Genomic DNA, 71,499 nt, shown 5'->3' with positions numbered 1-71,499 from the left:
AACTAAAGATTATCTCACTGACCTGGCGTCCCAACGGGAACCCTTGCTGGAATATCGAGCGGTAAGGGGTCTCATGTTGAGGCTTCGGTCAAGTGAACACACCCAGCATTGGCTCCACACAGAGGATTTCATGAGCTTTTAGTCTCCCTCTCCAGCCACTTACTATCAAATGCAAGCACAATTATGAACTGTGGCCTTTCTAGATTTGGTGAAACACAGCACCTGGCTTCTAGGGCTGAATGTGAAGCAACCCCCACACAGGAAGTGCTAACCCCTCCTGTCCCAAGCCCATCCCTCCGGTTGCTGGGTAGGATAGTGCTGCCTGGTTTGGATTTGGTTTCTTGTGCAACAAAAGCTCATTTCTGGGTGCCCCAGGAGAACACATCCTCTTGGTTTGCACAGCCCACTGCTTGCTTTCCCCACAGGAATATTGACCTGGATGTGTCTGGCAGCTCCCATTCCCCTCCACCATCCAGGAACAATCTCCAGACACCGCTGGCACGCTCTGGGGAGGTAAATAAGGAAGTGCTGCCGTGTTTGGACATGGTTTCAGCAGTGGATCCTACCCCTTCAAACCTTCAAGCGAGTCCCTGGTTTCTGAGAACATTTCCCGATGGACAGTGGAGGGACCCACAGAATCCCACTGAACATTCGCTGACCCGGCACCCCAACGGGAGCACTGGCTGGAATATTGAGGAAAGTAAGTGCTCCCCTGTTGAGGCATCGGTCTAGTGAACAAATCTACGTACCCCAAACCCAGAACAATTGTTTGTTTGTTTGTTTGTTTGTTTGTTTGTTTGTTTCAGGCTCTGCCTTTCTCTTGGTTTCCTCTTCAGTCCAACATCCCCTCTGAGGACTCTCAAAGGCTTTCTCAGCTCTGTAGCAAAACTACATCACGTTCTACCATGGATATGGCCAGGCTGGTGAGGGAGTGGGAGGAGCAAACCTCCCCAAAGAGGTTGAATTATCTGTGTTAGAGCCTGTGAAAAAGTCCGGTGTTGTCCACAGCAGGGCCTCAAACTCCCTTCCACCTGGCTTGTGTTTTTGCTGGTTTGGGAACAGCTTGCCAGCCCCATCCTGCAAGGTTCCCTGGGCCTGAGGTTGTGTCTATGTGAAATTTGTGGGGGTGTTTCCTGATCACTCGCAGCATCCACCGACTTCATCAGCAGCTCCGCCTGACTCTCCTTTGATGTGCCTGGCCATTGCTCCCTGCTTGTCCATGTGGGGACTCACTCGGATGATGAAAGCGTAGAAGGCACTTGGGAGGGAGACGCTGAGCAGGAGACCCAGCCTATGAGAGTGGCTGACGAGGCTACAGAACAGCCAGGACAACACGAGCCCCAGGAGGAACCGGGTGCAGCCTCAGAGACTCTGCTTTGCCTGCGCCCCACAGGACGCTGCTTTTCACGGAGACACCTCCGCCAGCCTGGCTCCAGGGAGCATGAGACTCGCACTCAGGGTAAGTCCTGCGCTGCTCTGCAGACCGGACGCTTGATAGTCAGCAGCATGGCCTGATTTGTGCTCCTCCTGGGAAAAGGCAGCCACAGGCTAGATTTATTATCTGGGGGCTGCCGGAAGCTGGAGATCAGAGTAGATGGTCCATGGGGTGGTTTGTCTCTGGTAATTCCTATTTGCTTTGTTCCCCTCTTCGCATCTCTCCCGTCTATCTTTGTATTTTTTTCTCTTCAGCCAGCTTTCTGCCTTTGCACCTTTTGCTCTTTCACTGTCTCTTTCTTGATCTGTTTTCCTCCCTCTTTCTATCCATAATTTTCAATTACAAGCTGCTGCCTGGTGAGGATGTGGCTGATACAGACCAAAGCACATGGGTGGGTTTCCCTGGTGAGATCTGCCTGCTAGTGCTCCTAGTCCTGGCATGTGCCTTTCCTACGTTGGATAGGGAAACCAGGAGCAGAGCTCACGTTGATCAGGACTGAACATTCCTCCATTGAGAATTCGTGTCATTATTCCCCTTTATTCGGCTCTGGTGAGGCCACATCTGGAGTATTGTGTCCAGTTCTGGGGCCCCCACTCCAGAAAGGATGTGGACACATTGGAGAGGGTCCAGCGGAGGGCAACCAAAATGATTAGGGGACTGGAGCATATCTCCAATGAGGAGAGGCTGAGGGAGTTGGGTCTGTTTAGTCTGCAGAAGCGAAGAGTGAGGGGAGATTTGATAGCAGCCTTCAACTTTCTGAAGGGAGGTTCCGAAGAGGCTGGAGAGAGGCTGTTCTCAGTAGTGACAGATGGCAGAACAAGGAGCAATGGTCTCAAGTTGTGGTGGGAGAGGTCCAGGTTGGATATTAGGAAAAACTATTTCCCTAGGAGGGTGGTGAAGCACTGGGATGGGTTCCCTAGGGAAGTAGTGGAGTCTCCATCCCTAGAGGTGTTTAAGTCTCGGCTTGACAAAGCCCTGGCCGGGTTGATTTAGTTGGGATTGGTCCTGCCTAGAGCAGGGGGCTGGACTTGATGACCTCCTGAGGTCTCTTCCAGCTCTATGGTTCTATGATTCTACGAGTGAATGCCCATTAGTTGAATACTAGTGTGTCTGTGCAGGACACCTTCTGCCTTCACAAATAAGAGACACTTTCTCTTTTCTCTTCCCCTGTCTGAAATCTCAAAACCTTCCCAAGACTATTATTGGGTGGTCCTAGAGAACTGCTGCTTTGATTTCAATAGGTTTTGCTTTTCCTAAAAGAACATTGACCTTTGATTTGTCTGTCTGGAAGCCTCCATTTCTCTCCCCAAATTCTCAGGGCCAGTCTCCAACCAGCTGGAGAACTCAGGAAGAAAGTGCTGCTCTGTCAACATTGCTTCTGCAGTGTTGAGTCTGTGAGCCACACAGACCAGTGACTCTCCCCCTCAGCTGTTTTCTCACTGTTCTCCTTTTGCTATCAACTCTCCCTTGACATTCATTGATCATTGCGAACTGTACCTGTTCCCCCAAGCTGGATGATGAGCAAATTCCCACCAACCCCTTCCAAACCACGGCACTCTCCGGTCCGTCCTAGCGGATAGTGCTGCCTGGTCTGGATCTGGTTGCTGGAGACTGGAAGCACATGGCTGGGATTCCAAGCAGAAGTCTCGTTGCTTGGTTTTAGGCACAGACTAGTGCTCTTTTTCCCCTACAGGAAGGTTTCCTAAGTAGGGGCTTGTTGGCCGTCACCTTCCTAGGAACAGCAGCCAAACACACTGGCACCCTCTGAGCTGAACAGGAATGTGCCCGTGCGTTTGGATGTTCTTCCTAGAATCGAGGCCGTTTGGCATCCCGCCCTGCTCCTGAACGGCTCCAGGAGAATCTCTCCTTCTTGGGAAAATACAAATGATCTCAACGGACCATCACTGACTTGTGCCCCAACGGGAGCACTTGCTGGAATATCGAGAGCGGTAAGTGCTCCCCTGTTGAGGCTTCGGTCAAGTGAGCACACCCAGCATCGCGTAAATCCACCAGGCTTGTTTTGGGGATCTGTCTCCCTCTTGGTTGTCTCTTCTCCAGTCACTGATCGTGTGAAGGCCATTTTCATTGGGAATTGCACCCAGCCTCCTCTGCTGCAGCTAACTCAAACACTCCCCTTTCTCCCCCTAAAAAAATGTCCAGAAACGATCTCCAAACACAACTGATACTCTCGGGCAGAAAGTTGCTGCTGTGTTTTCCATGGTTGCAGAAGTGGATCCGATCCCTTAGATCAGGGGTGAGGAACATTTTTGGCTCAGGGGAGGGTGACCCGCAGAAATCTGTGTGGGGGGCCACACATAAAGAAGGAGCAAAAATAATCCCCAAACTCCTCACTGATGTGACCCCTGACTGAGAACGACACTCCCCTCACACAGCCTGGGAGGGGCCATGCTAGTCGATGTTGTGAGCTCCAACCCCACCGTAGGGTTGTGAGGCTCCCCATTGCTGCAGGGAGCCCTGAACCGCAGGGGCTGGATCCAGGAGAGCCGGGAGGAGCCGGGGGGCCACATTCGGTCCCCAGGTCTTAGCTTCCCCAGCCCTGCCTTAGATGCTTCCATCTCTAAGTGAAATTCTGATTTCTGAGACCATTTCCCAGTGGTCAGTCCAAGAACCCCATGGAACAATCGCTGACCCGGCCCCCCAACGGGAGCACTTGCTGGGACACTGAGCAGGGTAAGTGCTCCCCTGTTGAGGCACCGGGTAAGTGAAAAACCAACAACAACAACAACAACAACAACAACAGCGTTTGCCCCTCACAAAAAGTGACTCCCATGATTCCTGTCTCCCGAGTGTTTGCTCACGGCTTTCCCTTCCCCACCCGCCATTTGTACGCCATGATCTTTGCAAAGTGCTGCTGGTCTTACACAAAGACAAGGAAATGAATCTCACTTGTACTCCAGAGCTGAATGATCGTTGCAGCTTCCATTGGGGAATGTCCAATCAACCACGTCCAAACCACTGCGCCCTCCCGTCACTCCGTAGGGTAGTGCTGCCTGGTGTGGATCTGGTTTCTGGAGAGAGCAAGCACATTGCTGGGTTTCCCAGCACAATTTATTTTTTGCACTCTAATGTTCTCTTTCCCTAGAGAAAGTTTCCCGAGACCAGGGCTGGTTGGCTGCCACCATTTCCCTAGAGGTTCCTAGGAACAATGGCCAAACACAGCTGGCACTCTCTGAAGAATTAAATAAGAAAGTGCCAGTGGGTTTGGACGTTCTTTCTGGAACTGACGCCGTTTGGGATCCAACCCCCTCTTCTTAAAGGCTACAGGAGAATCTCTGATCTTTGGGAAACTAAAGATTATCTCACTGGCCTGGCGTCCCAACGGGAACCCTTGCTGGAATATCGAGAGCGGTAAGAGGTCTCCTGTTGAGGCTTTGGGCAAGTGAACATACCCAGCATTGGCTCCACATTACGCAAATCCACAAGGCCCCCGGGCCTTAGCTTCCCCACCCCGCCCTAGATGCTTCCTATCTCTAAGTGAGATTCTCATTTATGAGAACATTTCCCAGTGCTCAAGCCGAGGAACCCATTCACTGACCCGGCACCCCAACGGGAGCACTTGCTGGGACACTGAGCAAGGTAAGTGCTCCCCTGTTGAGGCATCGGTTAAGTGAAAACCCAACAGAAAAAGCGATTGTTATGGATGATTCCTGCCTTGCAAGTGTTTTCTCACTGTTCCCTTTTCCCATGCACGGTTTGCATGCCGTGATCGTTGCAAAGTGCTTCTGGTGTCACTGAAGGGAAGGACGAGAACTGCACCTGTACTCCGGAATTGAATGAGGAGCAACTTCCATTGAGAAAATTCCAACCAATCACATCCAAACCACTGCGCTCTCCCGTCATTCTGTAGGGTAATGCTGCCTGGTTTGGATCTGGTTTCTTGAGAACAAGCACATGGCTGGGTTTCCAAGCAGAACTCAGACTAATGCTCTTTTCCCCTAGACATTCCCAGGGAGAAAAGCCAAACTCAGACGGGGCTTTTTCAATAAAAGTTTCCCTGCATTTAGATGTTCTTTGTGGAGTCGGCTCTTCAGGATCCCAATATGCCACCTCCTTAGATCAGAGGTGGTGTGGTTTTTTGAGGCGCTGTTTTTGAGGACACAGCTTAAACCAGCTGACAGTGCTCAGACTACCTCCCCCATTTCCACCTGTAGGCCTGAGCGGTCTGTTTCTACCCTGCAAGAGACTCATTTCAGAGACCCTTTTGTAATGGAGAGAAGTCAAATCCCAGCCATCAGAACTGACTGTCACTGACCTAGCCCCCAACGGGAACCCTTGCTGGACTGGTGGGATAGGTAAGTCCTTCCCTGTTGAGGCATTGGGTCTCGTGAACAAATCCATCACTGTCTCCTAAGCCCAAAGCTACAGCACTTCTTTGTGGCTGCGTCTAGACTGGCATGATTTTCCAGAAATAGTTTTCCATTAAAGCATTTGCGGAACAAAGCGTCTAGATGGCACGGACGCTTTTGCACAAAACCACTTTTTGCGGAAAAGCGTCCGTGCCAATCTAGACGCGGTTTTGCGCAAGAAAGCCCCGATCACCATTTTCGCCATCGGGGCTTTTTTTGCGCAAAACAGTTTTTTACCTGTCTACACTGGACCTCTTGCGCAAAAGCATTTGCGCAATAGTGCTTATCCCTTAGCGAGGGCATCATAATATTTGCGCAAGAACACTGACAATCTTACATTAGATCGTCAGTATTCTTGCGCAAATTCAAGCTGCCAATGTAGACAGCTGGCAAGTTTTGTGCCAGAGCTGGACCCAAAACCCTCTTCCATGCGGTGTCTCTTTTCTACTGGCTTTAGGATCCGTTTTCTAGCCCCATCTTGTGGTCCCTAAGGATGAGGCTTACGTGAATATAATATTGTGGGTTTTTGTTCACTTGCAACATCAGTTGATTTCATCAGCAACTCAGCCTGAGGCTGCTTTGATCTGCCTGGCCATTGTTCCCTGCTAGTTCATGGAGACTACGAGGTGACTCACTCTGATTAAAGGCAGAGAGGACTTGGGGGGCAGGAGACACCGAGCAGAGGCCCCAGCCTATAAGAGAGGCTGACGAGGCTACAGCACAGCCAAGACTCCACCAGCCCTGGGAGATTCACAAGGCAGCCACAGAAGCTCTGCTTTGCCTGGGCCCCTCAGGACGCTGCTTTCCATGGGGACACCGCAGCCCACCTGGACCCCGGGAGAATGAGACTCACACTCAGGGTAAATTGTGCTCTGCAGACCTGACACTTGATATTTGAACATCAGCAGCATGGCCTGGGTAAAAATAAATTGACGCTCCTCCTGCAAAAAGAAAGCCATTGGATAGATCCATTCCTTCTGCCTTTGCTCCGTTCACGCTTTCTCTGCCTGTTCGCTGTCTGTTTCCCTCCATCTTTAGCCATCGTTCTCAGCTAGTTAGAATCTGATCGATGCAGACCAAAGCACATTAGTGGGTTTCCCTGGTGAGATCCTCCTAGTGCTCCTACTAGCGAATGACAAATGTCTTTCCTACATTGGATAGGAAAGCCAGGAGAGGCGCTCACCTCTCTCCACAGTGAATGTCCTTTAGTTGAATATTGTGTGTCTGTGTGTAGGACATTTCCTTTTTCTGTTTCCTTTTAAAACAAAGAGACTCTTTCTCTTTCACTTCCCTTGTCTGAAATCTCAGTCTTCCCATTGGTAAAAAGCAGTGTTGTCTTCAAGTCATCATTGTCAAGTCTAAGGCAACTCTCAAGTCACTACAATTCAAGGCTCAAGTCGAGTCTCGTCCCTAAAGTCACTTTCGAGTCTCAAGTCTTAATTTAAAAAATGTCAAGTCACTTTTGTACATGCCATCAATATCGATAAATAACAATCACTATCTGTTTTCATTTATTAGCATAAATGGTACTTACCGTACTTGTTAACTGCTAATAGTCCAGCTGGGAGGCAGGGCCGTGATCGCTGCTGTGGGCGGTTTGTTACTAACAATAGTGGCATTTTTGGACAATTTTTTCACCAAGTTGATTTAACAAAATGAGCAAGTCTCAAGTCACAAACAATGAACCCGAGTCGAGTCTCAAATCGAGTTACCTAGGTGACTTAAGTCCGACTCGAGTTCAAGTCGTGCGACTAGAGTCAACAACTCTGGTAAAAAGTCAAGTCACAAGAATATTACCAGGTCTCTATAGAGAACTCCTCCTTTGGTTTCATAGCTTATGGCTTGTTTTTTACTGGAAGAATATGGACATTGATGGGTCTGGCTGGCAGCTACTATTTCTCCCCCCAAATTCCCAGGACCAGTATCCAAACACCACTGGCACTCTCTGGGGAACTCGGTAAGAAAGTGCTGCTCTATCTGGACTTTGTCTTTGTGGTGGAGTCTGTGCTATACCACACAGCTTCTCTCGCCCTCTTCCACCCTCTAATGTTTTTCTCTCGCTGTTTTCCCTTTTCTCTCAACTCTGTGTTGAAATTCACTGATCATTGTGAAATGCAGGTATCTTATCCAAAGACGGAGTGAAGAACTGCACTTGTGTTGCAGGGCTGAAGGATGAGCAATCTAGACTGGGGAAATTCCCACCCATTGTACCTAAATCACTGCACTCTCTGGTCAGCTCTAGAGGGTAGCGCTGCCTGGTCTGTATCTGGGTTCTGGAGAGAACAAGCACATGGTTGGGTTTCCAGGCAGAACTCTCATTGGTTGGTTTTTTTTTATTCGGTGCTCTTTTTCCATAGAGGAAGGTTTCCCAGGCAGGGGGCTGGTTGGCTGCCACCAGGAACCGCAGCTGAACACAGCTGGCACCCTCTGAAAGAACCAGATAAGAAGGCACGAATGTGTGTTGGGACATTCTTCCTCAAGTTGATGCCGTTTGTCATTCCACCTCCTTCCTTGAAGCCTCCCGGAGAATCTTTGATCACGGGGGAACTTTTCCTGTAAATAAGAAGGAAAATGCAAATATCTCAATGGACCATCACTGACCCGGCACCCCAACGGGAGCCCTTGCTGGGACACTGAGCAGGGTAAGTGCTCCCCTGTTGTGGCATTGGTTAAGTGAAAAAACAACAGTGTTTGCACCTCACCAGGAAGTGACTGTCCTGATTCCTGCCTGGCAAAGCGTTTTCTCGTTGCTTCCTCTTACTCTCCAACTGTTGGCACGCTGGTCTTACAGAAACACCAGGACAAGAACTGCAGCTGTTCTCCAGGGTTGTAGGAAGACCTTCCATTGGGAAAATGCCAACCAGTCACATCCAAACTGCTGCACTCTCCTGTCAGTGCGAGAGGCTAGTGCTGCCTGCTTTGGATCCGGTTTCCTGAGAGAAGGACCACATTGCTGGGTTTCCAAGCCAAACTCCATGTTGGGAGGAATGAGATGACCCAGACTGATGCTTTCCCCCCCCTGGGTATTCCCAGACATAGCAGCCAAACACAGGTGGGGCTTTTCTGAATGACTATAAGAAAGTGCCAGTGGGTTTGGATGTTCTTCCTGGAGTTGATTCCTTGAGATTCCAAAATTCCCTTTCCTCAGTCCAGACGTGGTGTATTTTTTTGGAGGGGCTGTTTTTCAGGACACTGCTTAACCAGCAAAAGCAGCTTCTCCTCTCTTGCTATTCACACCTCCAGATCAGCTACTAGAAGTGGGCCTCATCCTCCCTTATGTTCCAACACTGAGGTTAGTCTATAAGGTGCCACAGGACTCCTCGCCGCTTTTGCAGATTCAGACTAACACGGCTACCTCTCTGATACTCTTCCTTAGCTCAGTAGCTAAACTATATCCAGTTCTAGTATATATCCCAGTCGCCAGCCTCATGGACAGACTGGGGGGAGAGGGAGGCTACAAACCTGGAATAGTCCTTGTTGGAGCCTGGTTGATGTCAAAAAGTGCAGAATCATGTGCCTGGAGCTGGACCGCAAACTCCTATCTATGTGGCTTCTCTTTGCTGGCTTTGAAAAACAAATTTCTAGCTCCATTCCTTAAGGTTTCCTGTTGAGATTATGTCTAGTGTATGGGTGTGTATTGGGTGGGAGGGGGTAGGTCAGAAGCCAAATAAGATTTCTAGGTGTTCATAGAGAACTCTCCTCCTTTTTTTAAGCAGGTTATGGCTTTGGTTTTCCTGAATTTTTATTGGTCTGGTTGGCAGCCCTTTGATTTGTCTGGCTGACAACCACTCTTTCTGTCACCAAATTTCCAGGAACAAGGTCCAAACACAGCTGGCACTTTTCAGGAAAACTAGATTAACAAGTGCTGGACATTGTATCTGGGGTGCAGCCGGCACATGGTTCTAGCCATCGGATACTACAAATATTCAAGTGAGTCCCTGATTTCTGAGAGAATTTCCCTGTGATACCTAGAGGGAGCTACAGCATCACAATGTACCTTCATTGACTTTTTTTTACCTTCAGTAGTAGCACTTGGCTGAAGCAGTGACAAAGGTAAATGCTTCTGTGTTTAGGCATAGGTTAAGTGAAGCATTTTCCCCAGATAGCACAAAATAGTATCTCTCTCTGTCTCTCTCACTCTCCATTAGTTCCTTGCTGTTTTCATTGTTTTTCAATTCTAATGTAAATCTATTGTACTAATTCTGTTGGAACAGTAGAATTCTATTGTGAAATTTTGCCCATGGACAGGGCATAAGAATGACACCTGTACTCCAGATTTTAGCAAACTCCCTTGGTGAATTTCTAACCAATCCAATTCAAACCGCTGCACTCTAGAGTTGTTCTGCAAGATGGTGCAGCCTGGTTAGGATCTGGTTTCTTGAGAAAACAGGCTGGCTTTCCAAGCACAATACATATGTATATTTCATTCTAAGGTTCTTTTTCTCTAGAGAAAATTTTCGCAGGCCAGGGCAGGTTGGCGGCCACCATTTCCCTAGAGATTCTTAGGAAGAACAGCCGAACACAGCTGGCCCTCTCTAAAGAGCTAAATAAGAAAGTGCCAGTGGGTTTGGATGTTCTTCCCGGAGTTGACTGCTGACGTGATTCCTCCCTCGCTTCCTCTCCAGTCTCTAAGAACTTTTCCTATCAGTGAGAAGTGACATAAAAATTATCTGAATGGACCCTCACTGGCCTGGCGCCCCAACAGGAGCACTTGCTGGAATATCAAGAGGGGTAAGTGCTCCCCGTTGAGGCTTAGGTCAAGTGAAATCTTCCAGCATCATCTCCACACAGTGGAAATCTACAAGGCTCATTGGTAGGTTTTGGGATCTCTCTCACTCTTGGTTGTCTCTTCTCCAGTCACTGATCATGCAAAGGCCATGTTCATTGGGAACTGCGGGCTGTCTAGATACAGAACTGCCCCTGTCCTCTAGTGATGAATGTGCAACAACCTCAATATAGGCACTGCTGGCTCCCTCTGGAGCAGAAAGTGCTGCCGCGTTTGGCCATGGTTTCAGCCGTGGGTCCCAGAGATGCTTCAAACTTGTAAGTGCGTTTCTTTTCCTACAGGAATATTGTCTTGGATGTGTCTGGTTGGCAGCCACCATCACCCCCCAAACTGAAATTCCCACGAACAATCTCCAACACAGCTGGCATTCTCTAGAGAGCTAAATAAGAGAATGCTGCTGTGTGTGGCCATGGTTTCAGTTGTGGATCTCATCCGTTAGATGCTTCAGACCTCCCAGGGAGTCTCTGATTTCTGAGAACATTTCCCAATGGACAGAGGAGCCCACAGAGTCACACTGAACATTCGCTGACCCGGCCCCCCAATGGGAGCACTTGCTGGGACACTGAGCAGGGTAAGTGCTCCCCGGTTGAGGCATCGGTTAAGTGAAAAACCAGCAACCGTGACTGATCTTTGCAAACAATGACTCACATGATTCCTGCCTTCCAGCGTTTGCTCACTGCTTTCCCTGTTTGCATGTAATAATCATCAAAGCACTGCTGGTCCTACACACAGACAAGGACAAGAACTGCACCTGTACCCCAGTGTTGAATGATGAACAACTTCCATTGGGGAATGTCCAACCAATCACATCCAAACCACTGAGCTCTCCCGTCATTCTGTAGGGTAGTGCTGCCTGGTGTGGTTCTGGTTTCTTGAGCAAGCAAGCACATTGCTGGGTTTCCCAGCACAATTTTTTTTCTGTGTGTGTGTGTGTGTGTGTGTGTGTGTGTGTGTGTGTGTGTGTGTGTGTGTGCGCGCGCGCGCGCGCGTGCGCACACTGTAATGTTCTTTTTCCCTAGAGAAAGTTTTTCCCACACAGGGTTTGATTGGCTGCCACCAGTTCCTTCTGGTAGGTCTACAGTACAGCATTATTTTGAAATATCTTATTTTGAAATAACACATCTACACACAAAATGCACTTTTGAAACAAGCTTTTTGCTATTTTGAAATAGCTCATCCACACTGATTGGACGGGGAATTGCATTTAACGCCAGCTGGTTCCTGCAGGACATCAGGTCAGAAGTTACCTTGTGGCCAGGGTGGCCAGCAGGGCACCCTGGAAGGGGCTGGAGGCCCCCCTATATCGAAATAAGCGTCTACACAGTGCTTATTTCGAAACAGCAATTTTGAAATTGGTGCTATTCCTCGTGGGATGAGGTTTACCAATTTCAAAATAAGCCCTCCGGTATTTCAAATTAACTTCAAAATAGCAGTTGGCTTGTGTAGACGCTAGGAAAGTTATTTCGAAATAACTTTGCTGTGTAGACATACCCTTAGACATTCCTAAGGAACCACAGCCGAACACAGCCGGCCCTCTCTAAAGAGCTAAATAAGAAAGTGCCAGTGTCTTTGGACGTTCTTCCCAACGTTGATTCCTGACGTGATTCCACCCCTTCTTCTCCAGTCTCTTAGAAGTTTTCCTATCAGTGACAAAGGAAAATATAAATTATCTCAATGGACCCTCACTGGCCTGGCGCCCCAACAGGAGCACTTGCTGGAATATCGAGAGGGGTAAGTGCTCCCCTGTTGAGGATTAGGTCAAGTGAAATCTTCCAGCATCGTCTCCACACAGTGGAAATCTACAAGGCTCATTGGTAGGATTTGGGATCTCTCTCACTCTTGGTTGTCTCTTCTCCAGTCACTGATCATGCAAAGGCCATGTTCATTGGGAACTGCGGGCTGTCTAGATACAGAACTGCCCCTGTCCTCTAGTGCTGAATGTGCAACAACCTCAATATAGGAAATGCCACCCCCTCTTGTCCTGACCATGGCCCCTGGTCGCTGTGTGGGGCAGTGCTCCTTGACTTGGATCTGGTTTCTCGTGAAACATGAGCACATTGCTAGAAGCCTGTGGAGATCTCCTTTGGGTTTGTCCAGGCTAATGCTTTTCCTACAGAAACACTGACCTGGATGTGTCGACAGCTTCCTCTCCAACCTCCTCCCGCCCCCTCCAAATTCCCACGACCAATCTCCAGGCACTGCTGGCTCCCTCTGGAGCTCTGGAGCAGAAAGTGCTGCTGCGTTTGGCCATGGTTTCAGCCGTGGGTCCCAGAGATGCTTCAAACCTGTAAGTGTGTTCCTTTTCCTACAGGAATATTGTCTTGGATGTGTCTGGCTGGCAGCCACTATTCCCCCCCCCCCCCCCCCCAACTGAAATTCCCAGGAACAATCTCCAACACAGCTGGCATTCTCTGGAGAGCTAAATAAGAAAGTGCTGCTGTGTGTGGCCATGGTTTCAGTTGTGGATCTCATCCGTTAGATGCTTCAGACCTCCCAGGGAGTCTCTGATTTCTGAGAACATTTCCCGATGGACAGTAGAGGAACCCACGGAGTCACACTGAACATTCGCTGACCCGGCCCCCCAACGGGAGCACTTGCTGGGACACTGAGCGGGGTAAGTGCTCCCCGGTTGAGGCATCGGTTAAGTGAAAAACCAGCAACAGTGTCTGATCTTCACAAACAATGACTCACGTGATTCCTGCCTTCCAGCGTTTGCTCACTGCTTTGCCTGTTTGCACGCAATAATCATTGCAACGTGCTGCTGGTCCTACACACAGACAAGGACAAGAACTGCACCTGTACCCCAGCGTTGAATGATGGACAATTTCCACTGGGGAATGTCCAACGAACCACGTCCAAACCACTGTGCTCTCCTCTCATTCTGTAGGGTAGTGCGGCCTGGTGTGGATCTGGTTTTTTGAGTGAGCAAGCACATTGCTGCTGGGTTTATGAGCACAATTTCTTTTTCTGCGTGCGCGTGCGTGCGTGCGTGCGTATGCATGCATGCATGCATGCGTGCGTGTGCATGCATGCGTGCACACATGCTCTAAAGTTCTTTTTCCCTAGAGAAAATTTTCCCCACACGGGTGCTAGTTGGCTTCCACCATTTCCCTAGAGATTCTTAGGAACCACAGCCGAACACATCCGGTCCTCTCTATCGAGCTAAATAAGAAAGTGCCAGGGTGTCTGGACGTTCTTCCCGGAGCTGGTTCCTGACGTGATTCAAGCCCCTCTTCTCCAGTCTCTAAGAAGTTTTCCTATTGAGAAGGAAAATATAAATGTATCTCACTGGCCTGGCACCCCAACGGGAGCACTTGCTGGAATATCGAGAGCGGTAAGTTCTCCCCTGTTGAGGAGTCGGGTCAAGTGAAAACTTCCAGCATTTTCTCCACAAAAACGGAAATCTACAAGGCTCATTGGTAGGTTCTGGGGCTCTCACTCACTCTTGGTTGTGTCTTCTCCAGTCACTGATCATGTCAATGCCATTTTCATTGGGAACTGCGGGCTGGCTAGATACAGAACTGCCCCTGCCCTCTAGTGCTGAATGTGCAACAACCTCAACATAGGAAATGCCACCCCCTCCTGTCCTGACCATGGCCCCGGGTCACTGGTTAGGGTAGTGCTGCCTAGTTTGGATTTGATTTCTTGTGAACCACAGGCACGTGGCTGGCGCGTGGCTGGGTGCCCATGGAGAACACATCCTCTAGGTTTGCACAGGCTAATGCTTTCTGTTCCTACAGGAATATAATTTTGGATGTGTCTGGGTGGCAGCTACCATACCCCTCCAACTGAAATTCCCAGGAACAGCTGGCACTCTCTGGAGCGCTAAGGCAGAAAGCACTGCTGTGTTTGACCATTCCTTCAGCCGTGGATAAGAACGGAACATAAGAACAGCCAGACAGGGTCAGACCAAAGGTCCATCTAGCGCAGGGTCCTGTCTGTCTGTCAACTGTGGCCAATACCAGGTGCCCCAGAGGGACTGAACACAACAGAGAATCATCCAGCAATCCCTCTTCCATCACCAATACCCAGCCTTTCACAGAGCACAGACACCATTCCTACCCATCCTGGCTAATAGCCATTGATGGACTGAACCTCTGTGCCAATTTATCTCAGAATCTGCTAGAACTGGAAGGGACCTTGCAGGTCATTGAGTCCAGTCCCCTGCCTTCACAGCAGGACCAAGTACCATCCCTGACAATTTTTGCCCCACATTCCTAACCAGCCTCCCCAAGGATTGAACTCACAACCCTGGATTTAGCAGGCCAATGCGCAAACCACTGAGCTATCCCTGTCCCCCAGCTTGTTTTTTTTTAAACCCTGTTAAAGTCCTGCTCTTCCCAACATCTTCTGGCAAGGAGTTCCATAGGCTGACCATGTGCTACGTGAAGAAAAACTTCCCTTTGCTTGTTTTTAAACCTGCTACCTATTTCATTTAGTGACTCTTAGTTCTTATATTGCGGGAAGAAGTACATTACTTTTCCTTATTCGGTTTTTCCACACCACTCATGATTTTATAGAGCTCTAGCCTCTCCCCCCTTAGTCTCCTCTTTTCTAAGCTGAAAAATCCAAGTCTTTTTTAATCTCTCGTTATATGGCACCTGTTCCAAGCCCCCTACTCCTGTTTTGTTGCCTTTCTCTGAACCTTTTCCAATGCCAATATCTCTTTTTTGAGATGAGGTGACCACATCTGTACGCAGTATTCTACACGGGCGTACCATGGATTTATAGAGAGGTAATAAGATATTCTCTATCCCTTTTTTAATGATTCCGAACATTCTCTTTGCTTTTTTGACTGCCGCTGCACATGGCGTGGATGTTTTCAGAGAATTATCCTTAATGACTCCCAAGAGCTCTCTCTTGAATAGTTGTAGCCAAATTAGTACCCGTCATATTGTATGTATAATTGGGATTATTTTTTGCAATGTGCATCACTTTACATTTATCAACATTAAATTAGTGAGATCTTTTTTGCTCTTCATGGTCTGCTTTGGTCTTAACTATCTTGAGCAGTTTAGTATCATCTGCAAGATGATCCGATCATCCTATCCCTTTGATGCTTTAAACCTCCAAGTGAGTCCCTGACTTGAAAACACTTCCCAGTGCTCAGTAGAGGAACCCACAGAATCCCATTGAACATTCACTGACCTGGTACCCCAACGGGAGCACTTGCTGGGACACTGAGCAGGGTAAGGGCTCCCCTGTTGAGGCATCAGATAAGTGAAAAAACCAACAACTGTGTTTGCACCTCAGAAAAGTGACTCTTCCGATTCCTGTCTCACTGCTTCCCCCTTCCCCCGACTGTCTGCACACAGTGATCGTTGCAAAGTGCTGCTGGTCTTACACAAACACAAGGGCATGAACTGCAGCTGGATTCCAGAGCTGAATAAGGAGCAATTTCCATTGGGGAATTTCCACCCAATCCCATCCAAACCATTGCGCTCTCCTGCCATCCTGGAGGGTAGTGCTGCCTGGCATGGATCTGGTTTCAATGCAGCGCTCTGATGTTGGGGGGTTGGGTTCTGTTTTTGCACAGACTTTCTCTCTCCCAAGAGGCTGGCTTTTCATGCAGGGACAGCCTGGCTGGCACCATGGCCTCAGCCTTTCCAAGCAACACCAGCCAAATGCAGGTGGGGCTTTTTCAGTATTAAAAAGTGTTTGCACCTTCCTTCTGTAACTGACAACGTCCGGGCATTCATTCACCTCTGGCGTTCCTCCAATCCCCAGCAGGCTCTTTTGAGTGCTGGGAACTTTTCCCACTAGTGAGACGTCAAATCCAAAGCATCCAAATGGACCATTCCTGACCCACCACCCCAACGGGAACGCTTGCTGCTGGGACATTGAGAATGGTAAGTGCTCCCCTGTTGAGGCCGAGGTCAAGCGAAAAGCTACAGCCTTGGGCCCACACACCACACTGCTTGTTTTTTCTTAGAAGAACATTGACCTGGATGTGCCAGGTGGAAACTTTTCCCTGTTAAGTTTCCAGGAACAAACTCCAACACAGCTGGCACGCTCTGGATAGCTAAGTAAGAAAGTGCTGCTGCGTGTGGCCATGGGGTCAGCAGCGGATCCCATCCGTTAGATGCTTCAAAGTTCCAAGTGGGTCCCCGATTTCAGAGAACATTCCCCAATCGAGGGACCCACAGAATCGCACTGAACATTCACTGACCCGGTACCCCAAAGGGAGCACTTGCTGGGACACTGAGCAGAGTAAGGGCTCCCCTGTCGAGGCATCGGTTAAGTGAAAAACAAGCCGCAGTGTTTGCACGTCACAAAGTGACCCTCACGATTCCTGTCTTGCGAGTGTTTGCTCACAGCTTTCCTTTTTCCTCCCACTGTTTGCATGCAGTGATCATTGCACCGTGCTGCTGGTCCTACACACAGACAGCGACAAGAACTGCACCTGTACCCCAGAGCTTAACAACGTCCATTGGGGAATTTCCAACCAATCACACCCAAACCACTGCACTCTCCAGTCATTCTGTAGGGTAGTGCTGCCTGGTGTGGATCTGCTTTCTTGAGCAAGCAAGCACATTGCTGGGTTTCCAAGCACAATTTTTTTCCTCTCTCTGTGTCTGTGTGTCTGTGTCTGTGTGTGTGTGTGTGTGTGTGTGTGTGTGTGTGTGTGTGAGTGAGAGTGAGAGAGAGAGAGAGAGAGAGAGAGAGAGAGAGAGAGAGAGAGAGAGAGAAAAAGAGAGAGAGAGGGGGAGGGAGAGAAGGGGAGGAGGGGGTGTATGTGCGTGCTGTAATGTTCATTTTCCCTAGAGAAAGTTTTTCCCGCACAGGGTTTGATTGGCTGCCACCAGTTCCTTCTGGTAGGTCTACACTACAGCGTTATTTCAAAATATCTTATTTCGAAATAACGCATCTACACACAAAATGCATTTTGAAACAAGCTATTTTGCTATTTCTAAATAGCGCGTCCACATTGATTGGACACTGGATTGCATTTAACGCCAGCCGGAACTGGTTAGGGTTCCGGCAGAGCATCAGGTCAGACGTTACCTTGTGTCCAGGGCGGCCAGCAGGGCACCCTGGGAAGGGCTGGAGGCCCCCTATATCGAAATAAGTGTCTACATGGCGCTTATTTTGAAATAGCAATTTTGAAATTGGTGCTATTCCTCGTGGGATGAGGTTTACCAATTTCAAAATAAGCCCTCCGGTATTTCAAATTAACTTCAAAATAACAGTTGGCTTGTGTAGAAGCTAGGAAAGAAAGTGTCAGTGTCTTTGGACGTTCTTCCCAAAGTTGATTCCTGACGTGATTCAACCCCCTCTTCTCCAGTCTCTTAGAAGTTTTCCTATCAGTGACAAAGGAAAATATAAATTATCTCAATGGACCCTCACTGGCCTGGCACCCCAACGGGAGCACTCTGGAATATCGAGAGGGGTAAGTGCTCCCCTGTTGAAGCTTCAGTCAAGTGAAAACTTCCAGCACTGTCTCCACACAGCGGAAATTCACCAGGCTCATTGGTAGGTTTCTGGGATCTCTCTCACTCTTGGTTGTCTTGTCTCCAGTTACAGATTGTGCAAATGCCATTTTCATTGGGAGCTGCGGGCTGTCTAGATGCAGAACTGCCCCTGCTTTCTAGGGCTGCGTGTGCAGCAACCTCAACATAGGAAATGCCAACCCCTCCTGTCTAAACCACGGCCTCCGGTCGCTGGCTGGGGCAGTGCCCCGTGGCTTGGATCTGGTTTCTTGTGAAACACGAGCCCATTGCTAGAAGCCTGTGGAGATCTCCTTTGGGTTTGTCCAGGCTAATGCTTTTCCTACAGAAACACTGTCCTGGATGTGTCAACAGCTACCACTCCACACTTCCCACCGCCCCCATCCCAAATTCCCAGGACCAATCTCCAAACACAACTGGCTCCCTCTGGAGCACTAAATAAGAAAGTACTGCCTTGTTTGGCCATGGTTTCAGCTGTGGGTTCCATCCCTTAGATGCTTGAAACCTCCAAGTGAGTCCCTAGTTTCTGAGAACATTCCCAGTGCTCAGTCGAGGAACCCCCAGAGTCACACTGAACATTCGCTGACCCGGTACCCCAACGGGAGCACTTGCTGGGACACTGAGCAGGGTAAGTGCTCCCCTGTTGAGGCATCAGTTAAGTGAAAAGCCAACCGCAAGAGTGTTTGCACGTCCAAAAAGTGACTTTTCATGATTCCTGTCTCCTGTCTCACCAGATAAAATAGCGACTCTCGTTCATATGACCCCCTCACTTGTACGTGTTTCTCACGTTCTCCCTGTTCCACTGAGTGTTTGCACACAGCGATCATTGTGAGCTAGTGACAGTCTTACCCAATACGGGGTGAAGGACTGCACCTGTACTCCGGGGGCAACCTTCGTTGGAGTCTGGTTTTCGGGGAGAATGTAGCCAGAAAGCCCCCCCCCCATCTCAAACAATCTTGCTTGCCCTCTGAGATGTCTGTATACAGAGCAGAGAAGGAACAATAAGAAGATCAGCATAACCATTAAGCTTTGATCTGCTTTGACCAGGATATGCGAGTTTCTGACTCTGAGTAACAATTAAGGAAATAAGCTAAGCTCGAGGCTGCAAGAAGTGTCAGGCTGGCACCTATGTTGATTCGAACACACACAGTCCCTGGGAGAGTAATTTCCCACTGAGAAAACAATGTTCCGTACTTCCAATTTAATCATCTCAATTCTCTCTTACAAGTGTAAATTAAGTTCACAACTCCCTTGTAAGAATTGGTCTCACAGCAGACAGACCAGCATCAATTGGCATTACAGATAAGAAAGAGAAAATACGTGACCCAATGGGTATATAAGATGGGCCCAGCACACACTCACTTTGAGTGTCAATCTACCATTTACCTGCTGGACGGGTTAGGTGTTTGACCTCCCGAGGTCCACGGGGACGCCCACCTCGTATTTTCGTCTTTCCGAGGAATTGAGGGACCGATCCTGGCCTGACACGCTGGGACCGAGTGATGCAGAAAGGGGTAAAAATTGTACCTGAATGTGTCCTTTTGTTTTAGTGCATGCATAGAATAGAGCTCTTTAAAGATTAAGCTGTCATTTGGTACCATTATTTTCTATTTTCTATCTTTATTTTCCTTGTAACCATTTCTATATTTGCCAGCAGTTAAGAAATAGAACAATAGCCATTGCAACCACATGATTTATAAGCTTCCTCAAATAAACCTGTAACTGTTTAAGCTTTAACCTGACTCCTTCAGTTGCTGTAATAGAACCAAGCACAATTTTAAAAGAACTTCAGCCGGTCATAAAGGGACCCCGGTCTCAGCAGTTAAAGTCTCGGGTGTATAGTATACACACACACACCACTCACTGCCCTGACCATCGGTTGGCAGAATTGGGGCACTCGTCAACCTCCTCCAGGTTGCCCGCTGCAAGAGACCCCGGTCTCAGCAGTTAAAGTCTCGGGTGTATAGTATACACACACACACACCACTCACTGCCCTGACCATCGGTTGGCAGAATTGGGGCACTCGTCAACCTCCTCCAGGTTGCCCGCTGCAAGGGACCCCGGTCTCAGCAGTTGAAGTCTCGAGTGTATAGTATACACACACACACACACCACTCACTGCCCTGACCATCGGTTGGCAGAATTGGGGCACTCGTCAACCTCCTCCAGGTTGCCCGCTGCAAGAGACCCCGGTCTCAGCAGTTAAAGTCTCGGGTGTATAGTATACACACACACACCACTCACTGCCCTGACCATCGGTTGGCAGAATTGGGGCACTCGTCAACCTCCTCCAGGTTGCCCGCTGCAAGGGACCCCGGCCTCAGCAGTTGAAGTCTCGAGTGTATAGTATACACACACACACCACTCACTGCCCTGACCATCGGTTGGCAGAATTGGGGCACTCGTCAACCTCCTCCAGGTTGCCCGCTGCAAGGGACCCCGGCCTCAGCAGTTGAAGTCTCGAGTGTATAGTATACACACACACACACACACACACACACCACTCACTGCCCTGACCATCGGTTGGCAGAATTGGGGCACTCGTCAACCTCCTCCAGGTTGCCCGCTGCAAGGGACCCCGGCCTCAGCAGTTAAAGTCTCGAGTGTATAGTATACACACACACACCACTCACTGCCCTGACCATCGGTTGGCAGAATTGGGGCACTCGTCAACCTCCTCCAGGTTGCCCGCTGCAAGAGACCCCGGTCTCAGCAGTTAAAGTCTCGGGTGTATAGTATACACACACACACACCACTCACTGCCCTGACCATCGGTTGGCAGAATTGGGGCACTCGTCAACCTCCTCCAGGTTGCCCGCTGCAAGGGACCCCGGTCTCAGCAGTTGAAGTCTCGAGTGTATAGTATACACACACACACACACACCACTCACTGCCCTGACCATCGGTTGGCAGAATTGGGGCACTCGTCAACCTCCTCCAGGTTGCCCGCTGCAAGGGACCCCGGTCTCAGCAGTTAAAGTCTCGGGTGTATAGTATACACACACACACACACACCACTCACTGCCCTGACCATCGGTTGGCAGAATTGGGGCACTCGTCAACCTCCTCCAGGTTGCCCGCTGCAAGAGACCCCGGTCTCAGCAGTTGAAGTCTCGGGTGTATAGTATACACACACACACCACTCACTGCCCTGACCATCGGTTGGCAGAATTGGGGCACTCGTCAATCTCCTCCAGGTTGCCCGCTGCAAGGGACCCCGGCCTCAGCAGTTAAAGTCTCGAGTGTATAGTATACACACACACACCACTCACTGCCCTGACCATCGGTTGGCAGAATTGGGGCACTCGTCAACCTCCTCCAGGTTGCCCGCTGCAAGGGACCCCGGCCTCAGCAGTTAAAGTCTCGAGTGTATAGTATACACACACACACCACTCACTGCCCTGACCATCGGTTGGCAGAATTGGGGCACTCGTCAACCTCCTCCAGGTTGCCCGCTGCAAGGGACCCCGGTCTCAGCAGTTGAAGTCTCGAGTGTATAGTATACACACACACACCACTCACTGCCCTGACCATCGGTTGGCAGAATTGGGGCACTCGTCAACCTCCTCCAGGTTGCCCGCTGCAAGGGACCCCGGTCTCAGCAGTTAAAGTCTCGAGTGTATAGTATACACACACACACACACACCACTCACTGCCCTGACCATCGGTTGGCAGAATTGGGGCACTCGTCAACCTCCTCCAGGTTGCCCGCTGCAAGGGACCCCGGTCTCAGCAGTTAAAGTCTCGGGTGTATAGTATACACACACACACACCACTCACTGCCCTGACCATCGGTTGGCAGAATTGGGGCACTCGTCAACCTCCTCCAGGTTGCCTGCTGCAAGGGACCCCGATCTCAGCAGTTGAAGTCTCAGGTGTATAACACACACACACAAACACACACACACACACACAAACACACACACACACACGCACACACACTGCCCTGACCGTCGGCTGACAGAGAACCAGCACATTGATGGGTTTCCAGGAAGAACTCATAGAATCATAGAGCAGGAGGTCATCAAGTCCAGCCCCCTGCCCAAGGCAGAACTAATCTCAACTAAATCAACCCAGCCAGGGCTTTGTCATTGTTTTCTTTTGTTTCTTTTTTTGTTTGTTTGTTAGTTGTTTTGTTTAATGCTCTTTTTCCCCTAGGGCAGGGGTTGGGGAACCTTTTCTGGATGGAAGGCGACAGACCCAGACAAAAATCAGTCAGAGGCTGCATACAAGTGAGAAGCAAGCAAGCCAACTAACCCCCATTGCCGTGGCTCCTAACTGAGAAGGAGAAAGACGCTCCCCATAATCCCGCGTACACCAGAACCTTGGGGGAGCCCAGTAGCCTCAGCTGGGGACCGGATCCAGGCAAGCCACTGACCACATCCACCCCAGGCCTTAGGTTCCCCTAGATCAAGGTTTCATAGGCAGGGGCTTGTTCCTGCCACTGTTTACCCAGCCCTTCCTAGGAACGACAGCCAAACACAGCTGGCACCCTCTGATGAGCTAAATAAGAAAGGGCCAGTGCGTTTGGACGTTCTTCCTAGAATTGAGGCTGTTTGTGATTCCACCCACTCCTTGTAGGCTCCAGGAGAATCTCTGATCTTGGGGAACTTTTCCTATAAATGAGAAGGAAAAAACATGTTCTGAATGGAGCATCACTGGCCTGGCAACCAGTCCCAACGGGGACACTTGCTGACATAACGAGAGCAGTAAGTGCTCCCCTGTTGAGGCATTGGTCCAGTGAACACACCCAACATTGGCTCCAGACAGCGCAAATCCACACGGCTTACTCATCCCGGGTGTTGTGGTTCCATCTCAGTCTTGGTTTGTCTCCTTGCTGGTCAGTGATTGTCAGTCTCATCATCGTTCTGAATCGCAGGCTGTCTCGATGGGATGAAGACCAGCCCCTGGCCTCCAGTGTGTCGGGAAAAGAACGCACAGGAAACGCGAGAGGATGGAGTGATCGGACCGTTTTATTGCCCACGCACGTTTATCTCCGACCCCCAGCACACTGAGTGGCAAAGATTTGGCAGCTGTTACACTTCTTTATCCGTTTTCACCTGCAAATGCGTACGTCTACTGCTAACTTCAGTAAACCCTAAGGCAAAGGGTAAAAGAAAAGTGAACTCTGTGGCGATTGTAATGAAATCACACAAACCAGCGCTCGGTCATTGTATTCCCAATAGGTCTGGCTAAAAGCAAATTTAGAGAGAGCTACTGATGCCACAAAAACTTACTTTTGTCAAAAAATCCAAAGATTATTGGCCACTGGGGAGAGGCTGTTCTCAGTAGTGACAGATGGCAGAAGAAGGAGCAATGGTCTCAAGTTGTGGTGGGAGAGGTCCAGGTTGGATATTAGGAAAAACTATTTCCCTAGGAGGGTGGTGAAGCACTGGGATGGGTTCCCTAGGGAAGTAGAGGAGCCTCCATCCCTAGAGGTGTTTAAGTCTCGGCTTGACAAAGCCCTGGCCGGGTTGATTGAGATGGGATTGGTCCTGCCTTGGGCAGGGGGCTGGACTTGATGCTCTTCTAAGGTCTCTTCCAGTTCTATGATTCTATGATTCAAAGGGGCTCACGGAGGAGGCAGGTGACTGGAGGCCCCAAGAGGCACCGTCCCGGAGGCGGAGGGGCGGCCCCCCTAGGTGAGAGTGGGCCCACCAAGCGAGGGTCGCTGCATGAGGAAGGTCTGTCTCACTGCCGCTGGAGAGGAGTGGGCTCCCCGAGAAGGGGCTGCCGCCCTGCAGAAGGGGGTCCCACCCGGGGGCTGAGGGGCCAAGTGTGGGCCCGACCTGTGAGCCCTGACGCCTATGAAGGAGCCATTTGTGTGGTGATGAAGCCACTTGACAACCCCTGGTCCATCCTGTCAGCTTCTGACTTGACTGTGTTCGTCGGCAGCACCTCAGTATAACATCGGCTTTCACGATATTTCATTTCCGCGTTGCTGAGGCGGATAAAATCGCTCCACTACAAAACTGTCACCCGCCCCCTCCCATCTGCTGTTGGGCACGGGGGCACCAGTCGAACAGTCCTGCATCCGGCCCCACAAACCCGAACGATGTCCCAGCCTTCCAAAAAATGTGATTGTCCAATAAAAAGTTGAAATTTTCCATAAGGAAAAGTCTAACCCTCTTCGGAGCCGCTGCAGTGGCTCGTTCTCAGCACGTTTCTGTCCCGTGTGGGGCGCTCTTCCCAGCGTTACAGATTTTCGAGGCCAGAAGAAACCTTTAGATGGGCAATAACACAGGGGCGGTGTGTCAGGGTTAGCCACTAGTGGGCCGCCGCCATTACGTTTGCTTGCACATCTGCAGGTACCAGCCGTCGCAGCTCCCATTGGCCATGGATTGCCGCTCCTGGCCAATGGGAGAGTCAGGGAGCAGAGCAGATCGGGACAACACTTCCTAGAGCTCCCATTGGCCGGGAATGGCACTCGTCGACCAATGGGAGCTGCGATTGCCAGGTAAATATACCAGGAGCTGACCAGATCTGGTCCACGGGGTGGTAGTTGCCCAACCTACTTTAGATCATCCAATCTGACCTGGCTGTTAAACACTGAGCTGTGAATTTCACCCAGTTGCCCTCTGTTGATCCCAGGAGCTCGTGTTTCACTAAAATACGTCTTCCAGGGAGGCATCAAGCCATGGAAACGTCACTTCTCTCAGGAGTCAATCCCAACGGTTAACCACACTCACCGTTAAAACGTTTGTGCCTCGTTTCTAATCTTCCGCCCATTGGGTCTTGTCCTGCCTGTCTGCACTGGATTCTACAGCCCTTTCTTGTCTCATGTTGACCACCCAGTAAGATACTATTACACTGTAATCTGGGGATACTGTTCTGGTAAAGTCGGGGAGTGGTGAGATCGGGACAACACATCCTGCAGCTCCCATTGGCCGGGAATGGCACTCATCCACCAATGAGAGCTGCAATCACCAGGTAAATATAACAGTGGGGGATACTATTCTGGTATCCCTAGACGGCCACTTTCCTGTGTCTAGTGCGGAGGTCGTGGACGTTGGAGGCTTCCCCCCAAACCTGGATGAGGTCCACGATCTCTGCACTAGACCAGGCGGCCGGAAAAGCAATTTTGGAAAACCGAACGCGCTCCTTCGCCAACCCTGTAAATCTCATTCTATGAGGAAAAAGGGATGTGTCAAAAGAGCAGGTTTTTCTGAAATGTGGTGCCATGTAGATGGGCCAAATTTTGGAAAAACCTCAATAGAAAAGGGGGAAAAGACACACAAATTGCGATTCACAATTTGCAGAACTTTTCCTGACTTACCTTAGTAGTCTAGACCAGGGCTACTCAACTTGGGAAGCCCCGGGGGCCACAAGGATACTCACAGCACATGCCGACGGCTGCAACTTAAGTGGGGATTGCATCTACGTACAAATATACATGCACATATATGCAACTAGCTTCTTTCACACTGACATGAATACAAAGATTAAGGCAACACAACACGCAGGCCCCATTTAAGTCAGTTCTGCTGATATTCATAAAATGCAACCGTTACCCGATTTCTGCCCATATGGCAGCACTTTCAATGATCAATGACAGGCCAGAAATGTAACTACTAAAATGCATATCAACAGAAGACCATTATACAGACTTACTGTTTTGTTTTGGCGCCAGCCGGGTGGTGAGCCCCAAGTAAACCCAAGCCGCACCACGAGCTGCAAACAAATGGGCCACATATTGAGTAGCCCTGGTCTAGACATAGCCTAACTCTCCTTTTTTTTTTCCCAGATCTAAAATCATTCCTGGGATGTGCCTCTGCACTACCTCTAGTTTCCAGTAGGGGTCTCTGCCGGCAAGGCTATACCGGCCATCGCTCTGGCACAGCGATGGCTCCAGGGGCCCTCCTTCCTCTCAGTGGGCCACACCAAGACAGTCTCCCTGGCTCACTGCACTTGCGTGCCATGGGGCACCCGTGGCACTGTACCAGTCTTGTGGCTGGCTGCAGAGAGTGCGCCTGGCTCTCACAGTCAGCATGGAGTGCAATCCCTTCCCATGCCCTTCTTTACGTGTGGACCAAATTTGGCGGTCCTCGCTCATACCGGGTGGGAGGAATACTTGATCACACAGACACACACAGGCAAGACAGACATACTCTCTAAGGGTATGTCTACACTACAAAGTTAATTCGAACTAACAGACGTTAGTTTGAATTAACTTTGATAGGCGCTACACAGGCAAACCGCTAGTTCGAACTTAATTCGAACTAGCAGAGCGCTTAATTCGAACTAGGTAAACCTCATTCTACGAGGACTAAGGCCTAGTTCGAATTAACTAGTTCGAATTAAGGGCTGTGTAGCCACTTAATTCGAACTAGTAGGAGGCTAGCCCTCCCCAGCTTGCCCTGGTGGCCACTCTGGGCACCACCAGGGAAACTTGTCTGCCCCCCTCCTGGCCCTGGAGCCATTAAAGGGGCACGGTCTGGCTACGGTGCCCGTGCCAGGTGCAAGCCTGCCAGCACCCAGCCAGCAGACCCTGCACCTGGCACAGCTCGAGCCAGCCACCCGCTGCCACCCAGCCCTCCGCCTCTTCCAGGCTGGTGTCTCCTAGGAGCCTGCCCGGAGCCGCAAGAAGTGGGCGCCTGCCTGGTCTAGTGCAGAGATCGTGGCCCTCATCCAGGTTTGGGGGCAAGCCTCCAACATCCACGACCTCCGCACTAGACACAGGAAAGTGGCCATCTAGGGCAGGATAGCTGCCAGCCTGGACACCCAGGAGCAGGTTTGCATGAAAATCAAGGTGGTGCAGTGAGACCCCCGACCCTGAGCCCTGAGCTTACAATGGCCGTACTGGGTCAGACCAAAGGTCCATCTAGCCCAGTAGCCTGTCTGCCGACAGTGGCCAACACTAGGTACCCTTGAGGGGGTGGACCGAAGACAATGACCAAGCCATTTGTCTCGTGACATCTATCTCCAGCCTTCCACAAACAGAGGTCAGGGACACCATTCCTACTGCCTGGCTAATATCACTCCATGGACCCAACCATGGGACTTTATCTCACTTTATCACTTCATGGGACTTTATCTAACTTCTCTTTAAACTCTGTTCTAGTTCTAGCCTTCACAGCCTCCTGCAGCAAGGAGTTCCACAGGTTGACTATTTGCTTTGTGAAGAAGAACTTTCTGTTATTAGTTTGAAGCCTGCTACCCATTAATTTCATCTGGTGTCCTCTAGTCCTTCTATTATGGGAACTAACGAAGAACTTTTCTGTATGCACCCTCTCCACACCACTCATGCTTTTATAGACCTCTATCATATCCCCCCTCAGTCTCCTCTTTTCTAAGCTGAAAAGTCCCAGTCTCTTTAGCTTCTCTTCATATGGGACCTGTTCCAAACCCCTGATTATTTTAGTTGCCCTCCCCTCTTCCACCCTCTCTCTTCCCCTCTCCCACCTCCTTTTCCCAGTCTCCCCGAGTTCTGTTCAATAAAGAGAGTTTCTATTTTTGAACACACGTGTCCTTTATTTTGTACATCAGGAAGGGGGGGCTAGGGAGGGGTAAGTGGAAGGAGGTGAGGGAGGAATGGGGTACGAGCCCCCGATGGGGAGGACTGGGGTGGCTCTGCGGGCTCCTCGGGGTGGAAGCTCTCCTGCAGCCCCCCGATTGACACCCCCCCCCCAGATGGCAGCCTGTGGCAAGTGCAGCCTGGCTGATGGCCGAGTGCTGTGATGTGCCGAGTGTGGGTACTCAGAGCACTCCAAGACAGGACTGCTTTGCTGTCCCTCATCGAGTTAGACAAGCGAGAAGGGAACCCCTGTGAACTGTCTGTCTGGAGTGGGGGTCGGGTCCCTTTAAGCACAGCCCTCGGCTAGCCTGAGACAGCAGCTCCACTCTCTAAGTCCTAATCTGATGCCCTGCCGGCACTGCTTCCGGCCATCCTTAACCTCGGTTCAGGGTCCAGTCAATGTGGACATGCTAGTTCGAATTAGAAAATGCTAATTCGAACTAGTTTTTAGGTCTAGATGCACTAGTTCGAATTAGCTTAGTTCGAATTAACTAATTCGAATTAAGTTACTTCGAATTAGTGCTGTAGTGTAGACGTACCCTAAGGGTATGTCTAGCCTACATCTGTTTGTCGGAAAAAGCGATGCAAAACGCGCTTCGCATTTTGCATCGCTTTTACCGATACTTTTCTTGGAAGTGGCTTTTCTGACATTTGGCCTGTCTAGACTGGGCCAAATGTCGGAGAAAACCTCTCTTTCGAAAGCCCCCTTCTTCCTCGTAGAACGAGGACTACAGGGGCTTCCGAAAGAGCGTGTTTGCTCTTCCACAAAAAAAAGCGGAAGAGCAATGGTGTTCCCTGGATGCAGTGGAGTTTTTTTGGGATACCTCTGGTATCCCGACCCCTCCCCCCCGCAATCTAGCCATACCCTACCACAGTGGTACCCAACATTTTGGGGCTGCCGGGAGTCCGGGGGCGGGGCCACGGATGCACCACGTGTCCAGGGCCAGCACCATGCGTGCGCCACATGCTCAGGGCGCAAGAAAGGGCCGGGCCTGGTCACTTGGTGGGTGCCATGGTGCGTTGGGGTCCACCACCCTAGCATATCCAAAAAGGTGACATTACATAGCAAGTCAAAAGGAGGAGACAAGATAGACGAGGTAATCTTTATTGGACCAACTTTTGCTGGTGTGAGAGACAAGCTTTCAAGCCACACAGATCTCTGTCAGGCTATGCCTACACTGCGGGGGTTTTTTTGGAAGAAAATATGCAAATTGCGCTTGCATTTGCATATTTCCTTCCAATTCTTTTTGCAGAAGAGGATTTTCCGATATTTGGCCCCTGTAGATAGGGCCAAATGTTGGGGAAAAAGCCCTCTTTTGCAAGACCCCTTATTCCTCGTAAATCAAGGTTTACAGGGTCTTGCGAAAGAGGGTTTTTTTTCCGACATTTGGCCCTGTCTACACGGGGCCAAATTTCTTCCGCAAAAAGAATCAAAAGAAGACATGCAAATGCGAGCGCAATTTGCATATCTTCTTCCCAAAAGAACTGGCAGTGTAGCTACAGCCTCAGGTCTGGGAAAGGCACTCCAAAGTGGCACCATTCAAAGAATCATTTTCGCCCTTCCGAAATTTTGGATTTGGGGGGATTTGGCTGAAACTATTCACTGAATGGGTGGACAAATCGGAGACAGTCCAGAAGGAGAGGAACAAAAGGGATCCGTGATCGTCCTCGGATGGATCCTGAGAAACCAAAAACTGGGGGCATCCTGGCTTCCTTGCAAGGACGGTTAACGTCTTCGTTAGAGTTTCAGTTTCTTGTCCAGGATGGAGCTGTAGATCTCAGGGCACATGGGCGCAAAACGCTTCTTTGATTCATCCAGGAAGAACAGGGGGTCTTTGATGAGAGCTGGGTTGAAGCCTTCCTTCACTAGCTGCCCTTTGCACTGCTTGAACGTCCCTGTGATCTCCAGTTCGTCCTGTGTAACAAAGCACAAAACAGGTTGCACCAATCGGCTCACTCTACTGGCCACAGCACACAAAAGGGTAAGAGTCTACTATAGTGCCCGGCTTGTGAAGTTGCTCCCCAGATTTCCCTGTAACTGATCAGGAGAGATTCCAATGCTGTTTAGCTGATTAGCAGAGCCCCCCCACAGCTAGGTTTTGTTTCAACGGGTGGTGCACATTCACACATGCCTTGGTGCACATTAAATTATTCCGCACATGGGTGGAAAAATCTGCACGTGCATGGAAAATATTAGAGGGAACATTGGTCTTGCCCCATGGAGGAGGAGAATAACATTACTCAGGGCTTGTCTTCATGACAGACGACAGCTGGTAGAGCAGCGTCTGCAGACCTCTGGAGCAGAAAACGTTCTCCCACCACCGGAACAAGTTACCGAGGTAGGGTGCTGGTGGGTTAAATCTAGTCTGAGAGGATGTTCACCGTTCTTTATACTCGTAAACAGGGGGGTATAAAAATGCAGCTGAGGCGGGTAACTTGGGGACACACTTTCCATGTAAGGTGAATGTAAGCGGGGCTGGATCATTCACTAAATAGTCCCGGTTCTGTTCGTTCCCTCCGTAGTTCCTGGCATTGGTCCCTGACCTGGTATGGCCGTTGCTACGCTTACAACAGGGCATGAGATAGTTTCCCACAGACCGGTAGTGCACTGCGCCTTTGTGGTGTGGTTGGGTGATAGCAGTAAACCAGACTGACACTGGTTATTTCTGGAGTCTTATTTCTTCACAAACCAAAGTGGCGTCAAAACTTTAGCCATGGGCAGTCGGTGCAGCCCAGGCTGGGCTAGGCAGGCCCCTAGCCCTGCCTACAGCCCCGCCCCCTCTGCTGAGGCCCCGCCCACACCACGGGGAAGAGCAGCATGCCGAACACGCAACAGCCACCCCTCCCCTGCCCTCCACGAGGAGGGGAAGAGCAGCAGCAGGAGGGAGGCAGACCCAGCCTGAACCTCCCCAGAGCTGCCTTTCCAGCTGCCCTGGAACCTGGAACCCCCGTGGCAGCTGGAGGCAGGGGGCGGGGCAGCTGGAGGCAGGGAGGGGAGGGGCGGGGCCAGCCCAGCTCCAGCTGTGGGTAAGGCACAGCCTTGTTTTGCTGTACAGACAGGACGCCCGTGTCTTTGGCCTTATGGTGTTGCTGGTAGGGGGTCCCCCTGCCACAGTGGTGACTGGTAAAAGGGCACAAGGGGAGCCACATGACACCCCCCCAGCCCGGGGAAGGGCCAGGACAACCCCCCTCTACCCGAGGCTCTGCCTCTTTCCCCCTCCCCCACAAGGGACAGACCGCCCCCCCACCTGCTAGTCCCCCTGCTGGCTGCTGTGCCCCCTTGCTGCTCTCCCCCTTGGAGTTTGGGGGCACTCCCCCCCCCCGCCATGTGTCACCTGAACTGCCAGCCAAGCAGCCTCATACCTGCAGGCGGACGAAGCGAGGGATGGCGTAGTTTGGCAAGAAATCCTTGGCGTGTGCGTAGAGCTTTTCGCCGTCAAAGTCCACCCCCTCCTTCAGGCGCACGGCCGCCATCCCGACCTTCCCCTCGTGCCCTGGAACACGGAGCACAACACGTCGGGCTGCGTCTCCACGGGGTGCTTCACGGTGTTACGCGCCACACGGGCATTAGCTGGCACGGGTTCACCTTAGCTCTGCCCACGCTGCCCAGACATCCCGTGAAGGAGCGACTAGCGCAGGGGCGGGCACTAGCCTCTCAGTGGGCCGGATGTGGCTTGCCTAGACCCCTTAGCAAGTTGCCTGGGAGCCCTGGGGAAGGCGCGAGCCATTGTCATAGGAGCGGCTGAAAGGGCTCGCAGCTCTCGGTCCCGCTGGCCCTTTGCCTGGGAGCTGCCCAGGAGGCGTGAACCCTTTCAACTGCTTCTGTTCAAAGAGCTTGTGGCTGCCAGGCCACAGGTGGGCAGCAGGGCCAGGAGCTGCCAGCCATGCGGTGTGAATTCTAAGCCCCAGACAGCTCTGGGAGGGGGCTCAGCCCCGGCACCTTCCCCTCTGCTCCAGGTCCCTTCCATTGGCCAGAAGTCAGAGGGGAGGGACCCGGGCCAAGCAACGCTCCCGGTAGCGGAGCTCTCAACCTGAGGCCCCACCCCTTTCGCTCAAGGCTCCGCCCATTCAATCTAAAGCCCCACCCCTTCCACTGGAAGCTCCTCCCCTTCCACCAAAGCTCCACCCCTTCCGGGTAGGCCCACGGCCACTTCCAAAATTTGTGAAGTGGCTCCCCTTCCAAAATGATTGCCCACCCCCCCGACCAGAAGCTGAAGGCTCCGGTTTGATCATTCCTAGAAGGAGCCGTAGATGGCTTTTCAGGCCACCCTGCCTCATTGCCTGAATGACACCGCGATTTCTGCAGTGGCGAGAGCTAGTCCTCCATGTTTTGCACACACTTTTTTAATCCCAGGGCCTTCTCTCCTCCCCGCACCCGCAAAGAAAGACTCAGATCCTGACAGACACACCATGCAATGGCTTTTAAAAGCCAGCTCCCAAAAAGGACGCTCCTGCGGTGAACCCCAGTGTCAAGATGAAATCATTGAGGTACGCACCTGGGACCGGCACCCCGTACACATTGACTTCCTGAATGAACTCCACCGCCGCCAGCGTGGTCTCCACCTCCGTCGTCGCCACATTCTCCCCTTTCCAGCTGAAGGGAGAGAGAGCAGCCCCTCATAGATTCACAGCGCTCAGGGCCAGAATGGAGCCTCGTGATCTTCTAGGCTGGGGTTAGCAGCCTATGGCTCTCGAGCCAAATATCATAGAAACAGAGCTGGAAGAGACCTCAGGAGGTCATCAAGTCCAGTCTCCTGCGCAAGGCAGGACCAATCCCAACTAAATCAACCTGGCCAGGGCTTTGTCAAGCCGAGACTTAAAAACCTCTAGGGACGGAGATTCCATCCCCTCCCTAGGGAACTCATCCCAGTGCTTCACCACCCTCCTAGTGAAATAGCTTTTCCTAATATCCAACCTAGACCTCCCCCACTATAACTCGAGACCACTGCTCCTTGTTCTGCCATCTGTCACTATTGAGAACAGCCTGTCTCCATCCTCTTTGGAACCTCCCTTCAGGTAGTTGAAGGCTGCTATCAAATCCCCCCTCACGCTTCTCTTCTAAGGGTACGTCTAGACTACAGGCTTTTGTCGACAGAAGTTTTGTCGACAGATACTGTCGACAAAGCTTCTGTCGACAAAGAGCATCTAAACTACATCCAGTTCTGACGACAAAGCAAGCCGCTTTGTCGACATGATAGTATAGATGCAAAGGACAGTGTAGATGCAATAACGCCTTCTGTTGTCCACTTTTGTCAACAAAACCTGTAGTCTAAATACACCCTGGCTATGTCTAGACTGGCAAGGTTTTCCGGAAAATCAGCCGCTTTTCCAGAAAATCTTGCCAGCTGTCTACACTGGCCGCTTGAATTTCCGGAAAAGCACTGACGATCTCATGTAAGATTGTCAGTGCTTTTCCGGAAATACTATGCTGCTCCCATTCGGGCAAAAATCTTTTTCCGAAAGAATTTTGTGCAAAAGGGCCAGTGTAGAGAGCACAGTACTGTTTTCCGCAAAAAAGCCCCGATCGCGAACACTAAGTTCTAGTGTTCTATGGTTCTATGAGACTATGAATTATCAATAATATTAAGTTATATATTTTCAGACATGCAACTGGACATTCTTATATGGCTCTTTGTTGGCCACTTATTCGGAATTTTGATGAAGTTTGGCTCTTTGCTTGGAAAAAGTTGCCAACTCCCTGTTCTAGGCTAACCTCCCCTGTAGTGAAGCTTAGAAGGTCAGTGGTGGTACCCCAATCAAGGAACAAACACGCACCCACAAACTCACGAAAAAAAATATTTCCCTCCCTAATGATCTAAATGTGCACATGGATGAAGTTTAAAAAAAAATTGCTGCTGATTAGAACCAAACCCCATTCATGCAGACTTTGGAATCAGACTAGTGGAAGAACAGGAAAGCCAATTCTTTGCTGAGTTAAGGACATTTCCTTTGCCTCGTGTGGCATGAGATGTAGATCATTTCTCTTTTAGTGGCTTATCACCTTTTAACTGTTTTGAACCTCAACCTCTTCTGACACTGAATAATTGTCTGACCCTCTCCCAGCAGGATTTTGGGCAGTTGTGAACATTTAAATCAATCCACCTCTAAAAAAAAAGTCTCAGAAAGAAACATTTGTTATCATCTAGTGAAATTATATTATAAAAAATCAATTTCTGTCAATCTCTCTAAGGCCACATCTCCACTTACCAGAGAATCAATGCTCTGGTGATTGATCTTCTGGGGTTTGATTTAACAGGTCTAGTAAAGACCCGCTCAGTGGAATGCTGAAGGCTTTTCTCCCATCGACCTCCCACTGCGCAGCTCGGCTTAAGGCACACAGACTCCAGCTACGTTATTTACATGGCTGGAGTCGTGTACCTTAAGCAGACCTTCCCCCCGCAGTGTAGACCCGTCCTATGGTTGAATGCTTTCTGTTGGCAAACCCCGTGTCTCCACCAGGGGGCGCAGCTGCCATTGCTATACCAGGCACATGTGATCGTGTAGTAGTGCAAGTCACTTTCCATAATAAATCTAAGCTCCTCATAAATATAGCGGTGGGGGATACTATTCCGGTATCCCGGAAAAGCAATGCCGCATCCAAGGAACGCATCTGCATTGGAATCTCTCCTGATCAGTTAAGCTTACGGTGAACTCTGGGGAGCGACTGCCCTTTATGATTCCATGTTTCTGCTGGTTCTCAGCTAGACACTGAACATTTTTTTCCAGATCCATAGCTTCCCTCTCTTTCTGGGGTTTCTCTCTCTCTCTCTCTCTCTCTCTCTCTCTCTCTCTCTTTTTTTCTTCAAAGGACAATCACAAGGCCCCTTTCATCAGGGGTCAGGGTCTGGTGCTCACATTCTCCACCAATTGTGGCCCATTGGGGTGCACCCTGGGGAATAAGAGGTGTCCCCCTGAGGGTCAGTGGATGGCCATTCCTACCCACTACACGCAGTTCCAGTCCGAGCAGTTCATGACCCAGCCCTACTGCAGGGCAGGGCTGCAGTAAGGAAGCAATTAGGAAGCCAGCCCAAATGCAGGGGAGGCTAGCACAGTTAAATGGTCAATAATTAAACAGCTAGAGGCCCAGCCCTAGAGCACAGCAAGGTCTTCACACAAAACAAGCCAACCTGTTCACAGCCAATAAGCCGCGGTAAGTAGTCTGTCTCCTTGGTCAGAAGGGATTCAGGCACTTTGCCTGTGGCCACAAGCCGCAGGAGGGGAGACTGCCACCCAATCAAGGGGTGGCAGGGGGAATGCGGGCCCTCCCTGCACCACCGCGCCCCAGCCTAGGGCCCTAATAGCAGCCGGTAGTCAGCTGCTAGGTCAGCAGGGATCCAGTCCAAAACTCACTGACCTGTTATGTCGGGGTCGGAGGGGGGTCCACGCAGCAGCCCACTGACCCTCGGCCAGACAAAGGTCGGCTATCCCTGGGCCGGCTCCAGTTCTCCCCTCCGTACCTGGCTCCGTGGCAGGTCCTCCAGCCTGCACGGGTTGGGAACCTCCGGCCACAGCAGCAGGCCCGCTTGGTCATCCTCCGGAGGCCCAACTGGCCTTACAGGCAGTCCTTTTATATCCCTAGCCCCGCCCCCTGGCTTCCTCCCAGGTGAGTCATCCAGGTGAGCTCAGGGATGGGCGATTCTCCCTTGGGGTCAGTAGGTGGCCACTCCAACCCACTACAGGAACTTACCGGAATGTGTCTCCCACCCGGTCCTGGAAATAAAGGAAGCCCTCACGGTCCACCATGAGGAGGTCTCCACTGTTGAAGTAGACATCCCCCTTCTTCAACACGTCCCTCAGGACCTTCTTCTCCGTCTTCTGACGGTCTCCCGCGTAGCCGTGGAAAGGAGACGCTTTCGTGATCTTCCCCACCAGCAGCCCCGGCTCACCTGGAAGGGAGAAGGAGAAGCCGGGTGGGTGTCTCCCCTATGGAGCACTGCTTTCGGAAGAGGAGGAGTCCATTTTGGAGGGGAGAAAACTCAGAACCATAGAACACTAGAACTGGAAGGGGCCTTAAGAGGTCAGAGAGTCCAGTCCTCTGCCCTTACGGCAGGACCAAGCACCATTGAGCATCCCTGACAGGCGTCTGTCCAACCTGCTCTTGCATATCTCCAGGGATGGAGATTCCACAACCCCCCTAGGCAATTTATTCCAGTTTTTAACCACCCTGACAGGATGTTTTTCCTAACGTCGAACCTCAGCCTCCCTTGCTGCAATTTAAGCCCATTGCTTCTTGTCCTGCCATCAGAGACCAACGAGAACAATTTTTCTCCCTCCTTCTTGTAACACCCTTTTAGATACTTGAAAACTGCCATCATGTTCCCTCCGTCTTCTCTTTTCTAAATTAAACAAATGCAATCCTTCAGCCTTCCCTCATGTTTTCTAGACCTTTCATCTGTTTTGTTGTTCTTCTCTGGACCTTCTCCAGTTTCTCATCTTCCCTGAAATGCAGAAAGGAATCTAGGGGTTTGTAGAGTATCAGAGGGGTTAGCCGTGTTAGTCTGAATCTGCAAAAGCGGCGAGGAGTCCTGTGGCACCTTATAGACTTAACTGAAGTGTAGGAGCATAAGCTTTCATGGGCAAAGACCCACTTCGTCAGATGCACATGCACTAACTTCAGTTAGTCTATAAGGTGCCACAGGACTCCTCGCTGCTTTAGGGGTTTGTAGGGGAGCCTGGACAACCCCATCTTCACCAGAATAATAATGTTTGTGTTGTCCGGCCCTGCCTTAACCAGACTAGCAATGGCTGCCTTGACCAAAGCGTGGCTTCTAACAAAGCAAACCAGGCCTGATTCAAGCCTAGTGCTATGTAGGCCAGGCCGAGGAGGGGTGAGCTCTGAGAACCAGGAGTGCTTTAAACAATAGTGCGATGGGAGTATTGGTATAGAGCAGGCGTGGTAGATTTTGCTAGAATGACCAAGTCTCATAGGTGTAGAAAAGGTAATCGGTGGGAGGGATTAGGTAAGAGGTCCCTACTACCTTACTCACTGCAACTAGAAGCTGTGCCTATTCCTAACGACTGATGCATTGTGGACATCTCTGTGCGTGGGGAAACGAGGCCACGACCTCCTGTCTGACAATCATCTGACAATCGTAAGGGTCTTAGCGGCGGTACTGTGTGTGATTGATAGAAATAAGTACACGTATATCCCTATCCTTAAAATCAAGTATCTTGGGTATTGCCCTAGGTGTAGGTGTTATATTAGGGTATGTCGACGGAGTAATGTAGATGAGCTGCGTCGACATAGCAAAATGAAGCGGCGATTTAAATAATTGCCGCTTCATTTACATCAAAATGGCTGCCATGCTGAGCCGATCAGCTGTTTGTCGGCACAGCGCGGTAGTCTGGATGCTTGGCAGTCGACATCAAAAACCTGTGTTGACCACCCCGTTATGCCTCGTGGGATGAGGTTTACTGGGGCGGTCGACAAAGGCTTTTGATGTCGACCGCCGAGTGTCCAGACTACTGTGCTGTGCTGCCAAACAGCTGATCGGCACAGTGCAGCAGCCATTTTGATATAAATGAAGTGGCGATTATTTAAATCGCCGCTTCATTTTGCTATGTCTACAAAGCTCATCTACATGGCTCTGTTGATGGAGCCATGTAGTGTAGACATACCCTTATTTAAAAAATTAATGGAGATTGCCTATCTCCTAGAGCTGGAAGGGACCTTGAAAGGTCATCAAGTCCAGTCCCCTGCCTTCACTGCAGGACCAAGTACCATCCCTGACCAATTTTTGCCCCAAATGGCTTCTGCAAGGATTGAACTCACAACCATGGGTTTAGCAGGCCAATGCTCAAACCACTGAGCTACCACATCCCACTGTGCTAATCAGCCTGTGTATTGAAATAGATCTATGTAACCTTGCACTGCTTTCCTTTACTATTCTGTGTATAATAAAGTTAACAGGAGTTTATCTGAGGTGTTTTTATTGGCACCTTTTGTATCCAAAAGCCGAACCACACGACAGGGTCACAGTGGACCACAAGCTAAATATGAGTCTACAGTATGAAACTGTTGCAAAAAAAGCAAACATGATTCTGGGATGCGTTAACAGGTGTGTTGTGAGCAAGACACGAGAAGTCATTCTTCTGCTCTACTCTGCGCTGGTTAGGCCTCAGTTGGAGTATTGTGTCCAGTTCTGGGCACCGCATTTCAAGAAAGATGTGGAGAAATTGGAGAAAGTCCAGAGAAGAGCGACAAGAATGATGAAAGGTCTAGAGAACACGAGCTATGAGACAAGACTGAAAGAACCGGGCTTGTTGAGTTTGGAAAAGAGAAGACTGAGAGGGGACATGACAGCGGTTTTCAGGTATAGTCAAAGCACCTTTGAATCGGGAGACGCTGCCACTGCTTTTCCCTTAGGGCAGGTCTCTGAAGTGCCAGTCAAAGACACTAACCACTGCACCCTGCTCCCTCCCCCCATCAGCACCCCCTGGGGGCCCGGCCTTTTATTCTTACCGGGGAGGACTCGGATGCAGAGCCCTCTCTCGTCTCGCACGGGTTCGTCCTGCTCCACGTCGTACCGGACCAGCTCGAATGGGGCGAGCATCTGGAGAGACCGGGGATGACAAAGGCGGATGTCAGCTGGGAAAATGACACCAGTGCCAGTGACCCAGCCAAGGACAGCCAGGGAGCCCATAGAGTCCAGCAACCTGACCCACCCAACGCCCTCCCCCTTTATGGCACATAACTTGCCATGTCAGGATGCAGCTGCCGGAGCCTTTTGCAACATTTCCCACACGGTGCTCGTTTGCTCAGTGCGCCAGCATCAGTCATGGGAAAGCGAGGCACTTTTTAAAGCCCTACTAGGCAGGGTTCCTGGCCTGTCCAGAGTCCGTCTCGCTCCCGTGCTGATAGTTCTTGGCTGTGCCCACCTGGGGGTTGGCGCTTGGCAGGCTGCCCTGCCCTTTGGAATCGGCTTCCCCCGCGGCTGGAACAATCACAGAGTTCACTGAAGTTCTGCAAAGCCCTTGTTTGGTTTCCACCTGGCTCTTTCTGACAAGCTGGGTGGAGTTTGTACCTCTTCCTCCGGGGCTAGAGCCGGGTGTCTCTTTGGCAATATTTTGGGCACAACACGTGGCAATTTGATACATATTGCCTGAGTTTTGCAAGGTGCCCTGAAGCCAGCATCTCCCTGGGGAAGTTTTACCAGCTCACGGCTTCACAAGGGACCACTAGGACCCTCCAGGACTGGACTATGTAGAAAATTAGGTCAACCCACCTCTGGTGCTCAGGGACACGAAAAATCCACGCTCCTGAGCCGTGTCAGTAAGCTGACCGAAGTCCTTGTGTAGACTTCTGTTGACCTAGGTCTGCATTAACCACACAGATGGGGGAACCCCTCCATTAGCCTGGGGGGAGCCTACGCTGACGCACGACCGTGGCTGGGTTTCATAGGTAACCACATGCACAGTCTGGTGTATAACGGAGGCCAGAGAATGTCTCCTGACTAGCCCTGTGCTGAACGTATCAACTCACATTTGGCCAAAGCATCTTCCAGATGGCATCCACTCTTGCCTTTTCTCACTCAGTTAAAGAGCGGGTGGGGCGTACATCTCCCCTGCAGGGGGTATGTCTACACTACAGTGTTATTTTGAAATATCTAATTTCAAAATAGTTATTTTGAAATCTCTTCTTTTGAAAAAATGTGTCTGTACACAAAAGGCATTTTGCAATAGCTTTTTGCTATTTTGAAAAAGCGCGTCCACACTGATTGGATGCCGAATCGCATTGAAGGCCGGCCGGAACTGGTTCCAGCAGGGCATCAGGTCAGAAGTTACCTTGTGGCCAGGGCGGCCAGCAGGAGACCCTGGGAAGGGCTGGAAGCCCCGTATTTCGAAATAAGCTTCTACACAGCGCTTATTTCGAAACAGCAGTTTCGAAATTGGCACTATCCCTCGTGGAATGAGGTTTACCCATTTCGAAAGACGCCCTCCCCTATTTCAAATTAATTTTGAAATAGCAGTTGGCTTGTGGAGACGCTAGGAAAGTTATTTTGAAATAACTTTGCTGTGTAGACATACCCAGGGTGACTAGCTCCTTCCGCCTGAGGCCACACCCCTTCCACCTATGGCTCCACCCCGTTTGCCTGAGGATATGCCCCAACCGTCCCCACTCTTGCTAACCAGCCCAGAGCAGCCCCCACCCCAGCTGCTCTGCTGGCACACGGAGCAGCTCTGAACCCCGGCCAGCAGCACCTAGAGGAGTCCCGAGCCCTGGCCAGCCTGGGCCAAGCCTGGATGCCCAGAGGAGCTCTGGGACCTGCCAGAGCCCAGCTAGCGAGAAGCATTAGCAGAGATTTGGGGAGAGTGAGCCTCCCCCAGCCTCCGTTAGCTGGTCCCCGTGGGCTCGACGAGTCTGGTGCTTCCTCACCAGGGCTTAAATAGATCGGGGGGGAGGGGTCCTGCCGTTCTTTCGCGGGCGAGCCGAGAATTCGATTGCCAAGCCTCTCTCGGCCTAACCTCACCGGACTCTGTGTGTGAAGCACCAGCCCTTTCCCCACCTGTCCCCAGGCCCACATGAAATACGCAGCTGCCGAGGGCACCCCAAAATCTGGGGCACCCCATTTTGGGATGCCCCATGCGGCTGCGTGTGCTTTGAATGGCCCCATTACCTCTGCTGCCTGGTGCTTGTCTGGCCCCTCTCCAGCTGCTCGCTCCTCCTGGTGGCGGCCTTCCTCCCCACACACTATTTGGCTGCTACCTGAGGGCTCCCTCCTGCCAGAGTTGGGGTGCAGAGGAGCCCTCGGCCTCTGTGGCTCCACTGACCCCAGGGAAGCCTGTGAGCCCAGAAACTATGCGGGGGGAGCATGTGTGGCCTCAGCTACATAGGGACCCATAAATTGTAAGGACGGCCCTGCCTGTGGGGGAGAAATTGCCTCATATCCCAGGGAAGCAGATTCTGGGATCTGCTTCATCTCGTTTCTGGGCAGGGTCTACGGGGCTCCACGTGGGGCCAGAATTGGAATTCGCCTTGTTTCCAGCCTGAATCTGGGCTTGAAATCAAATGTCAATATTGCTTGAATTGCTCAGAGTTTCAATGCAGGGAACCTGACCTGAATTGGGGCCACATTCCCCTCTCTCCAACACTACGTTTTCTGCTGGGAAAAGAAAAATAATTCGGTGGAAAAATGTCACCTCAGCTCTATCTCTCCCGTGTTCCCAGCACGGCTCCCAGAAACAATGCATTCTGGGAGATTCTGAAAAGATGCTGCTTCTCTTCGGGAGAAGAGCTATTTGGTGTCCTCTGTGTCCACTGGACTGGCCTGGTTCATAGATTCAGGCTCTCCGAAGCTAGAAGGGCCCATTTCCAGCATCTGCTTTGACCTCGGTGCAGAAGTTCATTAGGGTTTCCCTGAACTCTTACCTGTTTGCACTAGAAATTCCTCTGGTTAAAAATTAACCGACTTTTAGTGCTGCTTAAAGGCTGCCTGGCTTTCGAGGCCTTGGGGTGCGAGTGCAAAGCATTCTGGGAGCACCAACTGATTGAGATCACGTCACTTGAGAGCCAAAATTGAGAGCCCTTCCCCCCGAAAGGGGTTCACGTTCCAGGGGGCGAGCATTTGGAAAATTGGGGCCTATAACAAAGCCACCAAAATCTCTAGCCACTCTGGTGTGGCCGCCCGCTATCGTGACCACTACGCTTAATGTAGCCACTCTGGATTGGCAGCAGTGTAAATGAGATCAGAACCGGATCAGGCCTGAGCACCACGACCCAGCCATTTGGATACACACACGCCACAAAAAAAAAACCCACTCCACATGAACTCACAATTGGCCCAAAAAGCCACATTTGTGAAATGTTTTGCCATAGTTCAATCTGCGTTTTTTGCTGAAAAAATAAAGCTTTTAGGTACCTTCCTGAGCATCCTCATCTGCAATGAGGTGAAGGCATTAGGAGTCTGCCTTTGGGTATGTCTACACTTGCACCCTGGTTTGAACTAGGGATGCAAATGCAGGCATTCGAAATAGTCAATGAAGCGGGGATTTAAATATCCCACGCTTCATTAACATGATCTCGCTGGCGCACTAGTTCAAATCAGCTGATTCAAACCAGGAAGTGCGTGCCGGGACGCGCTAGTTCGACCCAAACCTCTTGGTTCAAACTAATGTTATTCCTCAAAAAATGCTTTTTTGTAGCTCTAGCATACGCAAGGGGTCTGGGTTCAAACCTCACCTACAATCCAGCTAGTAGTTTGGCCGAGTTGCCTACCTGGCAACACTCAGGACAATGAATCCAACTTCATTTGTAAAGTGGGTTAATTAAACCTGGAGGGGACACTCCTATTCAGAACGAAGGCGGCCTTAATTCCGAATCATTGAATTCGCTTTGGAGGTGAAGTCACTTAATTGTCTTTGGAAGCAAAATATTTGTCTACACAGGGCCAAAGTGCGAAGGAGAGGGAGACTGATGGTCCAGAGCTCTCTAACTACCCCATTTAGACCCTGTTGCTATGCTCTAAAAGGTGTGTTACATGAGTCCTGTCTGAAGCAGGACGGCATCAATCCGCATTAGGTGTCTGTAGAGCGCACTAGCAAGGTCAAGTAGAACCGTGGTGGCCAACTTGTTCTCAAGCAGTAGCCACTAGAGAAGCTATAGCTAGCGCAAACTCGCCACACTCAACCGGACAGCGTGTGGCTAGTGGCTACCGGGTTGGACACCATGGACGTGGAAGATGACCCGTTAGCGCAGACTAATCCATCCATGTGTAGATTTTTTTCCCCATCCCCTGTGCAGAATAAATTTTGTTCTGTGCACCAAGTTGTGTTCAGATGTGCACCACCAGTAGAAATAAAACCTAGCTCTAGGCGCTCTGCTAATCACCTAGAGCCGTCGTCCCCAACACGGTGCCCGCGGGCGCCATGGCGCCCATGGGGGCATTTCCATGCGCCCGCCAGGTGCTCGGGACTGGCCTGGCACCGGGCGCATGGCGGGGGGAGCGCCGGCCGCGGGCATGCAGCTATGGGGGAGGCCGCCCCCGGGCATGCGGCTATGGGGGGGGCCGCCCCCTGGTGCCCAAGTGTCCCCGCCCCCTGGCGCCTGGCGAGCAAACGGCCACGCCCCCTGGCGCCCGACAACCTTGAAAGGTTGGGGACCACTGACCTAGAGCCTCCCTAAACCCCCTTGTTGATTTATCGCCCTCACAGGAACACCCCTGCGAGGCCCCAGGCCAGCTGTGTCTTCAAGGCCGGCCTTGGGGAAAATGGCACCCTGGGCAAATTTGGGTTTGGTGCCTCTCACCCTCATGAGCATAGTATTGTCCTTCTTTCACCTTGGACATGAATGAAGTTCAATTAAGTCAAGGCCACTTCAACTTTACGTTCACACCCTTCGTTAATTTGGATTCATTTCCCTGAGTTTCCTCAACCCTTGTTCAAGGCTCTAAAGGCAAACAGAGAGCGGGTGCAGAGACCTGGCAAGCCAGAGCTGAGCCCACCGAAATCCACGTCCTCCAGTGCACTGACCATTGGAACTGCTCTCTCCTGGGGAAGGGGCGTGGGCTGTTGAGGGGCCACGTTGCAGCTGCACATGCCCAATCATTGTGCTGTGTCTGTCTCCTTCATGGCCAACTCTAGCTGCTAGTATAAAGCAGGCTCTGTCTGAGGCCCACGCCGCTGGAGGCGAATCGCGGATGCGCGGGAAAATTATGCTGAAACCTGGGCACCGTGGGTGGTGGGTGAAGGTCGGGTTGAGGGAGGCAAACTCCCAGCCCCGCCCCTTCTGTTAAGGCCCCACCCATCAGCCCCCCAGCACCACAGGGAAGTGGGGTGATGCACAGCGCCAACCTCGCCAGCCCCAGAGAACGGGGAGGGTGGGATCAACGCTCCGCCCCCAGGTGGCCTACAGCAGGCATTCTGCGGGAGGAGTCTCGGCGGGGCCCGGCTAGCGGTTCGGGAAGGCAAAGCCTTCCCCTGCCTATGAGACCCGCTGCCCCTGCAGGGGGTTGGGCTCGGTCCGGGGGAGACAGAAGAGCCTTCGTCACCTTGAAGAAGAAATTGGTCCTTCCCACGGCTCCAATCTTCCCTGTGTAGTTGACGAACCCGATGTTCCCCTCCGTGGCCCCGTAGAACTCGCAGATGCGGATGGGCCCGAAGCGCCGGAGGAATTCCTTCCAGACCTCCACCCGCAGGCCGTTGCCCAGCACCAGCCGCACTCTGTGCTCTCGTTCGTTCTCTCGCTGCAAGGCAAACAGGACGGGGGGTCCAGGAGCAGCCCAGAGCGGAGACCGGGTCTTGCTCTGGGTCTCGCGCTGCTTCAAGCAGCAAGAGGCAGGACAGAGCCTGCGGTGAGTGGGGAGTTGCCCCAGGCTGTGCTGGAAAGGGCCATGGGCAGCCACTTAGGGGGCGGGCCCTGAGCAACGTTCTTCTAACCTTTTCTAGCCATGTGTGGATTTTTTTCCCATCCCTTGTGCAGAATAAATTTTGTTCTGTGCACCAAGTTGTGTTCAGATGTGCACCACCAGTAGAAATAAAACCTAGCTGTAGGCGCTCTGCTAATCACCTAGAGCCTCCCTAAACCCCCTTGTTGATTTATCGCCCTCACAGGAACACCCCTGCGAGGCCCCAGGCCAGCTGTCTTCAAGGCCGGCCTTGGGGAAAATGGCACCCTGGGCAAATTTGGGTTTCAGTGCCTCTCACCCTCATGAGCATAATATTGCCCGTTTCCCCTGGCACCCCTGGGCTCCCCAACCCTTACACCCCCATCCTGACTCCCCTTACCACTAACCCCTGCATTGTGCCCTTCACCCCAGCCCCTGAACTTTCCTACCCCCCCCCCGTACTCTCCAACCCCAGCCCTGCACTTGCAGTATGTCCTGTCCCCTGCTAGGGTTGCCGGGTGTCCGGTTTGTGCCCAGTCTGGTATTTGTGGCCTCTGTCCAGTAAAAAAACCAGAAAATACCGGCTATGTAAATACCACATCTGACGGGTGTGGGAGGAGCGGGGGTGTGGATTTAAAGACGCAGTGACCTTTTCTTTTTTTTTTTGATCAACAAGTTTGATCTCCCAGTTTTGTTTTTTTTTTTGCTCAATATTTTTTTTTCCACGTTCAGGATTTTTTGTGAAAGTAACTGGCAACCCTACCCTCCATTCAGGGTTTACTCATACGCAGCACGTGCAGCTGCGTAGGGCACCTGAAAATCTGGGGCACCCCTGGGTCCTAATGCCCCCCCCTCCACCTCTTCCTGACCCTATTCTGCATCTCAGTTTCCTCCAGAGAAGAGCTAGTTTACAGTCAAACCAAAAAGTGAAATATTCTGATTCTGAAATGCTGCCAGGGTACATCATGGGCGACGTCGTCCAGTGAGGAGCCTGACCAGGAGAGGAATATTAAAACACGAGGCAACGGAACTACAACTCCCATGTGGCACCTGGGCAGCATTTCAGGATCAAAATATTTCAGGTTTCAGCTCTGGCAGCGCCATAGGACAGTTCAGGGCGGCTGCCCCGGACCCCGAGTTTTGGGGGGCCCTGAGGCAGCTGCCCCAGCTGTCATATGGATGGGACAGTCCCCTATATTGACGGGAAGCTGTGAAGCACAGGGTACCACAGTGGATTAGCTGGGGGTGGACTGATGAGGGGCAAAAACAGGAGTTGCCCCCCCCCCCACACCCACACACACACTCACCACAGGAAACAGTGCAACCCGGTTGGGAGAGGACAGTGGAGCAGCGCACGGCTGCTGTGCCACTCCGCTTCCTGGGCTCCCATCATGGCCATCCCTGCCACCAGCTGGCGCCAGCCCCCCCGCCCATTAACCCCCCAGGTTGTGTAACTCAGAGGAGGAGGCTTCAGGGTCATACAAGGGGGGCAGGAAGGGGCAAATCAGGGGCAGGAGGAGGCAGGATGGAGCCTGGGGTGGGGGCGGCGTTGCTATGGGTCCCAAGCCCCCCAAGGGTGGATAAGGCATAAAAAGGTGAACAGCATTTTTTTGCTGGTTTCTGTCCGGTTGGTGCCAGCCAGTCCGGGTGCTGGCGTCCCCGGGCTAATCCCGTTGTACATCGTCACTTGACACTTGTAACGTCTCCCTATTGTGGGGGGCGGGGTGACACCTACCCACCCCAGGGCTACTCAATTTTGGAAGCCCCGGGGGCCACAATGATACTCACAGCAGGTGCCGAGGGCCACAACTGAAGTGGGGCATGCAAATATATGCGCAATTAGATGCAAATAGCTTCTTTCACGCTGATGGGCATGAATACAAAGGTTAAGCTAAGTCTACACAACACACAGGCCCCCCCTTTAAGTCAGTTCTGTGGATATGAATAAAATGCAACCGTTACCCCATTTCCACCCAGATGACAGCACTTTGAATGAGCAATGACAGGCCAGGAATCGAACTGCTAAAACGCTCATCAACAGGAGACCGTTATACTGACAGTTTTATTGTTTTGACTGCCACCCGCAGGCCGCAAACAAAGGGGCGGTGGGTTGAGTAGCCCTGGCCTATGCACTGAAGACACACGGGGGGCAGTTGTGTAAATACACAACTTGCCGTCTGGATTTGCTCTGTGGTTAACTGGGTGCTGTGACAGTATCTTGCAGTAATAACAACACCACTACAGAGCAGGACTTCCCTCCTGGTTCCCCCAGCTCCCCCGCTGGGATCAGCCCCTTCCCCGCAGACAATCTCGCGCTGGGGTACCTTGGGCGCGTTGCAGAGGTAGCGCATCACCTCCCCTACGTACTGGATGACAGTGACGTTGTAGCGCCGGCAGTCATCCCAGAACTGGGAGACAGAGAACTTCGAACGCAGGACACAGGTGGCTCCTAGGGGAGAGGAAAGCAGAGGTGATGGGGAGGGGATGTGAACCTGGGAGCCTCACCAAATCCAGCCCTTCCAGGCTACCCTAGCGCAATAATGGCACCCACGAGGCAGCGGGTGCCATGGCTCCTCTGCTTGTTCCGCTTATTGGAATCATCCAGCTATTTCCTTCTGCTCTGCCCAACGATTTCTGAAATGCAGCTTCCGTGTCTCATCTTGTGGGCCTCTCCTGAGACCCTCTCTTTGCTCTGTGTTTGCACAGCGCACAGCACAACAGAGCTGCCAATGGTGCCACCATAAAACACACAATAATATGGCCAGAGCCCCTAGGGGGCGCCGTAGTGTGTACGTTTTTTCCTTAGTGTGCGAGCAAATGGTCAGTCTTTGGAGACATGTTTGAATATGGGTTCGTTCTGTGAGGCGGTTGTTTTTTAGGGGGAGCTGTAAGTTTCTCTCTGACCAGAGCTGATTTTTGAGGCAAAGTTAGTTGGTCCTAGTGCACCGATCTTTGGTGGCGCGCTGAGGTTTCTGAAAGAAAGGATTTGTCAGTTTTGGGTGGCTGCCTCAGAATCTTATCCCTCTGATGGTTAGAGATAATCTCTTCTTATTTCTAGTCAGAATGTGGTCATGGCCAGGTTATATCCATATCTAGGCAGCAGCAGCAGCAGTAGTAGTAATAATCATAATGATAATGATAATCATAATCATAATGCTTGCTTAAAGATTATACTACATGTGAAAATGCACTTTGTTGCATTTTTATCTATCCAGTTAATCCCCATCCATCCGTCCATCTATCTATCTATCTATGCCCACCTACCCTATCTATCTATCTATCCCCACCCCATCCATCCATCCATCCATCCATCCATCCGTCTATCTATCTATCTATCTATCTATCTATCTATCTATCTATCTATCTATCTATCTATCTATCTATCTATCTATCTATCTATCTATCTATCTATTCCCATCCACCCCATCTAATTATCTAGCTAGCTATCTCCATACAGATCATCCATCTCTCTCTCTATCTCTCCCTATACACCCCCACTCTCTATCTAATAAACCTATTTATGTATGTTTCTATCTCTCCCCATCCATCGTATCTATACATCCCATACAGCTCATCCTCTATCTATCTGTCTGTCTGTCTCCATACCCAACCACCTCTCCATTCATCCCTCTCTCCCACGGATGTACCCTGGCACCCTCTGTGTCTTTGGACCCAAGTGGACACTGTACATACCAACCTCCAAGCTTCCCCCGAGTCCGAGGAGCAGTGCAGCCGAGTGGTACAGCGGTAGAGGGGTGTAGATCACGTCCGTGGGTTTGACGCCGCACACGTTTAATATGCTCGCCATCATGCACAGCCTCGTGTGGGTGATGATGGCAGCTTTCGGTAGCCCTTATGGGACAGAAAGGTTGTGTTTAGTGATGCCGCCCTGTGGATCCTGAAAATCCTCCTATGGGTTTTTTTTTGTGTGGGTGCTTGAGTCTAGAATCAGAAACAGCCCTTCTGGGTGGCCAAACAAAGGGCCGGCCCGACCACAGATATTTACAGCCTCTCTCCGAGTTACAAACGAGTTACGGACCAAACACTTTGCTGTAACTCGAGCTGTTCATAACTCGGACCCCATTGAGTTACATGCGACCGCGCTGTTCGTAAGCGCAGGTCACGTTCGTAACTCGGGGACCACTTTTATGACCACTCCATGGGAGCTTTGGTCGTAAGTGCGAATGGTCGTAACTTGACCGTTCGCAACTCGGGGAGCGGCTGTATTGGCAATAGAGGCCGAGAGTCAAAAACTTCAAAGCCGTACAGTGGCTTAAGGACAAACTATCAGCCTCGCAATTCAGCGCGTACAAAGGAAGCAGCCTGAAATCCAACTCGAACGCGTTTTCAAGCAGCATTTTTCAGACTTGGCCAACTCGTACGTTTTGCCCACGATTAGCGAAAACACTTTTTTTTGGCAGTTTGTGCCCTTGTGGTGACATGGACCTTTCTCGACATTTCCCAATAAATAACTAAAGCACAGAAATGTACAAAGAGAAGGAACCTCGACAAGTCGCAGAGACAGGGCTAAGTACGACCCAGGCCCATGATCTGGTTATCCTCGAGGGTTGCCAGGTATCTAGTATTGGACCAGACAGTCTAGTATTTGCGGCTTCTGGCTGGTAAAAAAACCCTGAAAATACCAGACATATAAAATGTCTGTTTTCTGTTTTTCTCAGACGGAAGGACACTTGGAACATTCTTCCTCGGCCACTTCTGGTGGGGATGGGAGGAGTGCAGGGATTTAAAGGCACAGTGACTCTTTTTTTTTTTTTTTTCTCAACAACTTTGGTCCCCTGTTTTTTTTTTCCCAACCAATTTTTTCCCCGCCATGTTTCGTATTTGTTGTGAAACTACCTGGCAACCCTAGTCTCTAAAGTGCCACAGGGCCGCTGGGTGGTTTTGAAGTTACAGAATAACAGGGTATGATGGCATGGGAGGGTTTTATGCAGAGGGGGCACTCAGTGTCCCTGGGTGTTACTGGTGTAAGGAAGGGAGGGGGAAGGGGGTTTGTTGTTATAGGGACCAGTACAGAACTGGAGCCCACAGCTGGGTCTGGCCAGTGGGAGCCAATGGGCTGCAGAGAAAGGCCCCTGGTGACCTGTCCAGCTGGTGGGGGGGGGGGCGGAGACAAAGGTCGAAGGAGAGGAGATAGAGGCCCAGGCGACCTTGCTTACCTAGTCAGGGGACAAAGGACAGGGAGGGGCTGCTGGAGGCTCAGGGGGCACCTGAACAGGGCAGTGAGAGAGCAGGCAGAGCCCACCCGGCTGCAGGGAGACTCAGACGTGCTGGGCTGTGGGAGGGTTCCTGTGCTGGGTTCACAGCTCAATCAACCCTCCTGTGTGACGCTGGCTGGGCGTCGCTCTGGGCTGGAGAACAGGCTGCCCCGTCCCCTCTGGGAGTGGAGGCCCCAGGGGTCCAGAGCGAGGGGCCCCACGGCAGCGCCAGGCTGGGGGCTCACAGAGGCGCCGGCCCAGGAGGCGGAGGGGCGGACCCCTGGAAGCGAGCGGACTCCCCGACAAGGGGCTGTGGCACTGTGTGTGTGTGTGTGTGGGGGGGGGAAACGCATGGGCGCGACCTGCAAGCCCGTGACCCACGGCTGCCCCTCGGAGGTTTTAGTGCCGAGACTATCGCTGGCCGATGTTTGTTTAACTTGCTCTTAAAAACCTCCCTCACCTCCCTAGGTCATGTATTCCAGTGCTTAACCCCCCGGGGAGGCAGGTTTCCCGCAATCTTCCGGGCTGCAATTTACGCCCGTTGCTTCTGGTCCTATCCTCCGTGAACAGAGACGACAAAAGGATCGGACTCCCCCGTATCGCAACGCGCTCTCCCGGCCTACGGACGAGCCAGAACGCCCGTCCTGTGCCCCCTGCTCACCGGTGGTGCCCGAGGTGTAAATGTAGAGGGCCGTGGATTTGCCGGTCACGTTGCCTCGGAAAGCAACAGGCACCGGCGCGGTGGAGGCGGCATCTATCCGGCTCTGGAGGGGCTCCACACCCTCCGTGGGGGACTCCTTACTCAGGTAGAAAACCCGGAAGCCTTCCTGGCGGAGGGTGGGCAGAACATTCTCGATGGCCGCTTGCAGATCTGAAGGGAGAGGAGGAAAGCGTTTTTCCCCAGGCAGGAAGAGGGGGAAGCTGCATCACGTGCTCCGCGAGGCACATCCACGGGGAGACACGGACACGAGGCGCGCGCAGACAGGCAGGGCCAGGCCGACACAGCACGCGGGGGCAGAATCACACACGTCCCCCTCCCTCGAACCCACGTATTTGCCGCCGTGCGAGAGTGGTGGCGGGTTCCCCATCCCCCCGGCCTTTGGAGCCCCCCACCACCAGACCCCCCAGTGCCAGCCTCGTTTCGGGCCACGGAGCCCTGCGGCCCCAATCCCTGGGTGCACCTCGCCGTGCATACAGTGGGGTGGTCTGTGACTGAAACAGGCGGGGAGTCAGAAATGCGCCCCACTAGCCCCTCAGGGAGGAGACAGAAACAGCAAATGCAGGCATCTGATGTGCCATACCTCACGTAGATCAGGAGCAGCAGAAACACCCTAAAAGTGAAGGCCACCAGCGCCCGAACCCCGGACCCACCCCTGTGCTGACCCCCAGCAAGGCCTGCCCCCCACCCTGCCCCTTCTCTCTGAGCCCCGCCCCTCTCTCCGAAGCTCCACCCTCACCCCACCCCTTTCCCTGAGGCTCCGCCTCTGCGCTGCCTTTCCCCCCCCAAGAGCCCTGCCCCTTGCTCGCATCTCTCCACCCTTTCCCCCGTCAGGCAGCCCCGGAACCGGATGCCCCAGCCACTGCAGAAGCGACGGAGGTCACGGAAAGCCACAGAATCCGCGCTCTCCCAGGGTATGTCTACACTACAGAGTTTTGTCGGGAAAACAGCCGTTTTTCTGACAAACCTTGAGGAACGTCCATGCTATAGTCACGTTCTTCCTGAGAAAACAGGGGGGGGGGGTTTCTGATATTGGAAATCCTCCTTCTACGAGGAAGAAACCTTTTTCTGGAAAAGGCGTGTGTGGACGGGGAAGAGGGAGTTCTTTCAAAAGAAGAGGAAAGAGGAAAAAGCACAGGTGCCCTGGTGGCTACTCTGTCCGTAGCAATCACAGCTTACATGTGAAAGAGCCTCCATTCAGATGGCTTTTTCGATGTGCTTTGGCAGTGCGGACACGCTCTTTCGGAAGACGTTTTTTCGGAAGATCTCTTCCGGAAAAAGCTTCTTCCGAACGAAGCCTGCAGTCTAGACGTAGCCTCCTGACACCCAGCCTTCACTGCGAGGGCTGCTCAAACCCCATGACACACAAGGGGATTTTTCCCAGGCCCCCAGGGAAAAGTATAAATAAGGGACAGCACCATCACCGAGGAAGTAAGATTGCCTGGGGAAACAAAGGGCTCCCCCAGTCTCTGCTCCCAGAATTGAGAGAGAACCCAGGACACCCCTCTCTCTCTGCAGAGTAACAAAGTAAGAACATACTTTAAACTGTTAACCCTCATCAGTGTTCCCTAAGTCAGTGGCTGCCAATCTTTTGTATGCCAGGGACCAACAAGCCTTTGGTGGGCCCGGTAACATTTAATTTGCATATTTGCATACTCATTATGCAAATAATGAATATGCAAATATGCAAATGAAATGTTACTGGTCTGCCAAAAGCCTCGGCCCTCAGAGCCTCTGCAAATAGCTGGCTTTGGCTTCCCCATCCCCCCGGCCTTTGGAGCCCCCCACCACCAGACCCCCCAGTGCCAGCCTCCTGTTTCGGGCCACGCAGCCCTGCGGCCCCAATCCCTGGGTGCAGCCGCTGTCTGTCATGCACTCATGGCCCTGGCAGCAGCTACCCCACCACGTGGCCTCGGCCTCAGCGGCAGTTGGAGCAGCCGCTCTGCAATGCGACTCTGGCTCCGGGTCTGTCCACCACATGGCCCCACCCCTGGGAGCAGCCAGGGCCCTGGCTGCTGGGGCCGGAACCATGATACTAAAAATGCCATGAGGTGTCAGAACATGTTAGTATTAGAGCTGAGTGGGTCTAATATTTATTTTATTTTATTTTTATAGGAACTAGATACAGTGCTCATCATAGCTGATTGCTGACTTAGCTGCCAGTAAAAACTAGAGTTTTCCAGTGCCTTGGTTGCTCCTGGAAAGAGGTGATGCGGGGGAGGAAGGGGGCCGATGGGATCAATTCCCCCTTCCCCGTTTGCTGTTTGGTTTGCACTGAGCATGCTCAGTAACACAGCTGAAGCCATTGCCTTCACTCCACCTCCCCCATGCCCTCACTCTGCTCCCCACCATAGAAGCACGCACAGGCCGCCTCTCCCCCCAGAAAAGAATCTGAAATGTCCCCGTGCTGCTGAGTGCTTCTGAAAGAACAGCCCTGGAAGGGGAAGAGAAACCGGCTTTCGCTGACTCGGAGAGGGCAAATCAAAGCCAGCCCTTGATTTGTGTTCTGCCATGTCCTGATTCTAAGTAGGAAGATTATGGCCAGAGCATGTCCTAAACCCGTTAGTTTGGCAAGGGGGCCGCCGCTTAGTGCTTTATGCTCCTTCCTTGAGAGTTACCCCCTTAGCCTGACCCTGATCAAATCTCTCTTTGGATCCTGAGGATCATTAACTGCAGCTGGTTTCTCCCTGCTGATCTTGCGAACACACAGAAAAACTTTTCACAGGGCTTCTCCCCAGATATTTAGATGGCCCTAATTTACTGGGGGCCTTGTAGGACTTCCACAGACTTCAGATCAGGCAGAGACAGCTGCTTTGAAACCTCATCGCCTGTGCCAGGGTGCCGAGGATTAAAAAAGCATGGGACAGCTCTACGGCCCGCTTGGGTGTCTGATTCATTATACTCAGAGGGGTCGCCGTGTTAGTCTGTAACTTTAAAAACAAGTCGCCCTGTGGCATCTTTGCATCTAACAAAACTATAGAGAGTATCGTGAGCGTTCGTGGCTCAACCCCACTTCATCAGATGAGCTGGAGTGGAAATAACAGAACCAAGATATTTATAAGAGAGGGGAAAGGGGGAAAAAATGCCTGTCAATTGTAGGACCGGTGCTAATGAGGTTAATTAAAGTGGGCTGGAAGGGTCCCATTCTTAGCTTTCAGTGTAAAAATGCAGTTGTTAGTGGCAGGAGAGACGGGCTTTTTAATGCATTATCCAGTTCATGTCTTTGTTCAAGCCCAGGGAAACAGTGTAAGATTTGCAGATGAATGCCAATCTGCACTCTCTCTGTCATTAGCTGGTGAAATTCGGTTGGAGAAGAATTCTATAATATTAATTATGAGATGAATTACAGTCCACCTGAGGTTAGGGATGCCTGGGAGGGTGTCTTGGAAATTGCTGGTTCAAGGCAATGAACACTCTAATTTTTTTCCCATTTGCATGCAGAATAAGTTTTGTTATGTGCTCCGAGACAAATATGGATGTGCACCACCAATAGAAACATATGACACTGGCTGGTTCAAGGCAATGAACACTCTAATTTTTTTCCCATTTGCATGCAGAATAAGTTTTGTTATGTGCTCCGAGACAAATATGGATGTGCACCACCAATAGAAACATATGACACTGGCTGTGGGTGCTTTGCTGAAGTTGAGCAGCATTTGAATCTCTCCAGGACGGCCATCCAAGTGCTCAGCTTATAGGGAATGTTGGCTGGAGGTCAAACTAAATCATTCTTGGCCCCAGGTTGCACAAGAGGTATGGGGCGATCGAACGGCTCCTTCTGGGCTTACAATCTTTGGATTTCAGAAGCCGGCGAAGGACCAGGTGATTGGAAACCAGGCTGGCAATGCAGCAGCATTTAAAGCTATCAGGCCAGTAGTCCTGGAGTTTGACAAAAACTTCTGTAGAAATCGGCTCTGCCTTCCCACAACACTGCCCTGCAGGATGCTTACCCACAGTCCTTTGCTCTGTCTACTAGCAACACGGCTTGGAAATGTCGACAATGGGAGGCAGAAAGACTTTTGTGGCCAAAACTTCCCAGCGGAGAAGTGTTTACTTGTGTAAACCTCTCCGTTTTTTTGAGACGGCCTCTCCCCCCTTCCCGAAAGAAACTAGCTAACAAAACAGAAACCAAGTCCTGCAGTCACAGAATTGTAGGATGGGAAGGGATCTCTGTAGATCATCTAGTCCTGTCCCCGGCACTCATGGCAGGACGAAGTATCACCTCCTAAACCATCTCTGACAGGCGTTTGTATAACCTGTTTTTTAAAACTTCCAGAGATGGAGATTTCACAGTCTCCCGAGGCAATTTATTCCAGTGCGTAACCACCCTGAGTACGTCTACACTGCAGGCGTATTCCAGAATAAGCTATTCCGGAAGATATATTCCGAAATCGCTTCTTTCAAAATAGAGCCTCCGCATTTGGAAGCCTCAAAATTAGTTTGAGGCGTGAGGCAGACTCCCCTAATATGGATGTGCTATCTCAACAGAGGGTATGTCTAGACTGCGCTCTAAAATCGAAATAAGATAGGCAATTGGCGCTATGCAAATTGCATGTCTTATTTCGATTTGATTTCGAAATAGGCTACTTCAAAATTTGCCGCGTCTACACGGCACCACATTTTGAAATAAAGCACTGTTTCGAGACATCTCTTATTCCTTGTGGAACGAGGTTTACAGGGATGCTGAAATAGCACACCCGTTATTTCGAAAATTTATTTCAAAACAGCAAATGCGTTCCTTGGACGCAGGGTAGCTCTTTCGGGATACCGAATAGCCTTGCAGTCTAGACATACCCTTAGAGCCCCAGAAATTACTTCGAATGACCCTGGGGAGGGAGCTATTTCGAAATAGCAGCAGTGGAACGTCCACACTGCTGCTATTTTGAAATAGCTATTTTGGAAATAGCTCGTGGAATAAGGTTTACGGAAGTCGGAATAAGCTGTCCCGTTTTTCGATGTTATTTCAAAAAAACGGAATGGCTGTGTAGTCGCTTGCTTTGTTATTTCAAAATAACGCTAGCTATCTTGAAATAACGGTGCAGTGTATACTCTGACTGTTAGGAAGTTTTTCCTAGGGTGCGTCTACACGGCACCTTCCCACTCGGAATAAGATATGCAATTCGCACTCCGCAAATTGCATATCGTATTTCGATTCTACTTCAAAATAGCTTATTTTGAAATTTGGCGCGTCTACAGGGCACCAAATTTCTAAAGAAAGCACTATTTTGGCCATCCCTCGTGCAGCAAGATCTCCCGAGATGGTGAAATAGCGTGCCCATTATTTCAAAAAGTATTTCAAACTAACAGGCAGCTTGTGTAGATGTGGGGTAGCTATTTCGGGATACTGGAAGTATCCCGGAATAGCTGTGCAGTGTAAAAGTACCCCTAATGTCCAGCCCTAAACATCCTATTCTGCCATTTAAGCCTATTGCCTCTTCTCCTATCCTCAAAGAACATTTGAAAGTATCTTTTACCCATGCAAAACAGTTATCATGTGCCCCTTGTGACGGCGCGTTGGGGGTTCCCCGTCTCCTGCACCCCGAAATGGCACAAGCAGACTGCACCAGCCAGTGGAATTGAGGGTGGTTTATTGCTCCTCCAGCACAGCGCAGCACAGATGTAATCTGGTTACAGGAACTGGGGCTAAGAGGCCTCAGTGCCCCCCCTTGAGATAGGGGAGTCCCAGCCCCCTCCCCAGCTCCTTATTCCCTGCCTTCCAGACAGGAACTAACTAACCCTCTTCCAGCCCTGCCCCCCAGCCAGGGCAGCATTCCACCTTCCTTTGTTCCTCTCCATGGGGGGTGTCTGGCCACTGGTTCAACAAGTTTGGCATTACCTCTGCCTAGTGAGGCTTTCCCTGCTGGGTCTTGCTCCAGACAGCAGGGGTCACCACATCCCAGCAAGTACCCCCACTACGTCAAACCCCTTCAGTCACCTTCTTCTCCAGACTAAACAAACCGTGTTTCTTCAATCTTTCCTCACAGCTCATGTTTTCTAGACCTTTCATCATTTTTGTTGCTCTTCTCTGGACCCTCTCCAATTTCTCCACATCTTTCCTGGAACGCGGGGCCCAGAACAGAACACAGCCCACCGGCGGAGGCCTACATAGTACAGAATGGAGTAGAAAAGTTTGGGTAACGTTTTTGAGACTGGAAAGAAAGCAACTGCATCTTTGCCAGTGAGGGCAACTCAATATTGTGGAGAACGCTCTGGAAGTTTGTTAATCAGGATGGATGTTTTTGAAAAGCTCTTTTCTGCTCTAGTTCACACAGGAATTAGTTCAGGAACATCCTGAGCGGTGATCCCTATAAACTGAGAGTTTAGGTGGCCAGTCAGGAGAGAGTCAGATTAGGGATATAAAATCCCTTTTCATGTAAGCGTAATGTTTAACTGATTAACTGATCAAAGGAGCCTCAGGCGGGGGCGGGGGGGCTGGAGCTGGACTGGGCCCCCGGCATAGACAGGAGCCGCACATGGATGGAAAAAATTAGAGGGAACATTGATTATGGGCAGGGACTGCCCTGGGGGGTTATGAGCAGGGTCTCTCTGTGGCTATGAGGGGGGATGCTCTGAATGGGCCACAGTGCCCCCTTCACTCCCCAGTGGGATCCATGGGGCTGCAGCAGCCCCCTGCCCACATCAGGTAGGGAGCTATTCCAGCCCCCGCCGGGTAACCGGAACAGGCAAGCCATTAACGAGGCTTACCCTTTCATCATTCGCATCTCTAAATCAAATGCCTTCCATCTGATTAACAGTGAGCCCACAGCTGGCAGCATGCGTGCCTATTGGTGGTGCACATCCACACATGCCTTGGTGCATAGAACAAAATGTATTCCGCACGTGGATGGAAAAAATGAGAGGAAACGTTGGTTATGGGTAAAGGCTGCCGTGGGGAGTTATGGGTAGGATCTCTCTGGGATTACAGAGGGGCTGCCCCCTGGGGGTCTTGGGACACAACTTGTACAGAGGAAAGATCTGATAATTACAACTGTTCCTTCTGGCAGGGAGCTGTAACGAAACAGCCACCATCTTCAAACATTGCTGCAGAGTAAGATTGCAAGCGTTCAAGGCTGCAGGGCCTTGTTAGGATGAGTAACTGGAAGCAGGAGAGGCAGGGTTTAATGGCTGTGCAGCCTTGGTCAGGTCACTGACCCACACCATGCCTCAGTTTCCCCATGTCAATGCCCTCCCGGTGGTGTGGGTTTAATTTTAACATCTGAGGAGTTTTACTGCTGCTATTAGGTACAAAGTGGAGGTTGGCGCGGACGGGGATAGGTTGTCATCATAACCTCCCACCGCCAGCATTACATCCCGAGGGGACTTTAGCACAAGCTAGGTAATCCCGCCCAAACACCAGCACACACCCACAAATCCACACACAAGAGACGCACACAAAGCAGCGTGTGCACAGCAGGCACACAAACCACACATGCACACAGAGACAGGCACGCAATCCACTGTATTCGCAAGAACGCACAAACACACACACAGCAGAGACACAGACAAGCAAACCCACAGAGAGTCCCACAAAAATATCCATGCACACAAACACACACATCTGTGCGTGCAAGCACACACGTGAGTACACACATTCAAACACACACGCACAAATGCACCCTTTTCCACATAACCACAAAAAGATGCCTAGATACACACAGAATAACCACAGAGATCCCTGGAAAGTCACTTTGCATCTGAAGACAGAGAGATAGGACGGGACTAGCCAAAGATCACATAGAAACCCCACTAAGAAAGAACATACACACATGAAAATGCACGTATGTACCCAAATACACACTAGCATGGGCATCTCGCCTAGCACACATGCACATAAACACCCACAATAACGCACACACAAACACACATTAACATGTGCATCTAGCCCAGCACACATGCACATAAACAACACCTACAAGAACACACACATGCATACCCATACACACTAGCATGTACATCTACATGTATACTTATGGACATGCACATCAACAATACCCACAATAACACACACACTAGCATGCGCATCTAGCCCAGCAGACACGCACATAAACAACCCCCATAATAACACATACAAATGCACATACGCATGCACACACATTAACAGGTACAGCTACATAAACACCCACAATAACACATGTACAAATGCATGCACACACTAACATGTTCCTCTAGCCCAGCACACACAAACAGCGACACACACATATATACACAAACACACACTAACACCACACCTGCACACAAACACCCACAATGTGCCTATAAGGCGCACAGGCTGGTAGACAAACACACATGCACACACACTCCCCAGCCAGTGCCTGCACATGCCGCTGCGGACAGTCACACACAAACACGTGTGCGCACACACAAGGGACAGCACTGTGGCAAGTGCTTTGAACTGCCAACCCTCGCCCTTGGCCTCTTCACCCAGAGGGCCTTGCCCCAGGCTGTGAGTCCCTCTGCACCTAATCTCGCCGCACTCTGCCCTGGACTCAGCTTACCCCCTGGGCTGGCAGGGCCTGACTGACAGGGCCTCCCACGGGGCGGGGGCTGCAGAGACGCCAGGAAGAGGCACAGGCCTGGGGAAAGTACCGTAGGGGGAGGCTGCAAAAACTGGGGGCCTGGCATTGACCCTAGAGCAGAGGGAGTGGGGGGGCCAGGACTCCTGGGTTCTTTCCCCAGTCCTGGGAGGGAAGTGGTGGCTAGTGGTTAGAGCAGGCGGGTAGGGAGCCACGACTCCTGGGTTCTTTCCCCAGCCCTGGGAGGGAAGTGGGGGCTAGTGGTTAGAGCAGGCGGGTAGGGAGCCACGACTCCTGGGTTCTTTCCCCAGCCATGGGAGGGAAGTGGGGGCTAGTGGTTAGAGTAGGCAGGTAGGGAGCCACAGCTCCTGGGTTCTTTCCCCCGTCCTGGGAGGAAAGTGGGGGCTAGTGGTTAGAGCAGGCAGGTAGGGAGTCACGACTCCTGGGTTCTTTCCCCAGCCCTGGGAGGAAAGTGGGGGCTAGTGGTTAGAGCAGGAGGGCTCCTGGTTCTTGTCCCAGCTCTGGGAAGGCCGGGGGCGTTGGGTGGGTTAGAGCAGGTGGCACAGAAGAGCTGCCCTGCAAGAATCAGGCTCAGAATCGTGGGACACCCACATCCCTGCCAGGTTTCCCGGAGAGTGCACTTAGCTGGTGCTGGCAGCCAACCATGTGTCTGTGACCTACACACACCCACAGCTGAGTGCCTGCCTCCCCAACGGCAGGGCGCTGATTTACAGAGCACCCCAGGGAGCTGGGAAGGGAGCTGGGAAGGAGGTGCAGCCTGGGCCCTACTCTGCAACCCCCGTGAAAACCATCTGGGAGTTCTGGTGCCCAGTCCCACTTCTCTGACCACTAGACCCCACTCCCCTCCCAGAGCCAGGAGTCCTGGTTGCCAGCCATGTGCCCTGTCATCTGAGCGCTTGGGCGGCCACCCAAGAGCGATTCAGGTGCAGCTGATTACTAGAGGGTCTACAGTCGGTAGCATGTGTTTCTATTGATGGTGCACATCCGCACATACCTCGGTGCACAGAACAAAATGCATTCTGCATCAGGATGGAAATAATTAGAGAGAGCCTTCATTCTGAGCCCTAACCACTAGCCCCCACAGAACTGGGGTTAGAACCCAGGAGTTCAGGGAGCGAACACAGGAAGCAAGCTGCCTAGTCTCCTGCTGTAACCACTAGTGCCCACAGCCTTCCGAGAGCCATACTAGAATCCAGGAGTCCTGGCTCCCTGCCCCTTGCTCTAACCACTAGCTCCTGCTCCTCTCCCCGAACCAGGGAGAGAATCCTGGCTCCCATCCCTCTGCTCTAGCTACTGCACCAAGCTGAGATACCAGACCCACCCCCCCAAAGGCAGTGAAATTGGGGGAAACCCGGTACCAGAGTCCCTGCCAGTGTGGGCTGCCCCCCGGCTGCAGGACCCAGCCCGGGCACAGCACCCCTCCCCCCCCACTCACCCAGGCTGGTCAGCAGCACGGTGGCCCCGCAGGAGCGGAGCGAGTGCAACAGGGAGGCGGCACGGAGGTGGCTGTTGAGGCAGGCCATGGCGCAGCCGATCTTGGCCAGCCCCAGCCAGACCCACAGGTAGGCGGGCACGTTGGGCAGGAATACGGCCACCGCCTCCCCTTCCCGCAGCCCCAGGTCCCGCAGGGCCCGAGCCGCCTGGCTGCTGCGCCGGTCGATGTCCCGGTAGGTGTAGACCCGCTCCCCGAAGAGCAGCAGGGCTTTCTCCGGATGGCTCCGTGCCTTCTCCAGGAAGCTGTCGAGCAGGGTGAGGGGGGGGCGGCGCTGGAGCCGCCAGAGCCCCCTCAAGCCCTGGTAGATGACGAGGGTGGAGGTGACCAAGTCCTGCCACCAGTAGGGCCACAGGCAGGTCCCCAGCAGGGGCAGCAGGAGAAGCAGCCCTGCCAGGGCAGTGCACAGCACAAGCATGGTTGGGCTGGGCTCTGGCAGCCGGGCGCGCTGCGGCGTGGGTGTAGGAGCCGGGGGCAGGGGGTGGGAGTGCCCGGCCTCCCCTCCCCAGGAGCCTGATTCGAGGAGGCCCGGCGGGGAGCGGGAGAGGGGGCAGTGCTACCAAAGTCCCTTGGGCTGATGGCTCCTGGCCCGGGGCGTCCGGGAGCAGTGTGGGGCCGGGGCACGCTGCAGGGCGCTCTCCCGCCAGCGGGGGCAGCCGGGACACGGGCCCAGGGGGCAAGGGGAAGAGGGCTCCCAGCGGGCCAGCGAGTGCGGACCCAGGGGCCTCGCAGCGTCCAGTAGGAGTGGGCAGCAGGGAGAGGGTCAAGCTTCATTTCGCACACAACCCCCCCCAACACAACTACACAACCTCCCGCAAATCCTCCTTTGCACACACCCCAATACAACTACACAACCTCCCGCAAATCCTCCTTTGCACACACCCCCAACACAACTACACAACCTCCCGCAAATCCTCCTTTGCACACACCCCCAACACAACTACACAACCTCCCGCAAATCCTCCTTTGCACACACCCCCAACACAACTACACAACCTCCCGCAAATCCTCCTTTGCACACACCCCCAATACAACTACACAACCTCCCGCAAATCCTCCTTTGCACACACACACAACACAACTACACAACCTCCCGCAAATCCTCCTTTGCACACACCCCCAATACAACTACACAACCTCCCACAAATCCTCCTTTGCACACACCCCCAATACAACTACACAACCTCCCGCAAATCCTCCTTTGCACACACACACAACTACACAACCTCCTGCAAATCCTCCTTTGCACATACCCCCAATATAACTACACAACCTTCCACAAATCCTCCTTTGCACACCCCCAATACAACTACACAACCTCCCGCAAATCCTCCTTTGCACACACACACAACTACACAACCTCCTGCAAATCCTCCTTTGCACATACCCTCAATACAACTACACAACCTTCCACAAATCCTCCTTTGCACACACCCCCAACACAACTACACAACCTCCTGTTGTACCTCGGTGTTCTGTACCTCAGTACCTTCTGTGGTCTGAACTGTCGGTGTCAGCGTTGTCTGGTCTGGGTCGTCCTGGCGCGCTCCTGACAGGACCTCTACTCCGTTGGTGATGATAAACTTTCGGCTGCGTGCCTAACAATCGGTACTCCCTTTATCTAGAGTGTTAGACCCCGTGCACCTGGGTAAACACAAGAGATCTCTGAGAGGCCCCAGAAAGGATAGAGGCAGACAAGGTTTGAAATCAATCGAGCAGGTTTATTGTCAAATGCGAAGCTCTACCAGTTGGTAACAGAGATCAGTCCAATGTGACACCACTGGGCACTATGGCCCGCGTTGACACGGTACCAACACCGGGCAGGCCTGTTGCCATATACAGATATTAACAGCAGTTAGTCAAAGTGAAGCTACTGTGCGTTCTGTAAGTTTAGGCAATGACACCTGCCGTTCAGGCGCCTAGTGCGCCTCCTAAGGGCAGCCAGAGAGCACCCTTTGCGGTGTCCTTTTATAGACAGGTACAAACAACTGACATCACTTCTTTACGTACCGGGTTACCACCCTCTGTTGCCTAGTTACCACCCCTCACCTTACGGAAGGAGGGTTTACTTACTATCCTTCATGCTGTCAATCCCGACCTGGTCCTGAACCTAGGTCGGTATGTGCCTAGCTCCTAGGGAGTTCTTGTACCAAGACATTTCTTATTAAGATGTTCCGCTACTCCCCTTTGGCTCACAGTCTGTACCCAGGGCCTCCCTGTGTCCTTCCATGCTTGACCTAACTTGCACAATCGCACAGTTCTCAGTAGGGCCTCTTTCTTGGCTCCTGTGTTCCTGAACCAAAGTCTTGCTCACTGGATTGCAGGCCTGTTGGGCTACAGCTACCTTGGCACGATCTTGCGGCCGCTTTTGTGCAAAATTTGCTGCCTGTCCACACCGGCCGCGAGTTCTTGTGCAAGTGCACTGACGTTCTAACGTGTGAAATCTCGCGCCAGAACTCTGACGCTCCCGCTCAGGAAGAAGCCCCCTTGCACAAATGTTCTTGCGCAAGAGGCCAGTGTAGACAGGCAGCCGAGACTTTTGGTGCAAGAGCCATCCGAACAGGAGCCGACAGCTGCCCCCATTACCAGCGGCTCCACACCATCCTGGGAGAGGTAGCACCCCAGTGATCATCGGTGCCAGTCGATACCAGCAGCCGCCCCCTCGTCATCAGGCCCAGCGAGGCAGAGGGCGACCCAGAGCTGCCCAGTGAGTCGGGGGAGGAGGAGGAGGACCAGGCAGCAGCTTCACCCTCCAGCTCGAGATCCTCTCAGGCAGCCCAGACGTCTCCCGTGTGTCATCGGAGGCCGGGGAAGGATCCACTGGTGAGTGTTTCACTTTGCACTCACAAGGGCGGGGGGGAGCCAGGCGCCCGGGGCGGGGGGAGGAGGAGGGAGCATCACTCAGGCAGCGTGAGCTGCACGCTGTGTACCAATACCAGGATGCAGCATGTGCAACCACGTGCAGCCTGGTGACCGAGAGGCATGTGGCTGTGGCAGGCAGCTCCAGGGCACGCCTGGGACCATGCTGCTCGCACATAGCAGGACCGGGGGGAAGGATGGATGCTGGCTGGAACCAGCCAGGGCCCCAGGGGCTCAGGCCAGAGCCCACACCCCCCGAAGGGCGCAGCACGCAGAACGGCACTCTGTTCCATGCCTGGGCTGTGCGGCACAGCCAGCTGCTCCTGGGAAAACTGCAGCGACACAGCCCTGTGAGCGTGGCCCCCACTAACCCCCTCGCCTGCTACCGGCACCTTGGCTGCCCCCCGAGGGAAGTCCCCACTGCGGCCACACATGTCCCTGGGCTATATGTGTGAGGGCTAGCGGGAGGGGGAGGGAGGAAGCGCTCGGGCCGGCCCTAGGGCCACCTGAGTTTCGCTGCAAGGCCGGTACACTCCCCAGTCACCCCGGTTCCGTCCAGGAGACATCCACGGGATGGGGATCTGGGAGCCCAGGCCACGTTTGCCAGATGTGCTCCCAGGCACCGTGTGGGGATTCATCTTGCTCCCTGTCAAACACCATTGATTAACCCAAAGCCTCACAGCCTCCACCAGCAGGGAGTTCCACAGGTTAACACAACACCAGCTGACACGCCTGCCCCCCCCCAAAGGGCCAGGACACAGACTGGTGGTTACAATACATGGAGGAGCACCGTACCCCGGGGGCGGTCCTGTATGTAAACATACAACACGGGGGGGGACTGAGGGGCCCAAGCCACAATACTGTGGTGTCACTTGGGCTCAGGGGCGGAGGGCCTGGGGACGATGGCCGGGCTGCCTGACTGATCCATCCTTTCCTCTGTTCCCTGCAGCAGGACCAAGCAGGAGCGGGGACCCTCCAGCCGTGCGGCAGCGGCAGCACCCCCACCACCCAGGCACCAACAACTACACAACCTCCTGCAAATCCTCCCCTGCGCACACACCCCAACACAACTACACAACCTCCCGCAAATCCTCCTCTGCGCACACACCCCCAACACAACTACACAACCTCCTGCAAATCCTCCCCTGCGCACACACCCCAACACAACTACACAACCTCCCGCAAGTCCTCCTCTGCGCACACACCAACACAACTACACAACCTCCCGCAAATCCTCCCCTGCGCACACACCCCAACACAACTACACAACCTCCCGCAAATCCTCCTCTGCGCACACACCCCAACACAACTACACAACCTCCCGCAAATCCTCCTCTGCGCACACACCCCAACACAACTACGCAACCTCCCGCAAATCCTCCCCTGCGCACACACCCCCAACACAACTACGCAACCTCCCGCAAATCCTCCCCTGCGCACACACCCCCAACACAACTACACAACCTCCTGCAAATCCTCCCCTGCGCACACACCCCAACACAACTACACAACCTCCCGCAAATCCTCCCCTGCGCACACACCCCAACACAACTACACAACCTCCCGCAAATCCTCCTCTGCGCACACACCAACACAACTACACAACCTCCCGCAAATCCTCCCCTGCACACACCCCAACACAACTACACAACCTCCCGCAAATCCTCCCCTGCGCACACACCCCCAACACAACTACACAACCTCCTGCAAATCCTCCTCTGCGCACACCCCAACACAACCTCCTGCAAATCCTCCCCTGCACACACCCCAACACAACTACACAACCTCCCGCAAATCCTCCCCTGCGCACACACCCCCAACACAACTACACAACCTCCTGCAAATCCTCCCCTGCGCGCACACCCCAACACAACCTCCTGCAAATCCTCCCCTGCGCACACACCCCAACACAACTACACAACCTCCCGCAAATCCTCCCCTGCGCACACACCCCAACACGACTACACAACCTCCCGCAAATCCTCCCCTGCGCACACATCCCAACACAACTACACAACCTCCCGCAAATTCTCCTCTGCGCACACCCCAACACAACTACACAACCTCCCGCAAATCCTCCTCCGCGCACACACCAACACAACTACACAACCTCCCGCAAATCCTCCTCTGCGCACACACCAACACAACTACACCACCTCCTGCAAATCCTCCCCTGCGCACACACCCCCAACACAACTACACAACCTCCTGCAAATCCTCCCCAGCGCTCACACCCCAACACAACTACACAACCTCCTGCAAATCCTCCCCTGCGCTCACACCCCAACACAACTACACAACCTCCTGCAAATCCTCCTCTGCGCACACACCCCAACACAACTACACAACCTCCTGCAAATCCTCCCCTGCGCTCACACCCCAACACAACTACACAACCTCCTGCAAATCGTCCCCTGCGCACACACCCCAACACAACTACGCAACCTCCTGCAAATCCTCCCCTGCGCGCACACCCCAACACAACTACACAACCTCCTGCAAATCCTCCTCTGCGCACACACCCCAACACAACTACACAACCTACCGCAAATCCTCCTCTGCGCACACACCCCAACACAACTACGCAACCTCCCGCAAATCCTCCCCTGCGCACACACCCCAACACAACTACACAACCTCCCGCAAATCCTCCTCTGCGCACACACCCCAACATAACTACGCAACCTCCTGCAAATCCTCCTCTGCGCACACACCCCAACACAACTACGCAACCTCCCGCAAATCCTCCCCTGCGCACACACCCCAACACAACTACGCAACCTCCTGCAAATCCTCCCCTGCGCACACCTCCCCAACACAACTACGCAACCTCCTGCAAATCCTCCTCTGCGCACACACCAACACAACTACACAACCTCCCGCAAATCCTCCCCTGCGCGCACACCCCGACACAACCTCCTGCAAATCCTCCTCTGCGCACACACCCCAACACAACTACACAACCTCCCACAAATCCTCCCCTGCGCTCACACCCCAACACAACTACACAACCTCCCGCAAATCCTCCTCTGCGCACACACCCCCAACACAACTACACAACCTCCTGCAAATCCTCCTCTGCGCACACCTCCCCAACACAACTACACAACCTCCCGCAAATCCTCCTCTGCGCACACCTCCCCAACACAACTACGCAACCTCCTGCAAATCCTCCTCTGCGCACACACCAACACAACTACACAACCTCCCGCAAATCCTCCCCTGCGCGCACACCCCAACACAACCTCCTGCAAATCCTCCTCTGCGCACACACCCCAACACAACTACACAACCTCCCACAAATCCTCCCCTGCGCACACCTCCCCAACACAACTACACAACCTCCCGCAAATCCTCCTCTGCGCACACACCCCCAACACAACTACACAACCTCCCGCAAATCCTCCTCTGCGCACACACCCCAACACAACTACACAACCTCCTGCAAATCCTCCTCTGCATGCACACCCCCAACACAACTACACAACCTCCCGCAAATCCTCCTCTGCGCGCACACCCCAACACAACTACACAACCTCCTGCAAATCCTCCCCTGTACACACACCCCAACACAACCTCCTGCAAATCCTCCTCTGCGCGCACACCCCTAACACAACTACGCAACCTCCTGCAAATCCTCCTCTGCGCACACACCCCAACACAACTACACAACCCCCTGCAAATCCTCCTCTGCGTGCACACCCCCAACACAAACTACGCAACCTCCTGCAAATCCTCCTCTGCGTGCACCCCCCCAACACAACTACGCAACCTCCTGCAAATCCTCCTCTGCGTGCACACCCCCAACACAACTACACAAGCTCCTGCAAATCCTCCTCTGCGCACACCCCCCCAACACAACTACACAACCTCCTGCAAATCCTCCTCTGCGCACACACCCCCAACACAACTACACAACCTCCTGCAAATCCTCCCCTGCACACACACCCCAACACAACTACACAACCTCCTGCAAATCCTCCCCTGCACACACACCCCAACACAACCTCCTGCAAATCCTCCTCTGCGCGCACACCCCAACACAACTACGCAACCTCCTGCAAATCCTCCTCTGCGCACACACCCCAACACAACTACACAACCTCCTGCAAATCCTCCTCTGCGCACACACCCCAACACAACTACACAACCTCCTGCAAATCCTCCTCTGCGCGCACACCCCAACACAACTACACAACCTCCTGCAAATCCTCCCCTGTACACACACCCCAACACAACCTCCTGCAAATCCTCCTCTGCGCGCACACCCCTAACACAACTACGCAACCTCCTGCAAATCCTCCTCTGCGCACACACCCCAACACAACTACACAACCCCCTGCAAATCCTCCTCTGCGTGCACACCCCCAACACAAACTACGCAACCTCCTGCAAATCCTCCTCTGCGTGCACACCCCCAACACAACTATGCAATCTCCTGCAAATCCTCCTCTGCGTGCACACCCCCAACACAACTACACAACCTCCTGCAAATCCTCCTCTGCGCACACCCCCCCAACACAACTACACAACCTCCTGCAAATCCTCCTCTGCGCACACACCCCCCAACACAACTACACAACCTCCTGCAAATCCTCCTCTGCGCACACACCCCCAACACAACTACATAACCTCCTGCAAATCCTCCTCTGCGCGCACACCCCCAACACAACTACGCAACCTCCCGCAAATCCTCTCACATACATACACAGCTCCTGCAAATCCTCCTTTGCACTCACAGACTCCACTCACCCTTCTACAAATCCCCCTGCACGTGCGCGCGCTCGCACACGCACACACACACAACCTCCTGCAAGTCTCCTTTGCAGACACTGACACAACCTCATGCAAATCCTCTTTTGCAAATACACACTCAACCCTGCAAATTCTCACACACCACCACTACATCTCGCTGCTTTTCTCCGTCCCTCTCTCCATCTCACCCACAGCTCCCTGCAGAGTCTCTCACACTCACCCACACACCGCCCTTTGGGGGCAGTTCTGACTGGATGGACCTAACCTCCCCAGCACCCCTGCAGTCTGGCTCCCCCGCTCCCCCTTGGTGGCCAGCTGCCCTGTCTCTACAGGCCAGTGTCCCAGACAGCCTGGGAGCCCTCTAGTGGCCTTGGGTGCTAAAGAAGCTGCTAGCAGAGGAGCTGTGTGTGTGTGTGTATGCGGCGAGGCTGGCCACATTGTCAGCAAACACAATTCATGCACAATCCTCTGTCGGTCTGTAACACCGACAGGCGGAATCGAACCAGGGACCTCTGGAGCCTCATAATGAGCCTAAAAGCCAAGAGACTCTCAGCTAAGGCTGCAGATCAGACTGGTTATGCTCGCTGCATCTATACTGCATGCTTCTTGCGCAAGGGCCATTCACAGAACAGCCGTCAGAGCACCTGTGCTCTTTCCCTCTGGAGCGTCCACATTTGCCTTTTTGCGCCATAGCTGTAGTGCAAAAGGGAGTTATGCCTCATAGAAGGAGGATTACCTACCCTGGCAAAAGCCCTCTGTGCTGCCATTTTACTGCTGATTTACCTGCTGTTAGCCGACAGTTAGGGTAGTGTGTGTGTGTGTGTGATTTTGAGAAAAGGTTTAACGTTTGTTTTTACTGCTAGGACTGGGGGTTTTTTTGCAGAGGGTAGCCAGCAGGCCAACAGACGCCCCTTATGACCGGCTGAAATTTTTTTAAATTGTGCTTGGTTTTGTTACAACAACTGAAGGAGTTACCATATTTTCCGGCGTATAAGACGACTTTTGATGTTAAAAAACATCCCCCAAAAATCGGGGGTCGTCTTATACGCCGGGTATACAGCTTTGCGACTTTGCAAAGCCTCAGGGGAAGCCGGCGGCGGGGAATCCCAGGCGCGCCGGGGCTGTCCCGCTGCCAGGGCGTCCTCAGAGGCTTTGCTCCCGGTGTCCCTGGTCTGCTGGAGACGGTCCCCAGCAGACCAGAGGCACCGGGAGCAAAGCCGAAGTGGCGGTGAGGTGCCGCGCTTCTGAGGCTTTGCTCTGGCAAAGCCTCAGAGGCGCGGGACCCCGCCGCTGCTGCGGCTTTGCTCCCGGTGCCTCTGGTCTGCTGGGGACCGTCTCCAGCAGACCAGGGACACCGGGAGCAAAGCCGGGGAGGCGGAGGGGCGCTGGGGTATAAGACGAAACCCTATCTTTTAACTAAAAAATTAGGGGGTCGTCTTATACGCCCAGTAGCCTTATACGCCGGAAAATACGGTAGGTTAAAAACTTAAACAGTTACAGGTTTATTAAAAAGACTTATAAAAGCATATGGTTACAATGGCTATTGCTTTTTTTTAACTGTTAGCAAATACAGATTTTAAAAATAGTTCCAAAGAAAATAAAGATAGAAAATAGAAATAATGGTACCAAGTGACAGCTTAAGTTTTAAAGAGCTTTAAGTTTATGTGTACACTTAAGACAAAGGACCACATTTAGGTATAATTTTTACCCCTTTTTGTGCCTTTTGTCTTTAGCGTGTTAGGCCAGGGCCGGTTTTTTAATTTTTAGGAAAGACGAATATGAGGTGGGCGTGCCCTTTGGAACCTTGGGAGATTAAACACCTAACCCGACCAGCAGATAGATGGTAGATTGACACTTAGAGTAAATGTACTGCTGGACTTATTTTTATACCCCTGGGGGGCTTGTATTTTTTTTTTTATTTTAGAGGCTAAATTGTACTGGTTCATTTTGTGGCGCCAGTTTTTACAAGCAAGTTTTAAGTTAATTTACACTTGCAAGAGAGATAACTAAATTGTGAGTACTAGACATTTTTTTTACTGGGTGAGAGATTTTTTTTTTCCCGCAGACGGCTGTGTGTTCGTATTAACATGGGTTAAGTTAAGGGCACTTCTTGGCAGCCTTTTGGTTAGCAATTGGCATATTTTTGTTTACAGCCATTTACGGTTACACAGCCTGGCCCACTCTGCGGAAATACTATGCTGCTCCCGGTCAGGCAAAAGTCCCTTTTGCGCAAAGCTTTTGAGCAAAAGGGCCAGTGTAGACAGCTCAGATTTGTTTTCCGCAAAAAAGCCCTGATTGCGAAAATGGTGATCGGGGGCTTTTTTGCGGAAAAGCGCGTCTAGATTGGCACGGACACTTTTCCACAAAAGCGCATCGTTATAACGCGAACTCCGCGCCAGTCTAGACGCTCTTTTCCGAAAATGCTTTTAACGGAAAACTTTTTCGTTAAAAGTATTTCCGGAAAATCATGCCAGTCTAGACGTAGCCATGGTGTGTGGGTTACAAATCCATCCCTCCCTCCCTCTGCACACCCCCTGGTCCAGCCATCCACCCGCCCACCCCCTCCATTCATCCATGCAAGCAACCATTCATCCGTCATCCATCCCTCCAAAGGCACACCTCTCTGTCCATCGCTCCATTCACCCAGCTCCTTGATCCATTCATCCATTCAAATACCTACCGCTCTGGCCATCCAGACATCCACAGACGCTTTGCCGGACCCATCCACGTCGGGAGAGTTTCCCCGTTTCGATTAGGCTGAGCGAGTTCAAAATACATTCCCAGACGACGTCACAACAGCTCTTGGCTTGGAGGGCTTGTTTGCCGAACTTGGGGGGACAGTCGTGAGCTGGGAGGGCCGCTGCTTCTTGCGAGTGGCGCCGGAGGTTTTTAGCTGCGGGGCCGTTTATCCGAAGCTGGGATGGGGGAGTGCAATCCCCATCCGGGGCAACAAAGGGTTACGAGAAGGTTTGGGGCTCCGCCCCAGCTGCAGAAAACATGCCCCCTGCTGGAGGCAGGACAGGGCAGGGGTTTCACTTGGGGTGAGTGGCTGAGCTGGAGGGAAGCCGCCGGCCGTCCCACCGGGACAACAGCACAAAGGGAAGTGGGGCCCCTGTCTGGAGACAACCAAAGCAGCAAGTATCCGGTGGCCCTTGGACACTGGTAACCCCCTCTGACCTACTGTCGTTTGGGTTTCCCCACTGGGGGAAAACTTGGGCTAAGCTGCCCCAGGGGCATTGTGGGGAGAGGAGCCCGGGCCCTCCCACTCATAGGTGCTAGCTTCCTGTGGGCCTGGGGGAGGATGCTCCACCCTCTACTCTGCCCCACACCCTCCCCCCACTCCTCTTTGTCCCTCCCCCCTGCCCTGAGCATGTTAGGGCCCTACTGAATTCACAGCCATGAAAAATGTGTCACCGACCACGAAATCAGATTCCTCCCCCGGGAAATCTGGACTTTCCCCCGGTACTAGAAACAGGGGTCGACACATTCTGGAAAACCCTACTCGCCAGACAAAAAAGGGACTCGCCACCCTCCCCCCAAAAAAGTGTTTTTTTAATGGCATAAATTCCTAATAAGAATGAGAACAGTAATTACTAAGAGGTTATTAATAAATATCACCCAGGTTATTAATAAATATCTTATAAACCTCTGCCTTCTCTCTGCTGCCATGTCTCCTCCCCTTGCTCCATCAGCTCCCCTGCTGCCTGCTGCCCCCCAACCCCTCACCCTCCTCTGCTGTCCTGACTCCTGCCCTTCTCACTGCCCTCAGCCCTCCTGCAACCTGCCCCCCCTCCACCAGCCCTTCTCTCCCCCCTGTGCCCACTCCTCCAGTAGCCCCACTCTGATCATGTGAGCTCCCCCTCCTCATCCCCTCTTCTAACACCTCCCTCTACACACCTGCCCTGCCTCTCTCCTCTGGTCCCGGTCCCTCCCCTGCAGGTGTCTGCCCTTCTGCTTCACCCCCAGAATCCTTTGGCACCTGCACCCTCCTGGTGCCTCCCTCTTCCCTCACTGCCCCTGCCCCTGCCCTTTTTGCTCTCTTTTTCCCTGAT

The 71,499-nt window shown here is 52.2% G+C and overlaps 1 protein-coding gene across 1 annotated transcript; it reads right to left on the bottom strand.

The window, feature by feature from the left end:
• Nucleotides 1-28,642: 28,642 nt before the first annotated feature.
• SLC27A5 (solute carrier family 27 member 5) lies at nucleotides 28,643-60,297 on the bottom strand. The gene is made up of 10 exons (XM_075915115.1): nucleotides 59,777-60,297; nucleotides 49,751-49,960; nucleotides 47,567-47,725; nucleotides 46,198-46,322; nucleotides 43,538-43,732; nucleotides 38,014-38,104; nucleotides 35,239-35,437; nucleotides 32,048-32,145; nucleotides 30,915-31,045; nucleotides 28,643-29,466 (listed from the first exon to the last, which is right to left on the bottom strand). The coding sequence occupies exons 1-10, from the start codon at nucleotides 60,249-60,251 to the stop codon at nucleotides 29,290-29,292; spliced, it is 1,860 nt and encodes a 619-aa protein (XP_075771230.1). The 5' UTR covers nucleotides 60,252-60,297; the 3' UTR covers nucleotides 28,643-29,289.
• Nucleotides 60,298-71,499: the final 11,202 nt, after the last annotated feature.

This window comes from Pelodiscus sinensis, unplaced genomic scaffold (genome assembly GCF_049634645.1).
Source record: "Pelodiscus sinensis isolate JC-2024 unplaced genomic scaffold, ASM4963464v1 ctg34, whole genome shotgun sequence".
Taxonomy (NCBI): Eukaryota; Metazoa; Chordata; order Testudines; family Trionychidae; genus Pelodiscus; species Pelodiscus sinensis.
Note: the sequence above shows the minus strand (reverse complement) of the source record. Positions and strands in the feature narration are given on the sequence as shown.

What these genes read in the sequence shown, in the direction of transcription:
- SLC27A5 (XM_075915115.1), bottom strand. Translation starts at nt 60,251, where the DNA reads ATGCTTGTGCTGTGCACTGCCCTGGCAGGGCTGCTTCTCCTGCTGCCC. An exon ending in TTACACCTCGGGCACCACCG is followed by an intron (nt 47,726 to 49,750) that starts GTGAGCAGGGGG and finishes CTGTCCCATAAG; the next exon opens with GGCTACCGAAAGCTGCCATC. An exon ending in CGGGGGAAGCTTGGAGGTTG is followed by an intron (nt 46,323 to 47,566) that starts GTATGTACAGTG and finishes CCTCTCCCCTAG; the next exon opens with GAGCCACCTGTGTCCTGCGT.